We start from the raw sequence: 66,137 nt of genomic DNA on the forward strand, positions 1-66,137 counted from the left end.
ACATATTACTGTTTCTGCAGCAGTAACAATTCAAATGAATTCCTGCTAAGATCTTCTAAACCCGACGAATTCCCATAAAACACTCATGCAGAACATTTGGCACCAGACCAGACAGGTCTCTTTTGAACTGAATATATATTATAAATGTGATACAGTAAGAAAAAAAAATTCTGTGAGAGGTCATCAAGGTTTGAATTACAAAGGAGGCTAAATAATGCGTTCTTTACCCAAATTGCATGCAGCCCTCATCACAAATCTTGGCAGTTCCCAGCAAAAGAGATAAGCTGACAGCATTTTATTCACACTTGATTTTTAAATTTCTAACCAACAAGTTGGGGCATAATAAGACATGGTTTTTGAGCCCCAGAAATCAGAGCTTCGTCATATAAATACTGTGCAACCCTAGATTGGAATACAGAGTTCTCTGGAAAAGTACAAGCAGGGGTCTCGAAGCCTTAAAAAGCAGTCTTTGTTCAACGGCTCTCATTTTCTGACTAAGCTCTGTCTATAATGAGGAACTTCCAGGTACTTCTGCTGGTCTTTGCTGTGGTGATTGCCACTAACATCCACATCCAAGGTAAAATAAAAAAACTTTATGAATTTATATAAATATAATTAAACCGTATGTCATTTATATGTATGTATGTATGTATGTATATATATATATGTGTGTGTGTGTGTGTGTGTGTGTGTGTGTGTGTGTGTATATATATATATATATATATATATATATATATATATATATATATGTATAGTTTTTTATTATTTTTGCTGTGTTTGCTGACCCGAAATTTTACCTGTTTTATTACTGTTCAATTCTGTAACATGATACATAAAAAAAACTTGATATAAATATATAGATAAATTGTTTCATGATTCTAACTTAAATGTATTATTAACATGAAGTGTTGTTGTTTCTTATTTGTTGCAGCAAAACCTCAGCTTGGAGATTCAGATAAATCTCCAGTGGTCAAATCCAAGCAACAGAGCAAGCCATGCAGCTGCGTTGGTAAGGGATGATAGTACTCTTTCTCTATGCAGACTTTCTCTTTACTGAATATTCTTAAACCTCCGTGAGTGTGATCACCATTGTAACAGATTATTTAAAAATGACATTTCGAGTCTCAAATCTATTGTATTGTTTTAAACTTACCAAACCTTTAATGACAATCCTTGTGATCCTGTAGAAAACACTGGTTTCGAGGACTTTATTTTATGTGCTGCAGTAGTAAAATCTCTTGTGGTGCCTAAAGTGTGATGATGTATGTTTTGGTTCAGATATTTTCTCTAAAAGTTTGTACTGCCCGAATGTAGTGCCTTGTAGTCTTTTTAAAAGTATTTATTGTGTAAAATGAAAGAGTCCTTCTCATTTTGATTGATGTGTTGCTTTCCATAGGGAGAAGAAATGCACTGGAGCAGGACAACTGTACATGTGAGCGGCAACGTCAACATGGTGAGTCATGCAACCTGTATTTACTCAGCCCATTTTTTCTGTTATGTTCAACATAGCAGGTCATGAAACACTGTCATAAGAAAGCTTTTAAAATAACTGTACACAAGTTACTAGCTTTTTGTGCAGTTATAATACACACATACATAAAGTACATATACATACATCTTTTTGTTTTATTTTCAGGAACGCTCAGTGAAGAGCAGAGAGCTTTGTGCCAAAAGAAAAAATATAGAAAATGCCCAAAGTTGACTAGAGGACACAAGAAGGAGGAAAAAGGCATCAGTATGCCGATTTAACTAACAGTCACTAAACTCACAAGCTAAATGCCCCCACGATTTTAAACATACATATCAAATCATATATTAGGTAGTGTACTGAACTATTTTAGTATATATTATATTCAGTAACATTAATTCTATTCAAATGTTTTTCATTCAGATTTTACAAGTGCTAAAAAAAATGTAAGCACTGGAAAAAGAAATGCAAGAGCATTTAAAAATAAAGCATGATGATGAAGAGGGAAATTCATTTGAATAATTTGCTTTTATTTCATTTTATAAATAAAATATAAAACATTTGACATTTTTTGATCTTTTAAATAATTGAAAATGCATTTTTAATTTGGAAATAAATCACACTGAAGACATATCATACTTCTATAGGAAAAAAATATATAATTTTTGTGAATAATAAGATATATTTGTGAATGTAATTTGGATAATTGATCATTTGAATATGTACTTTGTATTTGCCTGAATTTGGTGCATGTTAGCTTTTCCGGATAGAGACTTAAAACCAAAGCTACAAATCAGAAAATAATCCACCTTCTATCAATTTCAGCAGATTTAATTAAAGTATAGCATTCATTTCCAAAAGTACTGTCCAATTAATTATAGTAATAAATGTACCAAATATATAGTTTTTAGAAAATAAATATATAAGTAAATAATTTAGCATGATTCTTTAAAATGTATGACTATTCAAATGTACTTTTTACTTGCCAAAAGAGTGTTGCATTAATAAATGCTCATACCTGTCTTTGAATAATGCTTAAATATTATATTCAAATTAATTAAATTGTAGATCTTGTCAGTTTAAATTTTTTCTTGCTGTTTTTAAGTGTTAAATTTGCCCACAAGCCTCATTTAGTCTACATAAAAGCCTCAAAGACATTCACAGCAATATAAGTATTAGAGGCATTCTTCCAGCACAGGGAGAAGCAGAGCCAAGAGAGCCATCAACACCACACTCGCCTGGACACCGACAACAGCATTTGAGGCTGGGGAAAAGACGACAGATGATCCGTTATTAGATTACTTAAAAAAAACACAGCATGAAAATGCATTTTCTGACAATCAGTTAGCTTGTTTTTTGAATAATAACTGCTGTGTGTGAATTTGGGCTAATGCTCACAGTTGATGACTTGGCTGGTGTAGACTGTCACATTAGTCAAAGGGTTTTTAGCCACACAGGTGTAATTGCTGCCCAAGATTGACTTAATGGGAAGTTCTATGGAGGATTGATTTCCCACTACGGTGCTGTTTTCGAAGATCCAGTGATACACAGCTGGCGGCTGAGACACTGCTTGACATGTTAGGACGGGGGGAATCCCAGGGCGTACAATGATCTGCACACTCTGTGGTCCAACTGCCCAATAAACACACAGAAATTTAGTTCATGCTAAATAAAAAGTCTTTTAAAGTCAGATATATATATCAAAGTAATTAAAAAATGTTTTATACTACTCACAGATGACTGCCAGATCATATGGGCTACTGACATACTGTCTGAATTCATTTGAAGCGACACAATGGTATCTCCCATCATCAGCGGTCTGCAAAGTTTTGAAGGTTACAGAGGTGTTATTTTCTGAAAATATAACTTTGTCTGATGGCTGGAAATGCTGGTTGTTTTGAAGCCAGTGGACTGTGTTGTAGCGTCCCTTCACATTACAGGTGAGCGTTAAGCTTTGGGAAGCCAGAGGAATAGTGCGATCGGGGATCACGTCCACTGCCGTGATGGTTTCTGTGGAGTGTACAGAATATTAGACTAATCCCTCACATTGTGGTAGGTAGTGTTATTGTATATCAATCCTCGTTTTAATGATTATTAGTTTGCAGTCTGTACTGAATGTGAAGCCATAAAATACCATGTAGAGCATAATAATGTCTAGAAATGACTTCCTATTGAACTCTTCTATTCAATAAAAAAAAGATGCATCAGTGTAATCCAATTGAAGAACAATTGACTCTTATGAGCCGGTTATTATTAGTGAAACATATATGTTACCAGTGCAGTCTGATTCCCAGAAAGAATGACTCTTATGATTGAAAACATACAGAGTGACCAGCTCTTATGAGCCGGTTCTTTGAAGCAATCTTTCAAAAAGATGCCCTGCATAATGTACCACATTAGCAGAGAATTTCTTTATTATTTAACCAAAATGTTCAGAACATTTTCATATCCCTTTAAATATGTACATGGAAAAGACAATTTGTTTTAAAAAAAGATCCACAAAGGACCAAAAGACGTCACTGTAAGGAGTTATAGCTTACCAATAACAGTCAACTCGAGTGATGCGTTGCTGCTTCTGCCTGTGATGTCATTGATGGCCATGCAGGTGTAGAGTCCACTACTGTTTAGTGAAAGAGCTGTTTTCACAAGCACTGGACCATCTCCCACTTTTGAAGTGTTGTGGAACCAGCTATACTGACTATGAGGACGAGAGATGGCAGTACAGTTGAAAGTCACATTGGAGCCCTCCTCTGCCATGGATGGTCCTTCAACTGTTGTATTCCATGGACCATCTGAAAGATGCAATATACATTGAAAATCATTCCCATGAACATTAATGCAATGGACATGTTACAAATATATCTGAGTTACTCACAGTTGACCATCAGGTCATAGCTTGGGCTAGTCATGTTGCTGACAACATTACTTGCTTCACACTGATAAGATCCATCATCACTGAGATTTATATTTTGGAAGCTCAAGGTTGAGTTGTTATTGGAGAACGTGATTCCATTTTGAGGATGAAGGACCATGCCATTCTTCATCCACTGAATGTGTTCAACATCTCCATTAGCAATGCAGGTTAGTGTGAATGGCTGACTGAAGATTGGTTGCTGATCGCCAGCACTCACAATCACATGGCTGATTGGATCTGAAATTTAGAGGTGAAAAAATCAGACAGATTACATCATTTAAAGGGGGGGGGGGGGTTGTCTATACATTGTTTAGAACCCCACTCATATTTATTGTACAGAAAATAGCTGAAACATTCCTCAAAATATTCTATATTGTGTTGCATAAAAGAACTGGACTGTGTGAGGAAATGATGACATAACTATCCCTTACTAGTAAAACTTAAACTTTCCAAATGACTCTATGTAAAAACTCAACAGATGTATTGACCCGCCTGTTGTAAAACAAAACTGATAAACTATTCATACAGTATACATTATTTAAAGGCCTAACAACTTGCCTCTTAAAGTTAACTCCAGTGATGCATTGCTGCTGATGTGTGTAATGTCATTGGAGGCCATGCAGGTGTAATGTCCGCCACTATTTGGTGAGAGAGTCATAGTTAACACTGGACCCTCTCCCACCTTTGAGCTGTTTAAAAACCAGCTGTATTGACTTGTTGGGTGAGAGTTAGCAGAGCAGCTGAAGGTCACATTATGTCCGATAGCTCCTACAGTTGGACCAGAGATGGTTGTGTTCCATGGACCATCTGAAAGATGCCATATACATTGAAAATCATTCCCATGAATATTAATTCAATGGACGTGTTACAAATATATATGTTACTCACAGTTGACCATCAGGTCATAGCTTGGGCTAGTCATGTTGCTGACAACATTACTTGCTTCACACTGATAAGATCCATCATCACTGAGACTTATATTTTGGAAGCTCAAGGTTGAGTTGTCATTGGAGAACGTGATTCCATTTTGAGCATGAAGGACCGTGCCATCCTTCATCCACTGAATCTGTTCAACATCTCCACTGGCAGTGCAGGTTAGTGTGAATGGCTGACTGAAGATTGGTTGCTGATTGTCCATATTCACCATAACATCGCTGACAGGAGCTACATTTCATACAAAAATTTTTTTTTATTTTTTTTAGATTTCATATTTTAAAAACAAGGATTTTGAACATTTTCACACTTTAGAACAAACACACTTACTGGTTTCATTTTAGCAAAGAACTAAACTGAATGACTCACCATATACAGTTAATGTCACTGAGGCAAAGCCGCTTCTGCCTGTGATGCTGTTGAAGGCCATGCAGTTGTACTGTCCGCTATCGTTTTTTGAGAGAGGTGTAGTCACATACACTGAACCATTGTTCACATTTAAGTTATTAAAATACCAGCTGTATTGACTTTGGGGACGAGAGTCAGAGGAACAGTTGAAGGTCACGCTGGATCCCACTGCTGCTATGTTTGAACCAGAGGCTGTTGTATTTTTTGGGCCATCTAGAAAATGGATTAACCGTTTTAATCATCTGTTTCATGTTAAATTGGTGCACTAATATTTTGTCTTTACATTACAAGACAACTGACAATGAAATACAGACATATTTAATTCAGTTATGTTGAGATGGGGTACGATGCATTTACAGGATATCAGTTTGTATATTATTGGAGAAAATAAATGAAAAGATTTGCTAAGTTGAGCTGTCTTGCTGAATAGTGGTATCAAGTATTCAAATTCAGATCACAAGCAGAGATGAATAAAACCATTTCAATAAATGTATTGAGATTTCATGACCATTTATCTATAGTCAAGAGAGAAATTAAATGTGGGAGGACGTCTTAACCCTTCTTAATATATTCAATAACAGGAAACATGGATGTCCTGGAAATATCTATCATACTCACAGTTAACCAGAAGACTGTAGGCCAGGCTAGTCATGTTGCTGACAGCATTACTAGCAGCACACTGGTACAGTCCGTCATCACTAAGAGTGAGTTGGTTAAATCTCAAGGTTGAGTTGTCATTGGAGAAAGTGATCATATTGTTGGCGTCCAGGTATGTGCCATTCTTCATCCACTGAATGGATTTCACTGGCCCCACAACATTACAGTTTAGATCAAAAGCCATGCCTTCTACTGGAGAGCTTGTTTGATTCCCTGCTAAAATTGTCACTGCTGAAATCGGATCTAAATAAAGAAAAATATTTATTGGAGATAAACACGACCACAAGAATAATAATTTAAAATGTAATAATTTTGTGTGTGTTCTCACCAACTATATTGATCTTTTTAGTCTCTGCGGCATTTCTGAGTGTGACTGCATTCTGGGCAACACAGGTGTATTCTCCCGTTCTGTTCTGAGTTGCGTGCATAAGATCATAAGTCGGACCAGAGACATCCAGAGGATTGCCGTTGAACATCCAGTAGAAAGAAGCTGTCGGTTTGGAGTCAGCAGAGCATGATAGTGTAATATCCGAACCAGAGATGTATTCCGATTTCTCCGGCGATGCCGTCACTCTTAGGTTACTGGGCCCATCTAAACACATAAAACCAATCCAGTTGATCTTTTGAAACATGAATTTGTTGTATTTTGTAGTGAAATCAACAGTGTGTTCTGTCATACTCACAGCTTATACTGAGATTCATTGGTTGACTCTCTGCTTTGCTGATATTGTTTACCACAAGACACTTGAACGGCCCTTCGTCGTACCGCGTCACACCACTGATGATAAAATCTCGTCCACCATTCCCGAGCACAACTCTTCCTCCCGCTGTGACCGTGGAGCTTCCGTTCGTCCATGAAAACCACTGTGGGGTTCCGTTTGCGGAGCATGTGAACGTCACGGTGTCGTTAAACTCCACCAGGTTTGTTGCGTTTACAAATGCAGTTAAATTACTGACAGGTTCTACAAGTTAACAGAAAATGTTTTAATGCAAAAGTTTAAAATACTTTCTGTGTTAAAAACAGCTTTTAAAGCCATTTGCATCCCAACAACCAAAGCATCTAGTTCACTGTGTAAGTATTTGGACTTGTTGACTGCAAAGTACATAGAAACCATTGTTGTCAGCAAATGTAACCCTGCAAGCATATTTAATTTTATAAACTAGTTTGTTTGGTTTTTGTATTTTTTTGTATTCAAAGAGTATAAAATAATCACATGGCAAATATTAGGTGTTATTTCGTACAGGGAGTGTAATGTTTGCTGTTTGAAACCAAGTACGTAATCATCTAAACTTTTAATTGTTTGTTTAAATGCTTGTTTTGAAATCGCCCTCATATAAAACACCTAAAGCAAATAATTCCAAGATCCTGTAGATCATGCTGTTATAATAGGCAAATATTATTGTAGTTTTTTTCCCACCCTTTCTTTTCTGTCTCTTGTTTTAGTTTAAAATGGTCTTATATATTACTTTATTATTAAGAGCTAAAAATGTGTCAAATTTCATTGTCAAATTTACAGTTTTCCTGATTTTTGCTCAGCTGCTACCTTGATTTTTATGCAGTAGATTATCAGGCCTCATGAAAATACTTGAGCCTATGAGGGCTCCCTATCATTTCATTTAGATGAGCATTTAAATTAAAATTAAATTACATTTATTCATTTAGCAGACACTTTTATCCAAAGCGACTTACAGTGCATTCAGGCCAACCCTAAGAAATCCTTTGTGTGTTTCTTAAAGAAATCATGACAAGAAATAAAGTACATTATTTTGAAAAATTTTACCTACCACTTAAGTCAAGTGTTTCACATTAAAACATCTAAATTAATTGATACTTTGTATTATTTAATAATTATATTCAGTGAACCTAAAAACTAAAAATTCCATGGCTCAATTTGTTTTTTTGTTTTTTTTTTTTACTAATCTTTACAGTATAAGCAGTGCAGTGACATTTTTAAGCCAAGTAATTTAAATTCTGTGAATATATTTACTTTAAGTTTTACGAATATTTCATTTTTACAATGTGTAGGATTTTATTTCAACTTACCCTGAACTTCTAATGTAATCTGTGCCGAGGCCTTTGGTTGCAATGCCTCTAATACATACAGGCCAGAATTCTTCAGAGTTACTGATGTTAAGGTGAGCTGATATGTAGAACTGTTAAATTCTGTTCCATTTTGATGGCCACTTCCTGTAAAAACGCCCCCTGGGTAACAAAAGAACAATATACTAGGTCCAAACAACCAGGTCCCAACTGTAATGGTCTCTGTGTCATTCACACTTATAGTGACATTGCTCCCGACAGCCACAGGGTTTTGTGATGGAACCAGAGACAATGCATGAAGACCTGAGAGAGACAGGAGTGGCATTCAGCATCATTTTAAAAACATAAAGAAAACTTTCAACTCTTCATTGTTGTTGCAGTCTATTGATTTACATGTAGCCTTTGCATATTCGTTGCTCGTTTCCATCAAGAACTAGAAAATAGTTTTCATATTTATTATGTTCTAAAAGGACACATCGGCAGAGAAAAGTGATCGTCTGATCAAGTGAGTATTGAGTAATACCAATGAACAACATATATTTAATATGTAATTCTTATGTGAATCACCCTCTTACCAAGCATTATTGCTAATATAATTCATTCTCTGTGTTTATGTAATATTCTATGTTATTCTCTGACAATCTGGTTTTAATGTCATTGTATACACAATATATTCCTTAAAATATACATGTACAAATGTACATTTCGTGTAGACATATCTAAAACGAATTACAGTGAGTAGTCAAATATTCAAATATTTGATAAAAAAGTTTTTGCAAAATAAATATATTTAAAAAGCTATTTGTTACTCAATATTTCTGATCATTTCTACAAGTAAAATCTGAAAAAATTCTGAAGATACTGAAAATATATTTTATAAAAATATTGAATAAACTGAAATTGAAATAAATAGAAAAACATTCTATTAAAATACAGTTGAATAATTACCTGATGTACAAATTAAGGTGAAGAATACAATGAATAATTTATGTCCCATTTTGGAAATCCTAGCAAGAGAATTCTTCACTTCTTCCACAGACTTCAGACGAGTCTGCAACGAAAAGGTATAATGATCGTTTTACTTTCATTCAGCTAATATTCACTCTTCTTATGCAAATGGATGCGGTTCACCAATGAGTAAGCATGTGACAGAAAGGTACACACACCTCTTGTCATCATCACTCACATTCCCATTGAGTGCAGGGTGTGTTTGCTGTTGTTGTTGACTGTAATCTGGAACAGACTGCTGGTACCCAGATGACATGCTAGTCACAAACTGAAGGTCATGCCGTACGTATCAATAGTTCCTGGTGTTGTAGGAAAAGATTTGTGGTTAGTACAAATTGTGGACTATCAACACAAAGAGTTGATATTAACATGGAGTGACTCATGATAACTGTTAAAGTTTGACGTTTTCTTTCACACCAGCTTCCAGCGTCACTCCTGGTTTCGACTTCTGAGTATGTATTTTCCATTGTGTATTGATCTGTTTTATCTCAAGAGTAGGAATGTAAACCAAACACAGGTTTGATGTCATTGAGAAGTCATGTGTAACATTACTTCGGTTTGTTTGCGTTCTGAAAGATTAATTCAGATTGACAAGAATTTTTATGCAGTAAATTTAGTCCATAATCATGAATCACTGTTTGGTTTGCGGTTATTTAAATGTGATAGCGCCTTTTTGGCTGGCTTTCATATTCAGTGCTGCTACACCCAAGAACCATTCTTGACACTTTAATAATAATAAAACATTTGATCAATGAAATTTAGTAACTTATTGATCAGGGAATAATATTAATCTGACATAATGACAAATAAGCAAATCGTGTACTAATGTAAGATATTCATCCTTTGATTCTCTTGTCCTATGTGGGGTTGCAGGTATGCTGGGTCCTATCCCAGCATCTTGGGCCGTAGACAGGGAAACCCTTAGGACAGCTGGACAATCAATCACGGGGATGACGCACGGAATTTACAGTCTTCAGTTCACCTAACCTGTTTGTCTTTGAGTGCGGTAAACTAGAGCAAACCCACATCAACATGGGAAGAACATGCAAACGCCTCACATGATGTCTTCCGGCTCAGTCAGGACTGGAGCAGGGACCTTCAGTGACAGTGCCATCCTATTAGTGTGATCCTATTAGTCATAAAGTTGAAAATATCATGTATATCAGATATAGTACATTTGCAAATAGGAAACTAAATCTAATTGTCTTGTTTTTATATGTAAATATATCCCCAGGCTGACATACCACATATTTTGTTTATAAAATGTACAGGGTGAGGCAGGGTAAGACAAAATTTAATTTCAACACCGCCTGAGCTATTTTTACATTTGTAATTTCATCTGAATATCAACATTGTGAATTTGAATCTTTCAAAACAGCTTAATGAGGTTAATTGAATTTAATTATGTGTCTAGGGGGAAAAAAGTGATCCATGACATTGTATTGTGTTTATTTATTTATTTATATTTATATTTATATATTAATTAACTTTACAAGACAACACTGTAAAAAGTGATTTTTTGGGGGCTTGTAAATAAAGATAGCATCAGTTAAGTAAATTTTACTAACAAATACTATTTTGTCTTTTTACTTCAAAATATCATGTTTAATTCAATAAGCTACTTGAGGTTTCATTTTTGTTTATTTTACTTACATACATAAGTACTGTAAATTCAAATGGAACTGCCTAGGTAGAAACGAAAGTTAAAACTCATAAGTATATTTTACTTGGAACCGTTTGTTATGTTTACAAGGATTCTTTAAGTAAATATCAAAGTTATCATCCCATATTTCCCATCAAGCAATGGGGCATGAATAATAAAAAATGTACACTGTTTTATAGTTGTTATTGTTGTTAGTTGTTTATTTTAGTTGTTAGTTGTTGTTTGTTTTAGTAACTCTTTTAGTAATACTCTTTTGTGACACCTGGAGTTTATTTTCTATTCAAAATGACCCATTTATTCTCAAACACTATTCACTGATTGTCATTGTGTGTGGTGTACCAAGTATTGAAGTCTCTGTGTTCATTTGGCTATTCATTTTATTTAGTGGGCATATTATTTTAAAATGATAACAGCCTGTCTACATGCTTTCTTGCATGTTCGCAAGTGATCCAAATGCTTAAATAGCACGTTATTTACCAGTGTTACCTTGTTTAAGTAAATTGCATAAAATCGCAGATTTGATTAAATTCAATGGTTGAGTTTTACTTAAAATATATGAGTGCAAAATTTGCAAAAGAAAAATACATTTGTACCCTTTTTTTCTTCAGTAATAAGCATTAGGCTACACTATATAAAATTTACAAACAAAGAGTCAACAAAATTAACTGGGAATTTCCAAGTAAACCAAAAAGTTTCCAAAAACTTAACTTAAAAATGTCTAATGTTTGTAAATTTACTAGAATTTTCTGAGTGAAAAAACTTTTTTCAAGTAAATCCTACTCCACATTTTTTACAGTGAATAAAAACACATATTTTTTGTTTATTTCCCTTTTAATAACACATTATCTGATGTATCATCATCCTGCACGTGCTAAACTTAAGAAATAAATAAATTTCATACATTTTAAAAGTAAAAGCACATTAGGATGTCATTTCCCCCCATCTTCAGAGGTTAGCAGCACAGTCTTGGAAAAATAGTACCTTTATCTTTATATTTTGTTTATATCTTAAAGGCTATTAATAGTAATAAAATGATATGTAATCAGTCATTTTGTTTTTGTTCTAAATGTAAAGCCAATAATATGTATTGAATTTATGCTTATGTAGTTGACATCTTTTATGGAGAATTAAATATTTCCTTTGCTGGTTGTAAAAGTGTTTAAGGAATATGACATTTTCTAACATTTATATGCTTATGCTGCAATCAGCCAGAGGGAAATGCAATAAGAGTATGATTAAACTAGTCTGTCTTATGATGTACTTTAGTAGTCAGAACATTACTGTAAAAAAATATGGTAACAACATTTTAGGTTGTACATATTTACTTAAATTCACAACTAAAATGTGTTTAATTAACTAATATACTAACCATTTTGTAGTATTTAATACATTGAAAACCACCAGTGAACAGAAAAACACTTAATGAATGCGCCTCACTACAACCACAAGCCGAGGAAGTAAATATTAATCTATAATTTTGCATTAATTGTTTTGATTGATGCTTATTAAAAAAAAAAAAAAACTGTTATTATTTTTTTTTAATTTACTCATTGTTTTTCAATCAGTGACCATTGTTTTCTATTCCATTTTAAAATTTTGTGCAATATATTTTTTTTTTCTTGGGCTTTTAAAGTTTGGTTTCACGCTTATTTTTATATAAAATCCTAGTATTCATAACATAGTGTTTATGAAACCAAGTACTGCACATAAACTTCTGGTAATGTCATTTTACAAAATACACTGAACAAAATTATAAACACCATGCTTTTGTTTTTTTGGCCTATTTTTCATGAGCCGAACTCGAAGACCTAAAGCTTTTTCTATGTACACAAAAGGCCTATTTCTATAAAATATTGTTGACAAATCTGTCTAAATCTGTGTTAGTGAGCACTTCTCCTTTGCTGAGATAATCAATTCACCTCACATGATTAGACAGCATGATTATTGCACAGGTGTGCCTTAGGCTGGCCACAATAAAAGGCCACTCTAAAATGTTTTTATCACACAACACAATGCCACAGTTGTCACAGGTTTTGAGGGAGCGTGCAATTGTCATGTCCACCAGAGCTGTTTCCCGTGAATTGAATGTTCATTTCTCTACCATAAGACACCTCCAAAGGTGTTTCAGAGAATTTGGCAGTACATCCAACTGGCCTCACAACTGCAGACCACATTAACCACACCAGCCCAGGACCTCCACATCCAGCATCTTCACCTCCAAGATCATCTGAGACCAGCCACCTAGACAGCTCCTGCAACAATCAGTTTGCATAAGTAAAGAATTTCTGCAAAAACTGTCAGAAACCATCTCAGAGAAGCTCATTTGCATGCTTGCTCTGTACACAATTCCTGGAAGTTGAAAACATCCCAGTTCTTGTATGGCCAGCACACTCACGGGACATGTCACCCATTGAGCATGTTTAGGATGCTCTGGATCGGCGTATACGACAGCGTGTTCCAGTTCCTGCCAATATCCAACAACGCACAGCCATTGACGAGGAGTGGACCAACATTACACAGGCCACAATCAACAACCTGATCAACTCTATGCGAAGGAGATGTGTTGCACTGCGTCTGCAGGCCAAGGAGATGTGTTACACTGCCCCCCCCCCCACCAATATAATAAAACTGCACATTTTAGAGTGACCTTTTATTGTGGCCAGCCTAAGGCACACCTCTGCAATAATCATGCTGTCTAACCAGCATCTTGGTATGCCACAGCTGTGAGGTGGATGGATTATCTCAGCAAAGGAGAAGTGCTCACTAACACAGATTTAGACAGATTTGTGAACAATATTTTTGTGTACATAGAAAAAGTCTTAGATTTTGAGTTCAACTCCTGAAAAATGGGGGCAAAAACAAAAGTGTTGCGTTTATAATTTTGTTCATTGTATTTATAAGAATTTACAAGATACTATGTCTCAGAAAAAAAAAAATGTTATTCTCTGGATTAACTGCAGCTAAGAAAATTCTTGGCTTATGTTGGCAGTCTCCGCACTCTTTGGCTTGGTCACAGTGGACACACTTTTTCCTGGACATTGCAAACATGGAACTATCTGTGGCAAGGATGCATGGTGACACTCAAAAAACCATTTCAGTTTGATTAAAGGGATAGTTCACCCAAAAATGAAAATTATGTCATCAATATTTAAAGTGACATTTTAAATATCTTTACACTGTACTTGCCTTGAGAAATTCTCTGAAAGAGGGAGTGATATGGATTTCTTCTCTTTTTTTTTGTGCGGTCGCTGTGGGTGGGTGGGATAGCATTTTAATTTGAAAAAGCTCAATGTCTTGCATTTTACTTTTATTGATATGTTTCTGTACAATAACTTCTTGTCACACTTAATAAAAATGTGATTTAAAAAATAATTTACGAGATAACTTCTTCACTTTCAAAAACTGTAAATATAACTATATTTTTACTGTACAATTACATTACTGTTAACAAATTAACAGTTTTTTACTATAGCATTTCTATAATTCTTTATACAAGAATCATCATATTTCATAGTGTTTCAGAATAAAAAACAACCCTAAAAGACTACCATTGCTACCATTTTGGCTATAAATAGAATCAGCGCTATTGTTCAAAAGGCTTCTCAACATGTTCTGTTTGTCTGCCACTCCTCCTGCTATACTTGAGCAAACGTATCAGATATTATCTAGTATGTAGGCTACTCTTTAATGTTCTTGAGTTTTCTTTTAAGGCCTCATCTCAGCTAAACCCCTGTTAAATTGAGAATCAGACATTCAGTTACCGTGTCTGATTTGTGAATGGTGTCATGAATAAGCAATGATACTGGCATTAGTGACATATTTGCTTGATATCAAACATTGCAGAAAATGCAAGGAGTAATGTATACACAGTACACACACACACACACAATATACATGTGGTACATATACAGGCCAGAAGTCAAGTTTGCAATGACGTGATTGTGTAAATTGTGACATAATTTTCATTTTTGGGTGAACTATCCCTCTAGCCTACTGTTTTGAATGAAGAAATGAATACATGTTAACCCGCCTACAGATGTCCAGTAAAGAGTTGTATCGCAATAATGTGAAGGAACAGTAAAATGATATCCAAAAAAAGGACAATCATATCTTCCACGAGCGATCGGAGAACAAATTGTAGCCTACCAAAGCCGGGTTTTTGGAGAGCTGGGATGGCCCAGCATCACCATTTAGACTACAATGCATTGGCTGGAAATATTTGTTTAATTATGTTTGCATTTATAAAGCAAGATTTCTGTAGAGACAAGGCGTCTGTTGATTTTATGTATTTGTACCGTCCTCAGGAGAGAGATGGAAACACAAGCAATGCAAACGGACTCGTTGCTGGATGAGAATATTTCAGGTAATCCTCGGTTTTGACTTGACTGCCCATCAGGTTTGAAAGCCAGCTGTCCTGAAGGTTTAGCTCTTACACTGAAGAAAAAAAAACACACCCGCCTATAGCCTTAGTAATACTGAAAACACTGATTAGCATGTTCAGGTGTGTTTGTTTAGGGTTGGGGCTAAACTCTGCATGAAAGTGGCTGTCTATGACAGACAACTAGCAGTAGCACGCGGATTTGAGGTGCGCTTCACGCGCTCTTGTTTCATTCAAACACAACCAGCGCCATCTTGCGCCTGACTTATTGTAATGAATATCAGAGTAAGCTTGAAATTAGTTTTTCATGTCCACGTATTGGAGTAGGTCATAAAAGCGTTATACAAGCTGACAAAAATATTTTCTATAATTTTTTATGCGAATATTAATGAAAAAAAAAAAAATATATATATATATATACTCATATAATTAGAATATCCTCAAAAAGTTAATTTATTTTTCTAATTCCATTCAAAAGGTGAAACTTGTATATTATATTCATTCATTACACACGGACTGATATATTTCAAAGGTTTGTTTCTTTTAATTTTGATGACTATAACTGACAATTAAGGAAAATCCCAAATTCCATATATCAGAAAATTAGAATATAACTTAAGACCAATACAAAGAAAGGATTTTTAGAAATCTTGGCCAACTGAAAAGTATGAGCATGTACAGCACTCAATACTTAGTTGGGGCTCATTTTGCCTGAACTACTGCAGCAATGTGGTGTTGCATGGAGTCGCTCAGTCTGTGGCTCTGCTCAGGTGTTATGAGAGCACAGGTTTCTCTGATAGTGGCCTTCAGCTCTTCTTCATTGTTGGTCTGGCATATCACATCTTCCTCTTCTCAATACCCCATAGATTTTCTATGGGGTTAAGGTCAGGGCGAGTTTGGTGGCCAATTAAGAACAGGGATACCATGGTCCTTAAACCAGGTACTGGTAGCTTTGGCACTGTGTGCAGGTGCCCAGTCCTGTTGGAAAATGAAATCTGCATCTCCATAAAGATGGTCAGCAGCTGAAGCACTGACTCCAGCTGCAGTCCACTCTTGTGAATCTCCCCGACATTTTTGAATAGGTTTTGTTTCACAATCCTCTCCTGGGTGTGGTTATCCTTATTGCTTGTACACTTGTTTCAACCACATCTTTTCCTTCCCTTCGCCTCTCTATTAATGTGCTTGGACACAGCTCTGTGAACGTCCAGCCTCTTTTGCAATGACCTTTTGTGTCTTGCCCTCCATGTACAGGGTGTCAATGGTCATCTTTTGGACAACTGTCAAGTCAGCAGTCTTCCCCATGATTGTGTAGCCTACAGAACTAGACTGAGAGATCATTTAAAGGCTTTTGCAGGTGTTTTGAGTTCATTAGCTGATTAGAGTGTGACACCAGGTGTCTTCAGTTTTGAACCTTTTCTTAATATTAAAATTTTCTGAGATACTGAATTTGGGATTTTCCTTAGTTGTCAGTTATAATCATGAAAATGTAAAAAAAATAAACATTTGAAATATAACAGTCTGTGTGTAATTAATTAATATAATACACAAGTTTTAATTAATTAGTTAAATAAACTTTTTGATGATATTCTAATTATATGACCAGCACCTGTGTGTGTGTGTGTGTGTGTGTGTATATATATATATATATATATATATATATATATATATATATATATATATATATATATATATATATATATATATATATATATATATATATATATATATATATATATATATACACACTCACCTAAAGGATTATTAGTAACACCATACTAATACAGTGTTTGACCCCTTTCACCTTCAGAACTGCTTTAATTCTAAGTGACATTGATTCATTAAGGTGCTGAAAGCATTCTTTAGAAATGTTGGCCCATATTGATAGGATAGCATCTTGCAGTTGATGGAGATTTGTGGGATGCACATCCAGGGCACGAAGCTCCCGTTCCACCACATCCCAAAGATGCTCTAATGGGTTGAGATCTGGTGACTGTGGGGGCCATTTTAGTACAGTGAACTCATTGTCATGTTCAAGAAACTAATTTGAAATTATTCGAGCTTTGTGACACGGTACATTACCCTGCTGGAAGTAGCCATCAGTGGATGGGTACATGGTGGTCATAAAGAGATGGACATGGTCAGAAACAATGCTCACAATGCTGACTTCTGAATATCTAAACAGATGAGTGGGACCCGGTGGGGTCTTCTGCTGTTGAAGCCCATCCATCTCATGGTTGTGCGTGTTGTGGCTTCACAAATGCTTTGCTGCATACCTCGGTTGTAACGAGTGGTTATTTCAGTCAAAGTTGCTCTTCTATCAGCTTGAATCAGTCGGCCCATTCTCCTCTGACCTCTAGCATCAACAAGGCATTTTCTCCCACAGGACTGCCACATACTGGATGTTATTCCCTTTTCACACCATTTTTTGTAAACCCTAGAAATGGTTGTGCGTGAAAATCCCAGTAACTGAGCAGATTGTGAAATACTCAGACTGGCCCTTTTGGCACCAACAACCATGCCACGCTCAAAATTGCTTAAATCACCTTTCTTTCCCATTCTGACATTCAGTTTGGAGTTCAGGAGATTGTCTTGACCTGGACCACACCCTAAATGCACTGAAGCAACTGCCATGTGATTGGTTGATTAGATAATTGCATTAATGAGAAACTGAACAGGTGTTGCTAATAATCCTTTAGGTGAGTGTATATTATTATTATTATTATTATTATTATTATTATTTTCCACACATTATGGGTACACTACTAAAGATTCGAAACAATTTAGTAACATTTAAAAAATGTGAGATTTCAGCGTCCAACTAAAATGTCTGAGAAATAAAACGTTCAGTAAACGATGTATCTAACATACATCGTTGATTGTGCTAACATTTTGAGAACATTATTAAAGACCAAATAACTCTGAACTAACATTCACATTACTAGAAAGTTTGTTCATAAGAACCTTCCTTGTTAGTGATAATGTGCAGTCAGTCATTATAGCAAAACAGTCCCTTTTAGAGTGCTATTCCTTACTCACTGATTAAATTAATTCCTTACTTTATTAAGTACTTAAATAAATAAAATCTCTGATTATAGTCAGTTATGAAAGCTGCTTCTTCAGTTCATTGGATCCAGTGAAGTAAACACTTGTCTAACGAGTCCTCCAGAAATGAATCCAGCTCTCTATTAAGCCCAAAGTCATTATGCAGCTGTGTACATTAAATCTGTCTGTATTTGGTCCAATGGGGAGACGTTAAGTACATTTTAACACACAATACAGTATATATATTAGATACAGTAAATATACAGCTAGTGGAAACTATTTACAGATAAAATTGTATTTCTCACTTTAAACAACAGGTGGCAGCAGCAGACAATCATTCCTGTGCTTTAAGGTCAGCAGGTCTCACTTATCAGAGTCTGGAGAGCTGGTCTAGCTATTAAAGACCTTTATAACGTTTTTCATGTGGCCCCAATTTCATCTCTGAAAGTAAGTCGTGACACATCAGTTTATGTATTTATTTAGTGGCTATAAAACACGTTTCACATGTTTCAGAACAGTTATCAAACAGGCTGTAAATAATACCATCAAAGGTAGTTTGTTTTAGAGTAATTAATAACCACCATATCAATGTTGTCCTTATGTTTACTGCATGTTTCAGGACATTTAAACAGGGCATTTCAGTTCTGGGAAAGGTAGCAATGAACTAACGCTGAAGAACACTCATTTGACAAGTTTTGAGAAATAAGGGTAACACTTTATTTTAAGGTGTCCTTGTTACAAGTTATATGTACTTACTATTATAATAACAAATAATTATATATATATATATATATATATATATATATATATATATATATATATATATATATATACACACACACACACACACACACACACACACACACACACACACACACACACACTGTACTTTTTAGGTTGCTCATATTCATAAAACACACAATTAAAGTTAAAGTTTAACTCATTACATCTGCTTTGACAAATCCTTATCAGTTGTGGTTCAGTGTTATCACACCATGAGGAAAGAAAATATGTGACCTTGCAGATACAACAGAGCTGAAAAACAGAACCAGACGGTAGAATGAAACAGAAATAACTTTATTTTTAGCATACAGAATTCCTCTGTCAAATGTCATTGAAATTTACATAAATTATAAATAACAGATTAGTACCGTTACATCACATTCTTTGTATAATATAATGAACAATAATATAAGCAATAACAGCTATAGCTGTATATATATGTCTACTAAAACTAAATGTTTATGACCAGAACAAAATGCTGCTTGTTTATGTCTTGTCCCTGAGTGTCAAAAGGTGAATTCCATCATGAATGTTCTTTAGTACCCACTATCACAAGTTTTATCTTTTTTATTTGCCCAGTACAGGAAAGAAGGAATGAGGATGTGTCTGATGATTTCTGAGAAGCTGTTTGATGCATGTGATCAATAGAAACTAAATATTAGCTTATACATATAAAATATTATTTGGAAAACTCATTTACAAATGTGATCACGAACCTTTAAAGTGAAATTAGAGAAAACATGAGTGAATGGACCACTAAGATGAAATAATTTTCTACACATCAGTAGACCTCAGGCCCAGTGAACATTTGTGACAGTTTCTGGTTCTGGGAATTTAGGATGCTAATTGTAAACAGTTTTGCGAGCAAAATTCTTGCTCACTTGTTGTCTCACTTGTTACAAGACTTCAGCTGCTCATCAGTCCATAGTTGTTGTTGTCTGATTCTCCTTTTCATGATGGGCCATACATTTTCAATAGCAGACAGACTGAGAACTGGCATTGTCTTGATAAAATAACCATGGACTTTCCATTAAAGGTGTCATCTTAATGTCAGTGTATATATATCTCTATACAATCCTAATATATGTCTCCACATTATTGGTACCAAGTTCACACAGCAACATGAAGCTTTCTCAAGGAATGCTAGAGGGATCAAAGATCACACACATTCAACTGAGGTGTCCTACATGTACTGAGATTTCTCTGACTCCCTGAATCTTTTTAAAACCCAATTATGATACACTGACATATTATTACTAATTCACCTGCTTTTAAAACAGTTGAACTCAGATATTCTATAATGATTTTCATTTTTATCATGCCTCTCTCCCATAAAACTGGAAATATTTTAATTGTACCTTTGTCAATTAAATGAAGATTAACGACAGTTTACAAACCACAGATTCATGATTTTAAAAAACGTCCCAACTTTTCTGGAGTTGGGGTTGTACATGAGCACCATCCTCTTTTGGTGACAGTAGAAACTAGAAGTTTCTGTTTAAATTGAGGATTTATAGGACAAAAACACATTTGAGATAGAAAAATCAACATTTTACTCTGGGGTTATAATTCAGTTTACAATAAGGTTTATGTATGTTAATTGGCAGAATTGGTTTTATATGAATCAGCAGTTTCTTATTAAATAGGATATATAATACTTACTCCATTTTTTAACTGAATATTAAAACAAAAATTCAAAGTGATATTTCTGAGTAAGGGAGGGTTGCAAAAAAATTCTACATTTTGCTTAATTTTATTCAAAATAAAACAAATAACAAATAAATGCATATACAAAATTTAAAACATCAATGTTTTCTACAGTTTATTAAAACACACATCAATGTTTTCTACAGTTAACTAAAACACACCGGAATGTGGTTATGTTGTAATAACGGCTTTTATAACTTGACATTATTTTACACAATAGAGAGAGTTCAAGAGAAGTTGAAGATTTCGAAACAACATCGATTTGTATCAGATAAATGTTGAAAAACCCTCCCCTGTCTCTCCATCTTTTTTGCACAGCCTATCAAGCCATCTTGAATTCAAAACCATAATAAAAGTTTTACATTTCACTTTCACAACAACATCCAGTGATATCAGACTAAATTAGAGAAATAACACAACACATGTGAGATGTGCAATAAGCAGGAAGACTCAGTGCAGTAGATTTCAGTGTTTCTTCACGTCCGCACCTGCGCACAGGAGGGTTTGATACGTGACTGGAGAAGTTACAGAAACATGTAATAAATAGAATCAACCAATTACTTCCTTATTGTTTGACTGCAGAGCTATAGAACAGAATAAACAGCACTTATTCTGTGATGCAGTTTTATTGCAGCTAAAGTACACATATGGTGTTCTACAATAGGATGGACTACTTTTAATGTGTACAACTGCTCACCTGATGTCCATAGGGAGGTGGAGGAGCCCTTGACTTCCCTCCAGGTTTTACTTCAGCATACTCTGTACTAGATTCACTCGTATTCCCCAGATTCACTCTCTCTCCAGCCTTCTGGAAATGGCTAATGTCTGCATAGTTCAGGTCCTACAAACAGTTATTTGTTTTTGTTAAATTAAAATGACAAATGTATTTACATGCCCCAATTCTTTTCTCTTTGTGTGTATTTCATTCTAAGTAGTTAATAAAATAAAACGAAGTAAACATGTGATAAACACATATATTTTTTACTGAAGCAAAAAAAAAAAAATTATCCATCACCTATGTAAAAAATGACTGGCCCCTTAAAGTTCAAATCTGGCTGCGCCACCTGCGACAACAACTGGAACAAATCTGCTACCAATCTTTCACATCTGGAATGTGTTTCCACTATTCTTTGCAGAACTGCTTTAATTCAGCCACATTAGAGGATTTTTGAGTATGAGTTGACTAAGGCATTTTGGTTTAAGTCAGGACTAGGCCAATCCAAAACTTTCTTTTTTTTCATTTTTCAGCCATTCAGAGGCTGGATCGTTGTCTTGCTTTTTAATCCAGCTGCACTGGAGCTTCAGGATTTTCTGGTAGGGAGCAGAAATCTTTCCCTCTTGTTCTTCACACCAGCACACTGCCACCACAACACTTGACCATAGGTCTGATGTGCTTTTTATGTAATTCAGTGTTTGGGTTGCACCAGATGTAACAGGACACTTGTCTTCCAAATAGTTCCACTTTTGACCCATAACTTAACAAAACATTCTTTCAAATGGTTTGAGGATCATCAATGTGTGTTTCAGCGAGCCTTAAAGTTCTTCTGGGATAGTTTTTGTCTCATCACTCCTCCATGGATGCCATTTTTGGCCTGTGTCTTTCAGAAAGTGCGGCTGTGCAGTGAGCTTTATTGATGCAAGAGAGGCCTGCAGTTTCTTCAATGTGGTCATTTGGTCTTTTGTGACAATTATCATTTATTGTGTTACTAGGTAAGACATTTTAACCAACTTCATACAGCCAAAAAAATAATTGTGTATTTAAGTGTTGATTTACTTGAACAGGTCTTGCAGTAATCAGGCCCAGTTGCATCTAGAACCAAATTATGAATGCAGCTTCATAGATTTGGTAATTAATTTTTTTTTTTTTACTGTCTTTTGTGTTTATCAAGGTTGCCTTTTAGTTTTATGTAACACTTTGTTTACATTCTTGAAACGTTTTTTTTTCTAAGACATACCCAAAAACAGAAGAAATGGGGGTAAACCCTTTTTTACAGCACTGTAAACAACAAAAATGAAATCCCATTATTAAACTGTTTAATAAATCATAATGATTTAATATTTGTCAATATCCATAGCTCATCCTCATAGCAAGTATTTGTGCAGTAATATGTGAAAGATTAAAGTCCATTTAAGCTGACTGTAAAAATATACTCATCCCTAATTCAATAAGCCATAAACTATTTTATTACCTCAAAGTCTAAATAACTACTGCACTTTTCCAGTAAGGGTTTGTAATTTCATTTGACATCAAATTTGCAGTTTTAAATCAAGTATCCATTTAATAAAAAGTAAGGCTGTGATCAGAAAACAAGAAATGAAAGTCACTCACAGGCTCCTGTCTGCTTTGTGCTGCTGTTTAAAGGAAGGAACACTCAATGAGTTTAATACTGAGAGAAGTACTGTATATACTGAATCATCGGTAATCTATTATGGCATGTTCATTTTCATGGTTGATTTTGTGAAGTAAGTTGTGTTGTTTCAGTCACATACTCATGCAGGAATTATGAATAAATAACAAACATACCTCCTCTTGCCGGTCCATGTTGTCCAAGGTTAATTTTTGGTCTGTAGTGTAAAGAAAAAGACATTTTGTTAAAACTTTCTTTACCAAATTTTTGTCTCACAAAAACACAGCTTATCTTTTGTTATTACATAAATACTGACATATTTTCAGAGAAGATCACTGTAATTGTATATAATTCAAAAACTAAATTTTACTCACATTTTCTTAGTTTTTGTTAAATAGACAGTCAGGCCACAAATGCCTGCAACTGCCACTAAAACCCCAATGACAATCCCAGCTATCGCCCCTGATGACAGCCCTCCTCCTCTTCCTCCTCCTCCTCCTACTATGACAAAAGGCACAAAAAACAACAGACTGACATCATGTACAGCATACACTGAAAAAAGTAATAAGTAAAAAAAGTTTTTGCACAAGCATTTTTCAAGTAAATTTAACACATTTGGAAATTAAGTAAATCTACTTAACTAAGTTAAGTAAAAAAAATAAAATAATAATAAGTACATTTTATTGAGTAAAATTTTATTAAATAATATTCAGTTAATGCATTTAGCAGACACTTTTATCCAAAGCGTCTTAGAGTGCATTCAGACTAACAATTTTCACCTATCATGTGTTCCCGGGGAATCGAACCCCCAAACTTGCACTTGCTAATGCAATGTTCTACCACTGAGCTACAGGAACACTTCTAGATCTTGTGAAAAATAAGTGAAAATTTCACTTACTTACTTTTTTATTTTGGAAAAGTTTTAACACTAATAAAAAACCCGAAACAGATATTCTAGAAATTACTAAATGTAAAATATTTTATTTTCAAAACAGTTTTATCAAATGAGGGTAAATAAGTCTCTCACTTCTGTCCCTTTAAACCAGTTTACAGCAAAGACAGCATGAAGGACTGGATACACATGATAAATATTCTGCAATTAAGAAAACAGACAAAAGAAATAGCACTGTAAAACCCGATAAGTAAACTTTACTCAAACCGTTTGAGTAAACAGATTGCCTTGATTTAAACCATGTTAGTTTAAAACTTTGCATTTAAGTAATTAAGTGATTAACTAAGTGCTGATTGTGAATTAGTGATGAACAGCTGCTGTTAACAAACAGAATCACAGAAGAAAAGAGAAACACAAGAAATGGAAGCTTTAGCATAAGTTCTGCCAGGAAGACTCAATTGTTAGCGTCACCTATTACCTTTTCAATCGTCCAATCACGTTCTAATAATAGAAGTATAAAAGAACCTGTGCTTACACTTGTCTGAGTTTGCAGATGCTGAACACGTCACTCGCCACCACCCACCCCTCCACCACCAAGATTGGCTCCTCCCTCAACAATAACAAGCATCTTCCCTCCATCTCCCTTACCACCACAGGATGTTCTTCCCCTCCAACTATACCACCACCACCAGGATGGTCCCTCCTAAAACGTCACGGGGGTCGGCTGCGCCCCTGCCTTCATCTTCAGGCAGGAAATACTGAATCCGTACCCTCGGACAGCTATTTACGAATGGGGCCTACGCCAAATACAAACATACAGCTTGCTGGGTCATAAATAAATGTATGAATTGTTTCAATATCTTCTCCGAGTCTTTCTGGTAGAACTACTACAACTGACTTCAGACACAGCCTTAGATGAAATCAACTGAAATAAAATACATGAAATCTCTCAAGATCTGATTAAACAAACCCACAAACAGCATCACCAGCTCCACTTATTAATAACCAGACTGACTTTATTTCTGTCAGACGTCTACAGAAGATCTTATTGAGGGTGAACTAAGGTTTCCCCGGGAACACATGATAGGTGAAAATTGTTAGTCTGAATGCACTCTAAGACGCTTTGGATAAAAGTGTCTGCTAAATGCATTAACTGAATATTGTTTAATTAAAATTTACTCAATAAAATGTACTTTTTATTTTTTATTTTTTTACTTAACTTAGTTAAGTAGATTTACTTAATTTCCAAATGTGTTAAATTTACTTGAAAAATGCTTGTGCAAAAACTTGCCAAATAAAAATTAAGTAAATTTACTTATTACTTTTTTCAGTGTAGAATACAGTTAATGGAATTTTAACATGTATCAAAGATGTTATGAAAACACTAAAATAAAATTAAAAAACACACATAATGAAGTTATAAAATAAATGGTCATTATATATATTTATATGTATATATATTTCTAATTAATGTATTTTAAATATGCTGCAACAGTCAATACATTTATGTAATAAATAAATGTCATAAAAGTACCTACTATACACAAGCGTACATACAAGACATTAGATACATTTTTTTTTAAATATAAGCTATCTTAAGAGTTAAATTAATATCCAATTGTAATGGTTATAAAATGTTTACAACACGGGTTAAACTATTCTCACCTTTAACTGTTAAAGTATGTTTGTGTGAGGCGTTTCTCTTTGTGACATTATTGGAGGCTGTGCAGATGTAATCTCCACTGTGTGTGAAGTCAGTCTCGTTTATGGTGAATGTGTCTGTGGTCACATTGGTGTCTGTTTCATTAAACTTCCAGCTGAATGAAGCAGCAGGTTCAGAATTTGCAGAACAAGAGAGAGACACACGAACCCCTAAATCCACCACATCCTCACCCTTAACAGAAACATCTTCTGGTCCATCTAGAACACAAACAAGAGACTCAATGAGAAACTAATCACTGAAGAATGACTGTATTTCATCAGGTCTGAGCTCAAATCATCTTGATGTCTGAATGTTGAACACTCACAGTTGATGATCAGACGCACAGGTTTTGCCGTCTGAGAGCTAGCAGGGTTTCTATATGTACACTGATATTCTCCACTGTCTGATCTCTGCACTGGACTGATGGACACTGATCTGTGATCAGATGAGAAGATGATGCTGTTGCTAGGAGACAGAGGACGGTTATCTTTCATCCACTGCACAGAGGTGATGATGCCAGTTCCCTCAGAGCTGAAGTTAGCAGATGATTCTGCCTCTATTAATGATTCTTCTGGACCAATAACTCTGACATTAGTTATATTTTCTGTATGAATGATATAGAAATAACATAAACACAAAATCTTAATTAGTCTTTCATATGAAGTGAGAACTGAATGTCATTCTACGGAGTCCTGCACATGACATGCAAGGAAGAAAAAAAATCTAGGCACGATTTAACAATTTGTTCTTAATAAATTTTCTGCTCAGGTAAATCATGTGCACTAAATAATAATTAGTTAATAATTAGGCTTCCTGTCCACGTACACATCCTCATAAACATGTTGCTGCTATGTTATGTTATGTCATGTCATGTCATGTTATGTTATGGACAGGACCATAAAGGAAGCAGCTCATTCATAAAGAAGGCGGATATGATATGTAGCCAACTGAAGATTAATAAAACATCAGCACCTGTTAGGGGGTAATGATTAAAATTGGGGAAAAAACGGCTTTCTAATTAAATGTTATACCTTCTCCAACAGTAGAGCTAAGGAGGAGGTTGATATCTCTATAAAAACATGTTATCTCTAAAGAAAAAAAAAAAACATTTCTGGTTGAAGCGAAGTGAATATTTTGTGTTTCCTGGGTGCACCAATAATTTTTTTAGCTAGATAACCTAGACAAAAACAACTGATAAGTTCATAACAACAAAATAACATTAGGCATGTACATACATAAATTATAATAATAATAATAACTATTATTATTTGTATATCCTTATTTTCTCATCAGTAATCTAATCATGCAACTAAAATAATAACATTTTCACATATTTATGATTCTTGTTTAATTTACAACATTATAAATGAACAAAAATATGCTGTTGCTTTTCAAATCATTTTTCACATATTTATTAGACACTCATTTTTCATCTATTAATCTTACAATATATATTTTCAAATACTAAACCAAGTTTGCGCAACACACTCACCGAACACTAGTGAAGTTTCTCCTGTAAGTTGGCCTCCAGCACTAGTTAATACAGTTAGTCTGTATATCCCAGAATCCTCCAGTCTCAGGTTCCAGAGCTCCAGAGCGAAAGTGTTTCTGTCAAAACTGACTCTGTCTCTGTATGCTGGGACTATTATAAGAGAATCAAGCGGTCCTGTCAATATTACAGTTGATCCAAAGTGCCACTGAACTGTAATAATTGATGTGTTGGGCAGGTTATCAGGAGCAAACACCACACTTCCTCCTACTGCTCCATTAGTCGGACCAGAAATCTGCAGATCTTCACTTAGAAACAGACCTATTCAAAACATCATCATCATCATCAACATCATCATCAACAACAACAATAATAATAATAAACTGCTAAAAGGCAGTTTAAAAAAGTGCATATATAATACACAAAATCATTTTTGCATACAAATTATATATACCGAGAAGAGAACCTGCGAGTCTTCCTCTATTTTGTCATGAATGACAGTGCAGAGCAGGGCCGTAGCTGAGGTTTGCAGGGCCCTGGTGCAGGTTGTACCAGTGGGCCCTGTTTGAAATTGTTTAATTTTTATGTTCGATCTATTTATTTATTTGTGCTATTTACACAATGTTTAAGTTTTTCAAGTTTGTCGGTGTCCAGGTACAGAAACCGAATAATTAAATGTAAAATAGCACTGGATAGTCTTCAATGTAAATATACAGTCAAACCAAAATTTATTCAGACACCTTCAACATTTCACACATTATCACAGTTTATTTGCTATAGTTTAGACTTAACTTGTTAAACTGATAGATAGATATGTATGTAATGGATTACAATCAAACACAACTTCAGAAAACTGTTAGAATGACAATATTTACACAACTATCAATATTTTGTCGACCAATTATCAAGCAATGCTTCATTTTGTTCAGTCTGAGGTGTATAAAGATTGCATTAGTTATTCAGGAAAAAACATGTAAACAAAACATGGTCAGGTCAAAGTGTCTGAAAAATCTTTGGTTAAAAAAAAAATGATATATATATATATATGTGTGTGTGTGTGTGTGTGTGTGTGTGTGTGTGTGTGTGTGTATATATATATATATATATATATATATATATATATATATATATATATATATATATATATATATATATATATATTCACTAGTAGTCCACTGTATGAAGAATTTTTGGGTATAATATGTCACAGTTCGCTTTATTTTTCTATACTAACATAAATTAATTATACTGTCCTGCACCTATTAGTACAAAAATATATCCAAATTTTATACCTGGTGTCTGAATAATTGTTGGTTTAACTGTGCATTAATTTTTGTTAAAACTACAAAGGTATTTCCGTCAAGAGCAGTGAGTGATTTTCTTTCTTTCATTTTCTTGGATTAACATTACAGCAGCTAGTAGCTAAATTAGGCGCGATCACTTTAAGAGATGATGAATGCATCCAGTATAATACACATCCCATTTTGATCATCACTTCAGACATAACCAACAGTTTTGTTCAAACATACTTTCCAAGACGCATGTTTTGACATATTTTGTATGTATTTGTATGTAGGTAGTGTTGAGAAGGTTACTTTGGAAATGTAATCGGGTACAGATTACAGGTTTCCCTATTTAAAATGTAATAGTAGTGTAACTTTTTCAATTCATTTATTAAAGTATTTAAAGTGTTTATTTTCAATTGTTAGTCATTTTCAAACATTTAACACCATGCAGGGTTAACCTTACAGTAGTGCTCCACACTGTCAGATTTTCAAAATCCTTCATCACTTGAATTTAGATGAACAGATTTGAACACATCCACCACAAAATCAGACTTTAGTATTGCCTTTTACTTTGAGATTGATCTGAAGTTTAATGCAGATTTAAAATCATAAGAAATTGTTTAATGATACTGTTTTTGAAACCAAATATTTGCATAACAACAGGAAACACTGCATTTAAAAAAAAAAAATAAAAAAAAAAAAAATAAAATAAAATAAAAGCATATAGATCTGCTCAAATATGGTTATCTAGCATATGTCCAATTTTGTGTACTAAACTCTATAAACATTGGTGTCTTTTTGAAACATTTGTGTCTCTTTTATATGATATGACAATAGTTTTGTCAGAACAAGTAAAATGCTCATGAAGTGATTCAGAGCAGAGATTATGTTTATGTGTTCATGTACTCATATTGAGGCGGCAGAAACTGAAAACACTGCGAGCTTCAGTAGGCCTATGTGTAGTAAATGAAACTGCATGTTTGTGTCATTAATTTCCACGAGGGGTGGACTGTGAATGAGAAAAAATTCAGACAGGGAAATCTCAAACTCATACAAACAAATTCTGAAACACAACACTATTTTTTGTATGGACCTGACTAGGGGTGTCCCCGACTAATGATTTTCATAGTGAATTGGAATTTTCTATTCTTGCCGATATTCGATACACATTCCATCGTTACCAGCGTAGTTCAACTGTGTTTCCTGAAACCGTAGATCAAACGAACATTCACAAACTGCATCGCAAACTTGTGTCGTTAGAATGACAGCTCTCCATCTGTGGGTGGAGGGGAAAGGTTGTATTGGTTTGTTCGAGTGGGCGATATCGCAAAAATCTCAATTTTTATTTTATTTTATTTTAATATAAATATCATGATTTTAATCATTATTGTTTGTCATGTTGGTTTTTCTATTTTGCAAGCTGTTTGAGCATCACAGCCAAACTAAAACCCCTCTAATAATTACAAAGCTTGTTACATTAAGGTAACAAAATCTGAAAAAGTATGGATATTTAGGCCAGTGTGGGAGAAGATAAAAATCGTTGTCATTAATTTATCATTGTTATAAAAAAAAAAAAAAATAGAATTAAGATGCCCATTACAAAAACACATAATACACAAATAAACAGTGTTTTATTTTCAGGTACAATAGCAACCTTTAATTTTTTATATTTATTAAAATAAAAATAAACTGTAAATCATTTGTAAATTATGCTACTTTTTCAAAACGAATGGTCTCAAATGCAAATTTGAAGCTCAGTAGTATTTGAGGATAATTACAGTCATAAAAACAACTGTATTTTGTTGTCAACTACAACGCACACCTGATACATTTTTATTATTTATTAAAATAAATTGTAAATAATTTATGTAAAAAAACAGGTATCACTTTCAGGCACGTTCCTGTGAAATGTTATTTATATTTTTTTTTTTGGCTGTTAAATTAGATTTAATGTCGGAATAATTCAACCACCACCAGCGCATCTAATATTCTCTCTGACTTTCCAGGTTACCTTACAAAAATTATCCATGGTTTTAACAATAACACCAAAAACATAATCCAACTGCAAATTAACCATGGTTTTGTTACTTCAAATAATAATTTATAAAGACGTATTAATATATTGTAATATTGTTTTGTTGTTGTTGTTGCTATAAGAACTGACCTAAGCCATCAATAGCCTTTAAAATGACTTAAAATGCATTATATAAAAACAATGGGGAAATAATAAATAGTTAATAACACTGTTAAAATACATAATGTAAGCTAATAGAATATAAACCTAACATGTTATTACAAATGCCTGCAAATGCAGATAAAGGCCTGGTTATTGTTGCTGTTACACTAACAGGACAATCAAATCCTTGTTTAGGCTATTGGCCAAACATTTAATTTAAATACTCACTTAATCTTTCATTTTTGGCCATTTTTTGTTTGCTATAGATGACACAACCTTTATAATTTATTCTTCTTCTTCTTCAAAAAAAAAAAAGTGGACATCACAACCCTTTCAAACATAAACTATGGTTAGTAAAACTACTTAATTTTCTTTTTCAAGATTTCTGAATGCTTGAGACTAAATTAGAGTCATAATAAAGTTATAGCCATAGGTAAATGTCGAGAGCTACATTTGTAATTTGTACATTACAGTTATTTTTTTAACAGTAAGTTCTATTTTCACCCCTATAGTAGGGGGGCACAACAATACAATCCTGCTTAGGGCACCCATTTGGTAAGCAGTGGCCCTGCTGCCAGGCGTCTTCAGATGTCAGTTTTATATACATTCCAAATCATAAACATCTTATAAACATCTAATAGACATCTATTTGACATCTAAAAGGAAACGGCCTATAGATGTATTGTAGATGAGCAAACAATCTAAAAAATACATCTTGCAGATGTAAATGCACACGTCAAATAGACGTCTCAGCGTTAGAACTCGTTAGCTTGTCATTAGCGTTTTCATTCAAACCTATCACTGTTTTCTCCTCTCCTCTCCTCTCCTCTCTCTCGCTCCAGTTTTTCACAAGTTCATCAACCAACCGCAGTAAGAATATTTCATCAAGCACGGTGAGTAATGGCTTCTCCTGCTATTGTTATTTGCACCTCTTGCCACATGTACAGTTTATCTATCTCTGTCGCAGATGAGGGATTCATATGTGATAAATGCAGGAAATAGTTAGGCTGACAGAGAAGATTTCAGAATTAGAGACACGCATCCAAACTTTAATTGAGGACAATAAGAATGTTAGGGCTCTAGATACAGCTTTGGATGTGTCTAGCTCAGGGATTCCTGTACATTGTCCGGTTCCGGCAGAGCCCCTGCAGCAGGGCACCTGGGTGACAGTGAAGCAGCATAGTCGTGGGTCAAAACACCGCTCTTCTGTTTTGATCAAAACATTAAACAGGTTCTCCCCACTCAGTGATGCACCCACTGAGAAACCTGATGAAAGTGCTCTAGTTATTGGTGATTCTATTGTACGGAACGTGAATATAGAGACACCAGCCACCATAGTCTAATGTTTACCGGGAGCCAGAGCGCCTGACATCTTGGCAAATTTAAAAGTGCTGGCTAATGCTAAGCGTAAATACAGTAAGATTGTTATTCATGCCGGCGCTAATGATGTTCGACTTCGCCAGTCGGAGATCACTAAAAATAACTTTAAAGAGGTGTGTGAACTTGCAAGCACGATGTCAGACACTGTAATATGCTCTGGTCCCCTCCCTGCTTACCGTGGTGACGAGATGCATAGCAGATTGTCATCACTCAATGGCTGGATGTCTAAGTGGTGCCCACAGAATAACATAGGTTTCATAGCCAATTGGACGAGCTTTTGGGGCAGACCTGACCTGTTGAAAAGAGATGGTCTTCATCCCTCCTGGGGTGGCGCCACTCTTCTATCTAGAAATATGGCCAATAGTCTTAGAGTTTATACTTGACTAACTGGGGCCCAGGTCAGGAAGCAGACAGACTGGCTAAACCGACTGTCTGCTAGCTGCCTCACGTCACAGAGGTCAGTTAATTCCCAGCACATAGAGACTCTTTCACCTAGATATCACACTATAGAGACTGTGTCTGTTCCCCGAACTAGAAAATACAAAAAACGTCCAAACCAAGTTAAGATGAACAATTTAATTGAGGTTCAACAAATAAAAAACAGATGCAAAATGGACAAACAAATGATAACGATTGGCTTATTGAATATCAGATCCCTTTCCATGAAAACACTTTTTGTAAATAATATGATCACTGATCATAATCTAGATGTGCTCTGTTTGACAGAAACCTGGCTAAGACCTGATGATTACATTTATTTTAAATGAGTCCATCCCCCAAGATTACTGTTATAAACATGAGCCGCGTCTAAAAGGCAAAGGAGGAGGTGTTGCTTCAATTTATAACAACGTTTTCAGGATTTCTCAGAAGGCAGGCTTCAAGTATAACTCATTTGAAGTAATGGTGCTTCATATGACATTATACAGAGAAACAAATGTTAATGATAAATCCCCTGTTATGCTTGTACTGGCTACTGTATACAGGCCACCAGGGCACCATACAGACTATATTAAAGAGTTTGGTGATTTTACATCTGAGTTAGTTCTGGCTGCAGATAAAGTTTTAATAGTTGGTGATTTTAATATCCATGTTGATAATGAAAAAGATGCATTGGGATCAGCATTTATAGACATTCTGAACTCTATTGGGGTTAGACAACACGTTTCAGGACCTACTCATTGTTGAAATCATACTCTAGATTTAATACTGTCACATGGAATTGATATTGATAGTGTTAAAATTATGCAGCCAAGTGATGATATCTCAGATCATTATTTAGTTTTGTGCAAACTTCATACAGCCAAAATTATAAATTCTTCTTCTTGTTACAAGTATGGTAGAACCATCACTTCTACCACAAAAGACTGCTTTTTAAGTTATTTTCCTGAATTATCCAAATTCCTTAGCATATCCAAAACCTCAGAACAACTTGATGATGTAACAGACACTATGGACTCTCTCTTTTCTAGCAAATTTCTCAGCTTTTCTTTAAATACAGTTGCTCCTTTACGCCTAAGGAAGGTTAAGGAAAACAGTTTGACACCATGGTATAATGAGCATTCTCACACCCTAAAGAGAGGAGCCCGAAAAATGGAGCACAGCTGGAGGAAAACAAAACTAGAGGTATTTTGAATTGCTCGGCAGGAAAGTAACCTATCCTACAGAAAAGCATTAAAAATTGCTAGATTCGATTACTTTTCTTCTCTTTTAGAAGAAAACAAACATAACCCCAGGTATTTATTCAATACAGTGGCTAAATTAACAAAAAATAAAGCCTCAACAAGTGTTGACATTTCCCAACACCACAGCAGTTATGACTTTATGAACTACTTTATTTCTAAAATCAATACTATTAGAGATAAAATTGCAACCATTCAGCCGTCAGCTATAGTGTCGCATCAGACAGTGCACTATAGACCCCCTGAGGAACAGTTCCATTCATTCTCTACTATAGGAGAGGAAGAATTGTATAAACTTGTTAAATCATCTAAACCAACAACATGTATGTTAGACCCTATACCATCTAAGCTCCTAAAAGAGGTGCTTCCAGAAGTCATAGATCCTCTTCTGACTATTATTAATTCCTCATTGTCATTAGGATATGTACCCAAAACCTTCAAACTGGCTGTTATTAAGCCTCTCATCAAGAACCGCAACTTGACCCCAAAGAACTAGTTAATTATAGACCAATCTCAAATCTCCCTTTTCTGTCCAAGATACTAGAAAAGGTGGTATCCTCACAATTATATTCCTTCTTAGAGAAAAATGGTATATGTGAAGATTTCCAGTCAGGATTTTGACTGTATCATAGTACTGAGACTGCTCTCCTTAGAGTTACAAATGATCTGCTTTTATCATCTGATCGTGGGTGTATATCTCTATTAGTTTTATTGGATCTTAGTGCTGCGTTTGACACAATTGACCGCGACATTCTTTTGCATAGACTTGAACACTTTGTTGGCATTAATGGAAGTGCATTAGCATGGTTTAAATCCTACTTATATGACCACCATCAGTTCGTAGCAGTGAATGAAGATGTATCATATCGATCACAAGTGCAGTATGGAGTACCTCAAGGCTCAGTACTAGGGCCACTACTCTACACGCTTTATATGTTACCCTTGGGAGATTTCATCAGGAAACATGGTGTTAGCTTTCACTGTTTTGCTGATGATACTCAGCTCTATATTTCTTCACGGCCTGGTGAAACATACCAATTTGAAAAACTAATGGAATTCATAGTCGATATAAAAAACTGGATGACGTGTAGTTTCTTACTGCTAAATTCTGAAAAAGCAGAGGTGTTAATTATAGGACCTAAAAACACTGTTTAAGACTTGATGGCTGCTCTGCCAATTATTCGTCATCAGTTAGGAACCTAGAGCCCCTTTCACGCTGCCATTCCGGCAAATACACGAGTAAAGTGTCTCGGGAATTGTTCCCGGGTCGCTAGATTTTGCACTTTCACACTGCCAGTGATGTGCGTGCTTTCACACACAATCCGTGAAGATCCCGTAACTACACGTGACATCATGGCGTGACGTGTAATGTACGAGTTGAAAACATTAGGCACGTTATACTTTCACTGAAGTAAGCAGACGATCTCTGCGTCAGCGCGGAAAGTGAGGAACAAACTGATCTCTGCTTCATTACAGTTTGCACATATTTTTCCATTGCGAATCTTGATCTTCCTTCAAAACAGCCGGTAAAAGGGTTGCACCATAACACGCGTCATTACTTCGACATGGCATTAGATCTTGCTTTTGTTCACACAGCGCTCGTCCCGGGTTGAACTCGGCAATGTTACTAGGTCTCCGACCCGGGTTCAATGCGGGAATGAATCCCGGGACGTGGTTGCTTTCACAAGGCGACCAGGCAATGTTACGGCAATATGCCGGGTCCGACGTGCAGTGTGAAAGGGGCTTAGGTGTGCTATCTGATCGCAATCTTTCCTTAGAAAGCCACGTTTCTAGCATTTGTAAAACTGCATTTTTCCATTTCAAAAATATATCTAAATTACGGTCTATGCTCTCAATGTCAAATGCAGAAATGCTAATCCATAGATTTAGAACCTAAAGGTTAGATTATTGTAATGCTTTATTGGGTGGTTTTTCTGCAGGCTTAGTAAACAAACTACAGCTAGTCCAAAATGCAGCAGCAAGAGTTCTTACTAGAACCAGGAAGTATGACCATATTAGCCCAGTCCTGTCAACACTGCACTGGCTCCCCATCAAACATTGTATAGATTTTAAAATATTGCTTATTACTTATAAAGCCCTGAATGGTTTAGCACCTCAGTATTTGAATGAGCTCCTTTTACATTATAATCCTCTACGTCCGCTACGTTCTCAAAGCTCAGGCAATTTGATAATACCTAGGATATCAAAATCAACTGTGGGTGACAGATCCTTTTCCTATTTGGCGCCTAAACTCTGGAATAACCTACCTAACATTGTTCTGGAGGCAGACACATTCTTGCAGTTTAAATCTAGATTAAAGACCCATGTCTTTAACCTGGCATACACATAACATACTAATATGCTTTTAATATCCAAACCCATTAAAGGATTTTTAGGCTGCATTAATTAGGTAAACCGGAACCGGAAACACTTCCCATAACACCATTTGTACTTGCTACATCATTAGAAGAATGGCATCTACGCTGATATTTGTCTGTTTCTCTCTTATTCTGAGGTCACCGTAGCCACCAGATCCAGTCTGTATCCAGATCAGAGGGTCACTGCAGTCACCCGGATCCAGTACGTATCCAGACATGATGGTGGATCAGCACCTAGAAAGGACCTCTACATCCCTGAAAGACAGCGGAGACCAGGACAACTAGAGCCCCAGATACAGATCCCCTGTAAACACCTTGTCTCAGAGGACCACCAGGACAAGACCACAGGAAACAGATGATTCTTCTGCACAATCTGACTTTGCTGCAGCCTGGAAATAAACTACTGGTTTCGTCTGGTCAGAGGAAAACTGCCCCCCCCACTGAGCTTGGTTTCTCCCAAGGTTTTTTTCTCCATTCTGTCACCGATGGAGTTTTCGGTTCCTTGCCGCTGTCGCCTCTGGCTTGCTTAGTTGGGGTCACTTCATAAATAAAGGTGACTTGACTTGACTTGACTCAGAGACACTACACCACAAAATTAAAATTTTAGACATTTTTGGCCATAAGTCGTAAACCAAAAACATGACATCATTGCAATCCTTGGGCTATCCCAAACAAAAGTGTACACTGCCTTTTCTTGCTCTACGATGCACGGTTTTCTCGCAAAATTGAGTTATATCTGAAACCTACTTTTGCAAACTAGTCCTAGGTTTTCAACCGATCAGAACCCCTGCAGAAATATTCTCTGGACACTCAATATCAATAAATATCAAACAATTTAGATTCTTACACGAAACACTACGTCAAAAAGCTATATGCAAATGCTAGCCAAATGTTATTTTAGCTATAACTCTTGAACTGTATGAGATATCTTCACCAAACTGTGTACACATGTGTATAAGCTCAATCTTTGGTCAAATACTTGCCACTTGGGGGCCCTTTAAGATAGAAAAAACACATAAATGGCTATAACTCGGCAACCATTAGTCTGATCGACTTGAAAATTGGTATGCAGTGTCTTTGTCTGAAGTGGCACAAGCAGGGTGCGATTTGCCGGGGGGGATGCGTGGGAATTCCCCCTTTCTGGTCAATGTATTCCTGCCTCTGCTTAATTATTTTTATCCTTGGTGGGGATTGATTAAAGTCAATTTAATTTTAAAATGCGCTACTTCGGTTCTGCCGCACAGCCTCTCTGTATTCACCACTCTGCAGACTTGCTCAATGTCCCGCCCACGGCGCTATCTGATTGGTTACACTTCATGAATCATAGCCTATCAACACTTACGAGATGGTTGAAGCCGGTCCGCTGGGCAGTGGAGTTGCCAACTTGGCGACTTTGTAGCTAGATTTAGTGCCTTTTTTCCAAAAAAGCGACTAGTGACAAATCTAGCGACTTTTTGGGCAATCATTATTTAGTCTCTGAGATTCTCTGGTGCTGCCGTACGAGCGCGAGGTCTCTCTTTCCCAAGGGGGTATAACTGCAGACTATTGAGTTATATCTCAATGCTATTTCATGCATACTGAGTTTTTTACACTGTTAAAGAGTTAAACATGCTAAACATGGACAAAGTTTCAAAAATTAAGTTGTATGTTTGAAGGAGTATTTTTGTTCCAAAAAAACCTCTTCCGGTTTGTCACAAGTTTCGGAAAGTTTTTTTCGAGTATGGCTCTGTGTGCCGTTAGATGGAGCGGAATTTCCTTATATGGGTGCTAAGGGCACGTCTGCTGGAAGAGCACGCGCTCCTGTATAGCAGAGCACTGAGAGCACAACAGGCATTCCCTGATCAGAGCAAGAGCGTTGCGAAAAGTCACAAAAGAAGTGTGTTTTTGGTTGCCAGGGCAAGACAACCCTGCACAGATTACCAAAAGAGAAACAGCATTAAGGGACCAGTGGATGGAGTTTATTTTTACAGAGCATCAAAGGAGTTGTGCTAGTGTTTTTTAGTTTGTTCCCTGCATTTCAAAGATGCTTGTTTTACAAACAAGGCCCAGTTTGACGACGGAATTGCACATTGTTTATTTCTTAAGGATAATGCAGTCCCAACGAAAAAGGGTCACGATCGTGTGTTGGAACCACAGGCGGTGAGTAAAACTGCTTCAAATACAGTATCTCTGTGTTGTTAACTTAGCTATCGGCGCGTAAGCACATCAAGTAAACAACATGCGATGTTGTCATCAAACTGCACTTTCCACATGTACAGCTTTAAAAAAAAAAAAATAGACGACATAAAGTGGAACTCAGTCATTTTCCAAAACCGCTAAGCAAATATATACAGTTTCAGTACATACCACACAGAGACGCCTTTGCTGATGCTGTTCTTGTTAAATTTCATCCTCTGGATCTGTGTCACAGCTTCCAAACACTCTCAACGCAAAAGCTTACTCGCGCTCGTGATTCTTTAGCTCCATCCACACGTCACGCCTCTAGGCGCTCGTGTTTTTCCGGGAAAAATCGGTACAGACTATCTTTCTCTTATAAATATAATAAAAATAAAGACTTTTTGGAGTTATGAAGGATGCAGTACTACTCTATAGGTACTCAAGATTAACAGGATATTGAGTGAAAACGAGCATTTCACCCCCCCTTTAAAAGCGAATTAGTTAAATAGCACATGCTAAATAACACAAGGCATTTTTTGTTTACATTTTATATATGTAATAAAAAGAAAATAAATTCATGTTTTACATCAAATGTTGCCACTTTATATGAAAAGATAATATTTTTAAGGCACATACTACAGACACAAACTTTAGAGAATTAAATCATGGAGTCATAGGACATATATATATGTAAAGAAATACCCTTTGTGAGAAGCAGTTAAATCAGCGGGAGTTAAAAGCAGATCGTAAGTGTACTTATCTCTTGTCTCATTAGTGTTTAGCGCAGTTGTCATTGCTAGGAAACACTTGTTTGTTTACTGTGTTGAGACGTGCTGCGTTTGGTCTCGTACTCTATCGCATACGTTGTCAGTGTTGTGTGCTTGCTTAGACCTTTGTTGTGATAAACAGTAAAGTACGTTCAGCTGAATTCAATTTCCGTTTTGTCGGGTTTAAAAAGATTAGTAAACCGTGGCAGCGGTCGCGGCAGCCCTCCAGTTAAGCCCTCCTCATGTGAAGACTGAAGAGTGTGAAGACCATCGACTCTACCGTGCGACTCCACCGGGCAGGGACACCGGCAGGGGATATAAGTATTGTTTTGATTAATCTTTTTCCTTTTCCTTTTTTCATTTCTGTTTCAGTTGTTTTTTGTTTATAACCAAATCTTACTATGTGTTTCCAGATCCCTACTATCATTACCACTCGTAAACCATGCAACACACAATGTAGACAGCGCAATCTTAACAACCTGCATACTTTGCCTATGTCTGCTAATACACTACTTTCTTTTCCTATTGGTCTCTAGAATTGCCAGTCTGCTGTAAACAAAACCAATTTCATTACATCTATTATTAGTGATTCAAAGCTTAATCTCATGGCCCTAACAGACACCTGGATCAAACCAGAGGACACCGCTACACCTGCAGCACTCTCCAATAATTTCTCATTTTCCCACTCTCTCCGTTTGACTGGAGGTGGAGGTACTGGTCTGCTCATCTCTAATGATTGGAAATTTAATCCTTTACCATCTTTGGGTATCAATAGCTCCTTTGAATCTCATTCAGTTACTGTTACCTACCCTTTTAAAATACATTTTTTAGTTGTCTATCGACCCCCAGGACCACTGGGTAACTTTTTGGATGAATTAGATGTGTTGCTCTCAACCTTTCCTGAGGATGGTACTCCCCTAGTTATGCTTGGAGATTTCAACATTTATCTAAATAAACCTCTGTTTGCCGATTTCCACACTCTGCTTGCCTCTTTTGATCTCAACCGAGTGTCAACTACTGCTACTCACAAATCAGGCAACCAACTGGACCTTATTTATACACGAAACTGCTCTACTGATCATGTTCTGGTTACTCCACTGCACACATCAGATCACTTCCTCCTCACTCTTAACCTCAACATGATTCCTGACACATCACTTACCCCTCCACATGTCATCTTTCGACGTAACCTACGCACACTTTCACCTTCCCGGCTATCTGCAATGGTTTCATCTTCACATCCTTCCCCTAAACTGTTTGCATCTTTGGATGCTAACAGTGCTACTGATACTTTCTGCTCCACTCTTACATCTTGTTTAGACACTATTTGCCCCTTATCTTCCAGGCCAGCACGTAACACCCCTTCTGCCCCTTGGTTATCTGATGTTCTACGCGAACACCGTTCTAAGCTTTGAGCTTCTGAAAGGGTGTGGCGCAAGTTCAAAAATACTACTGATCTTATTGTGTATCAGTCACTCCTATCTTCTTTCTCTGCTAATGTCTCCTCTGCTAAAAGGACATACTACCATAAAAAAATTAACAATTCATCAAACTCTCGCATGCTTTTTAAAACATTTTCCTCACTTATTTGTTCTCCTCCTTCTCCTCCTGCTTCATCTCTAATAGCTGACGACTTTGCAACGTTTTTCATTAATAAAATTAAACACATTAGTGCACAATTTTCCACACCACAATCAGTCAAGCTCATATCACCAGCAAACTTACACTTATTTACATCCTTCTCTTCACTCTCTGAGGCAGAAGTGTCAAAACTCATCCTTTCTTATCACCCTACAACTTGCCCGCTTGATCCAATTCCATCTCATCTCCTTCAAGCCATTTCTCCTGAAGTTGTACCTGCACTCACTCACATCATCAACACTTCCCTCCACACTGGTGTTTTTCCCTCATCATTTAGACAGGCACGTATAACTCCACTACTTAAGAAACCCAACCTCAACCCATCTCTTTTAGAGAACTACAGACCAGTTTCCCTTCTTCCTTTTTATTGCAAAAACACTTGAATGAGCTGTGTTCAAACAAGTCTCTACATTTCTCACACAATAATCTCCTTGACAGCAACCAATCTGGCTTCAGAAGTGGACATTCAACTGAGACGGCCTTGCTCTCAGTTGTTGAAGCTCTAAGACTGGCAAGAGCAGAATCCAAATCTTCAGTACTTATACTGCTTGATCTGTCCGCTGCTTTTGACACTGTTAACCACCAGATCCTCCTATCAACCCTACTCGCAAAAGGCATCTCAGGAACAACACTTCAATGGTTTGAGTCTTACCTATCAGATAGGTCCTTCAAAGTATCTTGGAGAGGTGAGGTGTCCAAGTCTCAACATCTAACTACTGGGGTGCCTCAGGGATCAGTTCTTGGACCACTTCTCTTCTCTGTCTACATGGCATCATTAGGTTCTGTCATTCAGAAACATGGCTTTTCATACCACTTCTATGCTGATGACACTCAACTCTACCTCTCATTCCATCCTGATGATCCAACGGTAGCTATTTGCATCTCAGCTTGTCTAACTGACATTTCTTCCTGGATGATGGACCATCACCTTCAACTCAACCTTGCCAAGACAGAACTGCTTGTGATTCCAGCAAACCCATCGTTCCATCACAATTTCACCATCAAGTTAGGCACATCAACCATAACTTGTATATGTATGTGTGTGTGTGTATGTGTAAAGACCTCTATCTAGCTTGCTCTATTCTTTTATTTTTTTATTCTGTGTTCTTTTTATTTATTATATTAGTTAAAATCCCATGCTACGTGTACTGTATTAACCTAACTGAGACTTGTTATAGCACTTATATATCATTGCTCTTTTTGTTGTTTTTGATTGCTTCCACTGTCTTCATCTGTAAGTCGCTTTGGATAAAAGCGTCTGCTAAATGAATAAATTTAAATGTAAATGTAAATCACAAGTTAATGACTGTGTATTAGCCCGTGATGTTTATTTTGTAAAACCTTTTTAGAACATCTTAACTGACAAAACTGACACCATGAAATATATCTGCTTGAGTTAACTGCTTATTTAATTTTACTTTATTTTATTTAGACTAAATGTAAGCTTCTGTTAGGTTGTTTTAATATCAAATCTATAATCTATAATCTGTCTAGTGCACCAACAAAGTGATGGATGCTATTTACACTAAGTGCAAATACTGTAGCTATTGGGGAAGTCGAGGCCTAGTGGTTAGAGAGTTTGACTCCTAACCCTAGAGTTTGAGTCTTGGGCCAGCAATACCACAACTGAGGTGCCCCTGAGCAAGATACTGAACCCCCAACTGCTTTCTGGGCACTGAGCATAAACGGCTGCCCACTGCTCCTGGTGTGTGTTCACAGTGTGTGTGTTCACTGCTCTGTGTGTGTGCACTTTGGATTGGTTAAATGCAGAGCACAAATTCTGAGTATGGATCACCATACTTGGCTGAATGTCACGTCACTAAAGAAACTGTATTTTAATTATTTGGGTTTGGTTGACCCAGTAAACATACAATTTAAATAAAAAATTATATGGCATGGATTAGATATAGGGCCAAAATCAAAGTTATTGTTTTTTTGATGCATTCTGCTGGATAGACATTTTATATATTATGGATTTTGCAAATTTGGTTGCATAATGTAGGCCTGTTGTCCACTGATGATAGCACATCAAATCTATCATTTAGGACCTATAAGCATGTTTTAAATCATGCATCTTGCATTGTTTGTTACTGATTAACTGATTAAAAAGTGATTCATAAATTTATGAATTAACAAATTAATTAATAATAATTTAGAAAAAGTGTCAATACAATTTTCTTGTAAATTCTTTAGTTGGACCTGTACTGTATGTTTAACAGGCTAATCATTGTTTCAGAAATTGTGTTGTTAAAAGTTTTATTAATAGGTTTTAAATGAATGATGATCTATGATTGAGTGTTGTAGAGTTCTGTACTAATTTACCACTTGCTTGTGAAAATAATACCAAATTATTACTGAACCCATACATATCCAGCATAAAACCCATCAATACACGTTCAAATGATATAAGTAAATATAAAATATAGACATACATTTAAAAATATATATTTTATAAAAACAGAAACAAATAGCCTGTAAACATACAACATTTTTTTATACATGTTGTTTTAATGAAGATGGCGTGCATATGTGAATATTATATGTCACCTTATATAATATGCAACATATGTAGAAATATCACTCTTTAAGGCAATATATCATACTGTATATTATATTTCCTAATTTAAAACACACTAAATTATATAATTTATATAAAGAGGCTCACCAAAACACGACAATATCCACAGGGTCCCATATAAGCCACGAGAAATCATCATGATCGAGCTCTGAGGTTGTTTTTGATCTGTCACGAGCTGCAGCTCAACTCATCTGAACTATTATCTACACACAGTTCTCAGTTAATGATAAACAGCAGTTATAGATAGCAGAGTATTCACTGCGCCACCTAGCGCTGGATGTTAACACAAGCCTTACATGCCATTTACTGTAAATTAAGATACCATTTTGAAACCAATAAATTATTTAATGTTACTGATATTTTTGATGCAGTAATGATACTTAAATGTTTTATTTGACTGAACAAATGCTATAGTCTGTTTCCCACAAAAAACAATTAGGGTTACCAACTTCAGCAAAGTAAAAAAAAAGAACAATAATGGTTCTTAATTAAAAATAAGGGACTGTGTAAGGGACACTCAACATTAATGTTCTGTACTACATAGTGCATGTCATTTCAGTCTGTGCAGTTAAGTGTCTATAAAAATATTTCGGTTGTTGACTGAAAAAAAATCCTAAAATCAATCTCAAACACAAACACATTTGTTGTGCTTTACTTATTTATGTGTGTTTTAATTTAATTCTTAATAATTTTAGCATCATAAACTTGAACACATTACACAGAAACCATCTGAGCAAATTGCACTACTATAGAACTGTGACTGGCTGCATAAATGAGGAGGAGCAGATATTGTTCATGTTGTTCAAGTGCATGTTGTCTTTATCATTTATCATATACAACTGTCCTGTAATATGTAATGAAAGGTATAGCCTTTAATAAGTGCTACATGCATACATAACTGTAGACTTGTGTTGTGAACAGTACATTCCAGGGAAGGAAATGTTTGCTACTTTTTGATTGGATCTTGGTGGACTAACTCAAACAAATGTCCAATACCGGCTCCGCAACAGCCGTCCAGTCAACGAACAGGATGGGCTGAGAGCTGTGACATAGACACTAAACTAAGCATACGCACTGAATTTAAGATTGAAGTTTAGGTTAAAGAAATCGAAAAACGACAGCAGACATGGAGACATGGCATGTTATTCACTCTGTTGTGGAGAATATTCCCTGCAGTTGCCTACTGATGCCCGAGTGTTTGTTTCACATTTTGAATGGAGGTGATGTTGTCGACCTATTCACAACAGGTTTTTGGAAAAGTTTACTATTACCTATTGTGTGACCATATCATGTTTACCATTACCTATCTAATTGTGATTGTGTCCCCCTTGGTTGCTCTCATGCAGGATCAGGTTAAAGTTACAATTTGTAAGATATTTGCTGTAAAATATCCAAAAACCACTAGGCTAGTGTTATATATTTTGTCCAGCTGATTACTAACAATATCTCTAATGTTTTCAACTACTTGTAAATAATGAAAATTCCCATTCTAAACAGTGACACGGGGCAGTGCAGTCGCTTGTCAATGACGGTAGTTACCCTTTGTTACCGCCTTTACTGATGTAGAAACCACATGACAACAGTGTCGTGGACAAATGCGGAAGTAGTGTCTAGCGTCCAGCAAACAACTAGCTTGCTTCCTTACTTTCTTCTTCTTGCACGTTTTATGGTGGATTGTGTAACTTTCTAAAGTTACCAGCCAATCAGAATTTCCACTAGCCATATTTTTTTTTGTAAAAATAACATAAATTATGAGTGCCACTGAATGCATTTGATCATTTTATTAATATTGTTGGCATGAAAAACACATATGAAGTACAATGAATACAACAAAATATACACTGACTCAAATTTAAAATTATTAGTTCCCACCACAAAATTGCTTGTTTCGTTTTTTTCTTTTGAGTAACTTACATGCGGCAATCCTGACAAAGCATTACGACATTCTTGTGATCAAACACAAGCCATTCATGACCCGTCAGCCATTTGGCATTAAATTTTCTTTTCTTTGTTTCTCTGTCAATATCCTAATCCCCTGCCTCATTCCTCTTTTCACCCTCAGAAATCTGTCCCAACCACCGCCGCATTTAGTTTAATCTTAATTTTTTTCTTTAATAGCTAACTCCCTCCTTTTTCAGTCTATGCTTCCTGCTCTGGCTCCATTCGTTCCCCTTCCTTGTGTTTTGTGATGGACGCTCTATTCGTTTCCATGGTTTCTCACGCTGGTTTCACTGCAAACTGCCTGCAGCCAATGGGTATATGAAATGTCATCACATTAACCCTAAAATGTAGGAAGGGCTGCCAGGAGGATAAATGACAGAGAACAGAGCCTCATGTCATGCATCAACAGCCAAACTGGCTAGTAAGTTTTAATTAACACAAAATGAATTTTAAGCCGCATTTGGCGGGTTGGCGGGTGTTAATTTAGAATTTAGAAGATCTCGCTTGTGTTTTACTCAACAGGTGAGTTGTTCTGATTCGTATCTTTACAGAAAGCATATGCTATTATAATGATCAACAAGATTAGTATTATGGGGCATACACGCCAAACGCGGGGCATCGCGTCTCTAGACCCACGTGAGGAGCGTCTGATCCATAGTCTGATCACATCTTTCCATTGACTTTGTACGTAATCTACTCGCACAAATCGTTGAACTCGCATTTGAAAATTATGACATCGAACACAACATTTATAAAACTTTACCTCATCCGTTACATCTATGATTTATCTTTTTATGTCTGATTGATGGCTGTCAGCGGTTGGGTAGAAGACAACAAATCCCATCATTCCACGCTCTTCCTTAGCCTCATCAAACCACGCGATTGTTATTGTTTTGGTAGAGCGCCCTCTCGTGGCAGGTCCTACAAACTGTACCTTTAAGGAGGCAGCAAAACTCGCTCAATGGTTTTGTTTTTGCAGCATACCTGTGTTTACAGGGAAAGATTGAAGCGGCTGAGTTGGCACATAAAACACATCATAACCAAGCATTCTGTGATTGGCGTATGGGTACACTAATGATTTTAAACCTCAGACAAGTTTGTTTTATTTATTATTTTTTAGAGTAACTATTATTATTATTATTATTATTATTATTTTCAAAACCATTTCACCTTTACTCAAAATCAAACAAAGCTTTCAGATTATGCACACATTAGTCAATAATATACGCACTACAGATATTCAAGTGTCCAGTGAATGGAGTCTTTTATTTATTTATTTTTTATTGTACATATTCAATGTTTTGCAATAGCACATACACACACATACAGTGTTGACATTTTTTATTTGATCCCCTGCTGATTTTGTAAGTTTGCCACTTACAAAGAAATGAAAGGTTTGTAATTTTTAATGTAGGTTTATTTTAACGTAAAGTATAGAGACAGAATGCCAACCAATACCAAAACACACTATAAAGGTTATAAATTGATTTGCATTTCAGTGACTGAAAAAAGTATTTGATCCTCAAGCAAAACATGACTTAGTACTTGGTGTAGAAACCCTTGTTTGTGAGAGGTCATAATGTTTGATGAATTACGCTACAGCACTTATATTATCAGGGGTGGATTTAGTGATTTTGGGGTCCTAATCAAATTTCAGGTATGGGGCCCCAAAACAATAACTATGTGCTCTTTTACGTCTAACCCTTATTTTGCTCTCTCTAGTTTATAGTTTATTTACATCTTCACCGCTAAAATAAATAATTAGTCAACCTGATGCTGTTCTAAATCCACATTAGGCTTATTTTTCTGGATCACATTCACTTCAGTTCATTGCGATCTCACAGCATTCCGTTAATCAATGAAGCTGTCTGCACTGCACAATCAATCTCTTATATGAATGTTGTTACAATGAGAGGATTCACAAGCTTGCAGAACTCAGCACTTGACAAAAACTCAGCATTTTGAGTGATGAGTGAAAATATGTCACTCTCCAGAACACAAATACACACTGTATCACAGTTCAGATACTATGAAGGAGCGAGGAATGAGGAGATGAGGGAATTACAACAATAGCAGTCTTAATCATCTAAATAACTGGGAACACAGAACAGGCAGGAACGCATACACACAAAATACATGGGGTTGATATTCAAAACCGGACGCTAGACACTGGAAAACAAAGGGCTGAAGTAACAAGGAACTAATAAGATGATTAATGAACACAGGAGGAAAATAATCAAACTTAATGGGAACAGGAAAACCAAACATGGGCATAATCAGACATGGGAGAAACTAGATAATGCAGATAATGGGGAGAACATGGGGAGAAAAACACAAGACACATACTTGAGCGTTTGCCAAATATGTTTGCCCAATATCAGATGCCGCTTACCTTGCTTATTGGTTAAGTCCGCCCCTGTACAGTATATTATTGCACTGATTTGGCTATTTACTGTGAGCAGAGTGTCAATCAATGCGTTGTAGAATACGGCAAACATAAATACAAATAAATGAAGTTGCCTGTCAAATTTTCCTAACAAGCAACCTTATTGTTTAAATAAGCCCCCCAAAAAAGCAACACGCAACATAAGATTTGTTCATGCAACTTACCAAAAATAAAATAAATCAATAGCCCAAGGTCGTGTCCTGATTATCATAAAGGACATCAGTATTATCTACTGTAATGTTACATTAATACATTTAGCACACATATATTCACATTAATTTATATTTATGTTGCAGACAGCAACACAAAAATGTAAATAATAGTCTAGTATAAGGATTTTTCAAAAAAGATATTGCACAACGTTTGACATTTAGGCACTTTAGTGTTTTATTATATTTCTATGAATATATATTTCTATATAGGTTTGTTAAATCTTGGGTATTTAAATCATTTTAGATTGTGTCCCAGTCCGCCCTTGATGACCAGAAAAAAATGTCACTTGCCAGAGTGATGATGTTTTAAGGTCTAAAGGTGATTTTATTCATGAATGTGACCTTTGTTCCCCATCGAGGGAGAGACGATGCGTCGATAACGCTTTGGGAACGCATTCTGCGTGAGTGCGTCTGAAGCATCCATGTCAACTAGTCCAATGGCGAGAGTGAGCGTCAGGAGTGACGTCACGACCAGGAATTGATAAAAACCCCAACCGGAGCAACCGGTGTTAGCTTTCTGTGCCTCAGCAAGCGATCTGTGTCAAACCTGTCTGTCATATTTACTGTTGTCTTGTGCAAAGTTTATATACTATGGCTAAGCAACTATTCAAACCGTGTGCTTCTCCCTGCCCACGTTATTTAACGGGTGGGGATACACACGAGCTTTGTGTAGTTTGTTTGGGAGTGGAGCATGCGTTATCAGCCTTCGAGGAGACTGATTGCCCGCATTGTGAGAAGCTTTCGCTTCGCATGCTCCGCTCCCGCTTGTCACTCTTTGTAGTGATGGGATTTATGGATCTTTGAGGGGATCCGGATCTTCGCGATCCGTTCCTTTCAAAGAGCCGTTCAAAAGAATGGCTCTTTTGGCTCTTTTTAAATATTTAGTCAGTTTTAAGAAGCCAGCTTGGGAGCATCTCAGTTTATCCTGGAAAAAATCACTGGGAGGTATTATGAGGTGAGATTTGTAGTCAAATAATTAAAGCTCAGATATCACACACCAATATCTGAGTTTGAATTATTCTGAAATATTGATTATTACCTCATTTCTCATGTGTCGACTATATTCCATAGGGTTGCACAAATCCCTCTGCTTAGACAGTGACATCATTATTTTGATTTACCTTTAGTACAAAGTGTGTGTGTGTGTGTGTGTGTGTGTGTGTAAAACTACGTTGACTTATGTTATTCATACAATACCTACTCACAAATAAACATAAAAAACAAAGCCGGCTGCAATGAATTTCTGTGCAAAACAGCTTTTACTACAAACACTTCCACACAAGAACATTGTTATCACACAAGAACATTTTGATAGAAAACTAATTTTTTTTTAAGTAGATAAAATTAGAATAAATAAAATGGAAATGTCTACATACTACATACTATTACTACTGTAAACTTTGCAAATAGGACATCAGCCCCTTCAAGTCAATGAACAATAACAAAGTGGGCTGCAATGAATGTCTGTGGAAAACAGCTTTTAGTGAAACATTTCTATACAGTACAGTATCACAAAAGAACATTTTTAATGATTTTAAAATACGTTTTAAATGAACACAAAATGCAATGTAAATGCATGCACAACTAATAACTAATATCATCACGCTATAAAGGGTTGGCCTGCGCTGGGTGCGCCCCTCCCCCTATAACTGTTCTGTCTCCTGGCGGAGCTCATTTGTATGAACACGCATAGGAAAAAAGAACGATAGAAAGAACGGCTCCTCTCCAGTCGCGACTCGGCTCCCATCGTTCATGTTTATGAGCCGTTCAAAAGAATCGGTTCGTTCGCGAACGTCACAACTCTAACTCTTTGATGAGAAGAGCGGCGAGCCTCGCGCTCCTCAGGGTGCAGGACCCGCTTCTGCCGAGGCAGATCGGAGAATGCATTCCTGGGGTTCGCAAATGGATCTCTCAGCGGGGTTGGAGACGGGTCCGAGGGCTCTTTCTCCTCCCTTACCTGGGAGATCCATAGCTCAAACTCCGGTGTCGGAAGCCCGCCCCGCGGCTTCTTCCGCCCGAGGGGAGAGCCCATTGCTTCGTTGCTCTAGCTCCGAGGAGTTAGATGTAACGGGCAGTGAAGGTGACACAATCAGGGGGGAAGAGGATTCGCCATCTCTTTCCCCAGCATATGAGGAGTTGGTTGATGTATTAACACGAGCTGTAGATAAATTACATATATCTTGGCCATCTGATAAACAGAGCGCTCGTCCTAAAAGCAAATTAGACGAGCGTTTTCTGTCTTCTAAAACATCGCCTACATTACGGGGTCTCCCTTTTTTCCCTGATCTTCACAGTGAGCTGTCTAGATCGTGGAATAAGCCATATTCATCACGTCTTTTCAGCCCTCAAGTGCGCATTTATTCTGATATAAGAGGGCTGAAAGAAAATGGTTATGAGGCGATGCCCCGGGCGGAGCAGACGCTCGCGAGCTATCTTTCCCCTGGTTCAGCGTCATCTATTAAGAACCCGACTTTGCCCACGAAGCCTTTAAAGATCACATCTAATTTAGTGGGTAAAGCTTACACAGCAGCAGGTCAGGCTGGAGCTTGCCTTCACTCGATGGCTTTGCTTCAGGCTTATCAGGCTGAGCTGCTGGGGGAGTTAGATAACAGCGAGGGAGTCAGCCGTGACGAAATTCGCGAACTTCGTCGGGCTACGGATTTATCTCTCAGGGCGACTAAAGAAACAGCACGTGCTATTGGTAGATCTATGGCTGCTTTGGTTTCTACAGAAAGACACCTTTGGCTTAATCTTTCAGATATTAAAGATAAAGATAGATCTTTTCTTTTAGACGCTCCCATTTCTCATGAAGGTCTGTTTGGTGATGCTGTGAATGAAGTGGTTGAAAGATTTCAAGAAAATAAAAAGCAATCTGAAGCTTTTAAAAGTTTTCTCCCTCGCCGTTCTAATCCTGATGCTGCTGGGCGTGCAAGGCAGCCCCAGCCATCATGCTCTTCATATCGTGTTTTTCAAAAAGAGAGTTTTGCGTCTCGCGCTCCTCCTCAAAAATCACGGGGACCGAGCCAGCACTCACAGCCAAAGCAATCTAAGCAGAAGCCGGATCTGAGGACCGTTCTTCTCGCTAAGAAAGCTTCGGCTCAGAAGAAAAGGTCCTGACGCCAAATGGGTCAGACCTGTGAGGGCAGCCCCAATCGAGACGGTGCGGTGTACACCTCAGTATACGGTGCCCGTCCGGTCTCGGTGCTCTCACGGGGCCGTCCTGCCAACCCCGCCACCCTTGGTGCCTCGGGGCGCAGCGGTCTCCAGCAGGTCTCTGGCGCTGTGTCTCCCAGACGCTGCGTCAGGCTCGCTCCCTCTGAGGGGGGTCCAAGAGCAGTTAGCTCGGGTGGTTCCTGCGCTTCGGCTTCAGGTCCCCGAACTAGCTGTTCAAATTACACCAGAGGCCAGCCTCGAGAGGCTGGTTCCCTTAGTAGAATGTCTGACAGAATGGAAAAGTCTGCAGAACATATCTCAATGGGTCCTGCAGATAGTAGAGAAGGGTTACAGAATCCAGTTCGGTTCTCGTCCCCCACGCTACAACGGGGTGTTGCTCACAGTAGTGCATCCCGAGCAGGCTCTGGTCATGGAGCAAGAAGTGAAATCTCTTTTAGCGAAAAATGCTATAGAGCAGGTGTATCCTCCCGACAGGGCATCGGGTTTTTACAGCCGTTATTTCATTGTTCCAAAAAAGGATGGAGGGCTGCGTCCCATTTTAGATCTTCGTCTGTTGAATCGTACAGTTCAGAAATTAAAATTCAAGATGCTGACACTCAAACAGATCGTGACTCAAATCAGATCCGAGGACTGGTTCGTCACAATAGACCTAAAAGATGCGTACTTCCATATCTCCATCCTCCCTCAGCACAGGAAGTTCCTAAGGTTTTCTTTCGGGGGCAAAGAATACCAGTATCGGGTACTTCCCTTCGGTCTAGCTCTCTCACCCCGCACATTCACGAAATGCGTAGATGCAGCTCTGGCCCCGCTCAGGCTGCAGGGCATACGTATTCTGAATTACCTGGACGACTGGTTGATTTTAGCGGAATCAGAACAGTTGGCGGTTCGGCATCGAGATGTCGTCCTCGCTCATATGCAAAAGTTGGGTTTGAGGCTCAATACCAAGAAGAGTGTGCTATCTCCATTACAGAGGACCACTTTTCTTGGGGTGGTATGGGACTCGGTCACGATGCGAGCCTCTCTTTCGCCCGCTCGTGTAGCCAACATCCTCGCAGCCACTTCGGAGCTAAAGCTAGGCCAGTCACGCACTGTAAAACAGTTCGAGAGATTGTTGGGTCTCATGGCAGCAGCGTCCAATGTGATCCCCTTTGGCCTGCTGGGCATGAGACCTTTACAGTGGTGGCTCAGGACCAGAGGGTTCTCCCCGAGGGGAAACCCACTTCGTACGATCAAGATCACGCGGCGGTGTCTCCGCGCCTTGGTCATATGGAGAGAACACTGGTTCCTGTCCCAGGGTCCGGTATTGGGAGCTCTTTGTCATCGGGTTACCATCTCGACAGATGCTTCCCTTACCGGCTGGGGAGCGGTAATGGAAGGCCGCTCAGCTCAGGGTCTGTGGGAGAGCCATCATCACTCTTGGCACATCAACTGCCTGGAGATGATGGCTGTCTTCAAAGCTTTGAGGCACTTCCTGCCAGACCTGAGGGACCATCATGTGCTGGTCCGCACAGACAATACATCGGTGGTCTCTTACATCAACCGTCAGGGGGGTCTGCGCTCGCGCCCTCTCTGCAAATTAGCGCACCAGATCCTCCTGTGGTCTCTGGGGAAATTACGCTCTCTGAGGGCGATGTATATACCAGGGACTCAGAATATTGGAGCAGACACCCTGTCGAGGCAGGTGCTGAGGCCAGGGGAATGGAGGCTTCACCCGGAGGTGGTGGAGCTCATATGGGAAAGTTATGGCCAAGCAGAAGTGGATCTGTTTGCTTCTCAGTACACGACGCACTGTCCACTATGGTTCTCCCTTACTCATCCAGCCCCCCTGGGGTTGGACGCTATGGTACAGACGTGGCCGAGGCTACGTCTGTACGCCTTTCCTCCTGTTGCTCTCTCAACTGAGGTTGTGGAGACCATTCTTAGCTCCAGAGCTCCAGCTACGAGGAAACATTATAGACTCAAATGGAATGTTTTTTCTTCTTGGTGTTACCAACATCAGTGTGACCCCGTCCACTGCTCTGTTGGCTCAGTTCTTGAGTTTTTACAAGGCCGCTTCGCTTCTGGTCTATGTCCATCCACCTTAAAAGTTTACGTGGCGGCCATCTCGGCTTTCCATGCCCCAGTGGGTGGTGCATCTCTGGGTCGAGACCCTCTTATCTCTCGTTTCCTTCGTGGCACCTTGAGGCTGAGACCTGCAACTCGTTCTAGAGTGCCGGCCTGGGACCTGGCTATAGTTTTAGAAGGCCTTTCTAGGGCTCCGTTTGAACCCCTAGATTCGGTCTCTGAGAAGTTTCTTTCGTTTAAGACTACTTTTCTCCTTGCTATTTCGTCCCTTAAAAGAGTCGGAGACCTTCAGGCTCTCTCGGTTTCTCCCACCTGCCTTGAATTTGCACCTGGGATGGTCAAAGCATTTCTCTACCCGAAGCAGGGATACGTCCCTAAGGTACCGACCGTTGTTCCGAGACCTATTGTTCTGCAGGCTTTCTGTCCTCCCCCGTTTGCATCATCGGACCAGGAAAAGTCTAACCTCTTGTGCCCGGTGCGAGCATTGGACACTTATGTTCATCGGACTTCTTCTTTTCGGAAATCCGATCAGCTGTTTGTTTGTTTCGGGTCACCTAAGATAGGTCTTCCTGCCACTAAACAGACACTTAGTAAGTGGATAGTTGGGGCTATCCTTCTTGCCTATGAGGTTTCTGACCTACCGTGCCCTTTGGGGGTCAGAGCTCATTCTACTAGGAGTATGGTGACCTCTAGAGCCTTATTATCTGGGGCCTCTCTTCAGGATGTTTGTGATGCGGCAGGCTGGTCCTCGCCACTCACATTCGTCAGGTTTTATAGCCTAGACCTGGACGCTACTCCCGGGTCTCAGGTTTTTAATTCTAGAGGCGTTGGGTTTTCTGTCTGACACTCAGGCACTTGTAATATGGCGGTTTGGGTATTCTCGTTCCCAAAGCGTTATCGACGCATCGTCTCTCCCTCGATGGGGAACGTCTCAGTTACGTCTGTAACCTCGGTTCCCCGAGAAGGGAACGAGACGATGCGTCTCCCTGCCATACTTCCTTCGTTCCTGTGATCGACTTGCTTCGGCACTGTCGAAGCTAACACCGGTTGATCCGGTTGGGGTTTTTATCAATTCCTGGTCGTGACGTCACTCCTGACGCTCACTCTCGCCATTGGACTAGTTGACATGGATGCTTCAGAAGCACTCACGCAGAATGCATTCCCAAAGCGTTATCGACGCATCGTCTCGTTCCCTTCTCGGGGAACCGAGGTTACAGACGTAACCGAGACGTTTTTCATTACCCACTATCAGTTTTATCTGCTTTTATTGGCCCAGTGTAGGAAATAAAGAATGAGGATGTGTCTGATGATTTCTGAGGGGCTGAGTTCTGACCATTATAAATAAATATAATTCATATTTAAATGTAATTTTAAAAACACTAGCCAAAAATATTGAATAAAGGAGCAAAGACAGGATGTCAAATGTGTAGAACTCAAAGACCTGGTGTTCAGTCTGCTTTCTTCTGAGTTATGTGTGTGCAGATTCCACGTGAGCCTGAAAATTAACATTACAATACCAGATCTGCAGATCTTGTCCTATTTTAGTATGTCATGTTTCCATGCCTTTAACAGACATTTAGCTTTTATAACTTAGTGTATACGGTTATGGCTTTGACCCTAATCTTTTACAGTTACAGAAATATACTTCTGTATTTGTGACTTTTTAAGGAACTATGTCAAGAAAAATATGTTTGTCCATTGTGAGGAACAAGTTTATAATTAAACTGCATTAGTGGAGCACACATAACAAACAGTTGATGCAACAGTTTATAATATTTCATTAATATGCCATATACAATTTTTTATCTTTAAATTGTTAAAAAGAAGAATAGAAAAAAATGATACAGCCCGATCGATCGTCTTGCAGTAGATGTATTTCAGTGTCTTCACTTCTTCACCTGCGCACAGGAGGAGGGTTTGAGACCTGAACAGAGACATTACACAAGCATTTAATAAAATAAACCAACCAAATGACTTCCTTATTGTTTCACTGCAAAGCCACAGAAAATAATAAACAGCACTTATTTTACTATGTAGCCAAAACACAGATATGATGCTCTAGAAAGGGCTGAACTGGACTGGACTGCTCACCTGAGGAGGAGTAGGAGCCCTTGGCCTTCTTGAATAATCAAGCTTTACATTTTCATACATATCATTCTCATACTCATTTTCATGTTTGTCATTCTCGTATATATGTTCACTCATCTTCCCTGGAATTGCTCCATCTCCTCTAGCCTTCTGCAAATCAATCATTTATTTATAGTTTGCGGCCAACAATATTATTTTCTTAAATTATTATCAGAACATCAGACAGAATGATGTTGTCACTTGAGGTTAAACTAAATGCAAAATATGTTGCTGATTAACAAATGATGAAAGCCCACAATAAACAGTGCTAATACCTATCATGATTTAATATTTGTCAATATCTATAGTTTAAGTATAGTTAAAGTGTGATCATCAGCATGTCTTTGAGCAGTAACATGTGAAAGATTAAAGTCCATTTGAGCTTACTGTAAAAATAAACTCATCTATCAATAAACACGTCATTAAAGAGTTTATTGATGGATGGGTTTATTTATTTTTTTACTTTCAGAAGAGACTGAAGAGGTTACTCACTGTCTCCTGTCTGCTTTGTGCTGCTGTTTAAGGAAAGAAAGACTCAATGAATTTGATACTGAAAAAAAATATATACTGAATAATCTGTAATATGAATAGTTAATCTGAAATCTATTATGTAATGTAATTATCAAGGGAATTCTAGATATAATTGCTTATGTCAGATGTGTTCTTCAATCAAGTCACATTAATGCTGGCATTATGAATGAATAACTAACAAACCTTCACTTGCTTGTCCTTTTTGTTGTTGGTAACTTTGGGCTGTAGCATAAATACAGAGACATTTTGTTATAACTAGTCTTTACCACATTATTGTCTCACAAAAATGCACTTTATTACAGTTACAGTTACTGTGGTCATTTTATTGTGTATGAAATAACACTATCCACATGTTAAGAAAATTCACTGAAATTCAGAAACACTGAGTTTGATATAAAATAGGAATAAAATCACATAAGATCATAAGGTTCACACATGTACTGTATGTAGAACTTGATTTACAAAGTCCTGTTGGAAGCTGAAGTTGTGATTTGTTACAAATGTACTGAGTTATATAATATGTTAAATCAAAGGTGTGATTACAAAACACACCATGATCTGTCAGATTACTCACATTTTTTTAGTTTTTGTTAAATAGACAGTCAGGCCACAAATGCCTGCAACTGCCACTAAAACCCCAATGACAATCCCAGCTATCGCCCCTGATGATAGCCCTCCTCCTCTTTCTATGGAAAACATACAAGAATCACAAGACCAAGGCACTTACTACACACCAAACTAACAGTTATACACTTTAACATATATAAAAAAAATAATAATAATAATTTAAAACAACACAATGCAATTACATAACGCAGAGATGTACAAAACAGTAGAGATTTTAATATACCTTTTTAAAAATTCAGTTCCTTTGAACAAGTGTTAGATTAAGGTCAAGGTATTGGTTATTAAAACTTGGGAACTCATTTCAGATTAGTTTGAACTATTCTCACCTTTAACTGTTAAAGTATGTTTGTGTGAGGCGTTTCTCTTTGTGACATTATTGGAGGCTGTGCAGATGTAATCTCCACTGTGTGTGAAGTCAGTCTCGTTTATGGTGAATGTGTCTGTCGTCACATTGGTGTCTATTTCATTAAACTTCCAGCTGAATGAAGCAGCAGGTTCAGAATTTGCAGAACAAGAGAGAGACACACGAACCCCTAAATCCACCACATCCTCACCCTTAACAGAAACATCTTCTGGTCCATCTAGAACACAAACAAGCGACTCAATGAGAAACTAATCACTGAATAATGACTGTATTTCATCAGGTTTGAGTTCAAATCATCTTGATGTCTGAATGTTGAACACTCACAGTTGATGATCAGACGCACAGGTTTTGCCGTCTGAGAGCTAACAGGGTTTCTATATGTACACTGATATTCTCCACTGTCTGATCTCTGCACTGGACTGATGGACACTGATCTGTTATCAGATGAGAAGATGATGCTGTTGCTAGGAGCAGGGGCGGACTGGCCATCTGTGTGATCTGGAGAATCACAGAACGGCCGGTACTCCAGGGCGGCCGGCGGGCCAGCCAACGACGCACGCAGTCATCACCTGTTGGTTTTTTTCCCCCACTAATCTGTTTCACACTCCAGTACTGTAGGTGGCAGCAATGCACCTTTAAGTTGGATGCCAGCTGCACTCTTTCTTTTACGGTCTATGGCTGCACTGGCCGTGGCCGCCAAGTAAGGAGAAGAAGAAGTGGAAGAGTAAGGGTGTACTCACACCATAGACAGTAAAAGAAATGGACACAGCGACCCCATTGGAACTCAATTGAGACAAATGAAGCCCAGTTTTAGCGTTTTTTAGCACTTCCGTTTCTGACGCGCAGACTCAAACGAAGCTTGACGACGTCAGCAACCTGTCTGACAGATGTAAATCTTCTAGTAGCTGTGCGTGAAAACTGCCATCGTTAATCTTGCAGAGACGGCGAGCTTGAGCGGGGAGTTCTTTGTCGTGAGTGAGCAGGAGTAAGTATTCTGATTAATTATTTTGTATAGTATTTTAAAATGTAACGCCAGTACCCATATTAAGGTAATTGCCTGCGAGCTTCTCCACCTGTCTGTACGGTAATGCGACAGAGAGCCGAGTGGTTATGACGCAATCGTTAGCCTATTTTTTACAAAAACTGTTTATATGCGGCCATAATGTAACATAGAAGGTAATGGAGCCCTTTATACATTTTCGTGTATCTTTAGAAATAAATAATGGACAAACAGAGTCTTTAAACGCCTCAGATGTAAAGTTATTCGCTGTCAAAGTGACGCCAAAATGAATGGGAGTCAATGGGAATGCTAACGCAAGTGAAGTTCTGCTAAAAGATGGCAGCCCCCACCCGACTTCAACTTCCGGTCGAGTTCCTTGCCCCTTGACTCACACTAGGCACGGTTGCCATGAACCGGGCCCGAGTACGATTGTTCCCCCTCCCCACTCCCCCTCTGGCCTGCACTCACATATAGGGTTTCAGCATTCGTGCCGGAGCACGCTTACGTCATTATGGTGTGACGGTTTCGGGATAAACAGGAAGAGCGGCGCTCTATGAACACAATGGAGTGCATCGCTCTGTTTTCTTTGTGGATAATTTTGTGTTGTTTGGTCCACTGCCTGTTGTTAAACAGATGTGTCGCCTTAGTGGCGCGAACATTTTCACATAATCGTGCTGCTCGTATGAGGATGTTTGCAAGATACCAGCTGAAGTGCAGCAAGGACTTTGCAGTTTTTAGTTTTTTTATGCGTTTTGCACCTCTGCCGTAGACCAAAGCGACCCTTTCCCTGCCATGTTGGTTTTGGAGCGTCGCAAAACTGTGATGCAAAGCGTCCTTTTCCGTGCCCCGGCACGGTTAGCGCTCACACTGCATGCGAACCGCGCCCGAGTCCAACTGAACCGTGCCCTGGCCCACCTCTTCCAAGCGGGCCAGGGCCGGCCAATCGAGCCGCGCCCGGGCACGATTCGGAGCACTCACACTAGTCAAACGAACCGCGCTTTGGTGGTCAAACGCACTCGGGCACGGTTCAAACTGGCAGTGTGAGTACACCCTAAGAAGAAACCATCAGCAAAGACGTTCGATTGAAGAAGCATAGAAATAAACAAACAATATGCATAACGCGGCCGCGGGTAAAAAACGGAAGGGTGGGGCTGAGAAAGGCGATCGCGAGAGAAAAAAAAATGCGGAATTTAGATTCTGAAATATTGCAGCATAGTCAGCAGCAGCACCTCGCAGTTAAATATTAGCAGCAGTGAAGTGAGCCAGACAGTTATGCAGCAACATGCCACCAGTGATGATGAGGGACAGAAAGATGAGCTGGTTCCACAGGCAGATCCAGATCCAAGTATGGAACATGAGAGGAGAAAGAGAGGTACTTGCTAGAGATGATGTTAGGAAGTGATATTCAGGTTGCTACATTTTTAATGATTACAGTAGTTAAAACAGATAAACTTCAACATTTTAGCTATAAAATGCCACATGCAGTAGTTAATATTAAGAAATATGTTGTGCTTTTACTTTTAAAAATGTTGGTAACATTACAGTTAATGCTTACAAACTTTGAAGATTTGAATACAGAAGTTACATTTGTAATGGTGTGTTTTCATTTAGATGTGACATTATTATTTGTGCACTAAGATTAATTACTGCATAAATTAATTAAGATTATTAAGTAATAAATTAATTTTAAGACAGCATGGAATAGATTGTATAATATGCTGTTATAACATCATATTTTATAATCTATTCCATGCTATCTTGGAATAAATCCTGTTTTTTTTTCCTTTAAATCCATTCCATCATTTGTTTATTCTGTTTGAGCTTAGACCAAGAACAGAGAAAGACCAGCTCAACTTTAAATTGCTTTAAGCACCCCAAGTCACATCCTAGAGGTTTTTTATTTTTTTATTTGAACACAACATCTAGTCAACATCAGTGCTATTGCTATAATTTGGATGGTATAGTATCATGAGCCACAGTTAAAGTCTTGTGACACTCATGCCAGGCGTTATTGCTGTTGTTGTCAAGTTTGCGCGCGCCAATTGCTTTGGGCTGGGCCTAGTCAAAGTCCAGGGCCGATTTTTAGTCCCAGTCCGTCCCTGGCTAGGAGACAGAGGACGGTTATCTTTCATCCACTGCACAGAGCTGATGATACCAGATCCATCAGAGCTGAAGTTAGCAGATGATTCTCCCTCTATAAAAGATTCTTCTGGACCAATAACTCTGACATTAGTTATATTTTCTGTATGAATGAGTGAGAAAGAACACAGTAGATTTAAAACAAGTCTTTCACATTTAGTGACCATTTCACATTTTTACATTTAGTGTGGTCAAGGCTGGTACAGAAGTCAATCAATCAATAATGAAATTAATGTTTATGTTTGAATATGTGCACCCTATAAACTGTTTATTTCCGTGTCTATTTAGATCATCATTGTTTGTAGCATATAATTTATATTTTTTATGGATTTTTTTAATGCAAGAGCAGGACTGTGTACAAGTAGCTTTTTTACATCAGCTAAGCTTTGTTGAGCTTCATTAGACCAACGAAATCCACTCTCATCTCTCAGGCATGCAAGCAGGGGCATTAATTACCACAGAGGCAATAAATTTGTTGTACCATGAGAGGAGGCCTAGCAGAGAACGCAACTGAACAGCGTCCGCTGGTGCAGGTGCATCAATTATTGCAGAGAGATGTTCCTGATCCAGCTGAATACCCTGCGATGTCACCATGTGTCCTAAAAACTTCAAGCTCTGTCTTCTGAATTGACATTTAGACTGATTCAGCACCAACCCGGCATCTCTGAGACGTTGCAGCACATTCTCTAGTGCTTGACCATGCTCTTGTAGCGAGCGTCCCCAAACGATGATGTCGTCCAGAAGATAATTTGCAACATTCTGGAGTCGTTTAGAATGACAACCATCATCTTTTGGAATGCAGATGGAGCAGATGCCAAGCCGTAAGGTACCCTGGAGAACCTGAAGAGACCTTCATATGTAATATATGCAGTGAGGTCTCGGCTGTCTTCGTGAAGAGGTACCTGATGATATGCACATTCCAAGTCAATAGTTGAAAATAAAGATGCGCCGTGCAGTAATGTCATCATCTCCTCCATGTGCGGCAATAGGTAGCTATCTACTATAACTGCCTTGTTGGGCCCTCGCAGATCCACACATATGCGGATCCCCACTGTTTTCCCCCCTGTGTCTGACAGGAGGTACAGATTCAGGAATGTTAACCTTGTGTGTAAAATTTTTTACACAGTCCAATGTAGCACGCTGTGATAGAGGAGTGGAGAGGGCACAGACTGAAGCAGATAGTGGCGGCGGCAGCACATTGTGTCCATCAAATCGAAGCTGGAGCCCCTTAATCAGGTCCATGCCTAGCAAAGCCTTGCCATTGTCAACGATGAAAAAGTTTGCAGGACAGGTAAGGCCATATTTAGATACTGTAGCAGATAAACATCCTATACTGAAATTGGTTCTTTTAAGTAAGTAACTAAACGGGCAGTAGGAGCATGTAATGGCAGTGTGTAAAAATGCTGCTCATACAATTGTTTTGGCAGGATGGACACTGATGAACCAGTGTCCACTGTGAGTTGTAGAGACACAGGGATGGCAGCAGGTGTGGCATTTATGATCACATCACACATCAAACGGTCAGTTGCTCCAGGTAGATAGAGAATGCACTGAACGCGTAGGAGCAGAACGGCAGACTCATGCAAAATGTCCAGTCTTATCGCAATTCTTACATTTAGCAGATGCAGCAGGGCAATTCTGTGCGTATGCAAGATGTCCAGCAGAGCCAAAGCAAAAGCATGTCCGAACTGACAAAGCAGGAGCAGAAGCAGAGGATTTTGATGATGCACGTGCTTTGAATTTGGCCTTTGGACATTGCCGTCCAAAAGCAGGAGTGGAATGTACAGCATGTACTGGAGCAGGGTTGCTTGTAGCCATTGATTTTGCCTGAACATCAGCGGCTTCTAGCTGTGTGGTAATTGTAATTGCAGTCTTGAGTGTCAATTTGGATTCCACTAATAATCTTTCACGAATGCGAGGGTTAGCAATGTTTTCAACAAGCTGGTCACGCTGCATATCGTCAAGATTGTCAGCAAATTCACAAGTAGTCCCCAAATCTCTCAGTGCAGCAATATACATGCACTACCATTTCATCTGTCCTCTGCACTCATTTCCTGAAGGCATGTCTTTCCACAACCACATTTCTTTTTGGAATGAAGTGTTCTCCCAAAGCTTTAATAGCATCTGCTAGATCGTCACTGGTATTAGGCAATGTATAAAACAGTCTCTGACCTGCAGTTCCGAGGCAGTGAAGGAGCAAAGCCCGTTTTCTGGCTTTCCCTGCCAGGAATCTCCAGTAGTATTCATGACAAGTATGTAGTTCTGAAACATCTTCAGCCATGTTACTAGTGGTATAGTAGGCTCACCGGGACAAGGCAAAAAAGGACTAGGAAATGGAGCACTTACTGATGCCATCCTCAGGAAATATTGTTAAAAAAAAAAAAAACTCCTCGTCGCCAGTTTTGTGTTTATGTCTTCATGTAGACAAGAAGTACAAGACTGTATTGATCTTAGTAAATTTTAATAACTACTATGAACAAGCAAGTTAACGTGCACATGCTCAGCAGTCTTTCTTACTCATCTCACTTACTTACTATGCATAAATCTAACTCAGGCTTGAGTGCCATCTAGTGATGCATTAATTTAAGGACATCACAGCCAGAGGTGTAAAATAATTGAGTAATTTTACTTGATTACTGTACTTAAGTATTATTTTGGGGGATTTGCACTTTACTCAAGCACAATTTAAACGGAATACTTGTACTTTTACTCGATTACATTTCTGAAGAAAAAACAGTAAAAATGCACAAAGTTTTCTGTGAGGGTTAGGGTTAGGTGTAGGGTTGGTGTAAGGGCGATAGAATATACAGTTTGTACAGTATAAAAACCATTACGCCTATGGGATCTCCCCACTTTTCAAAAACTCAAACATCTCTCTCTCTATAGTACTACATGGACAGAAATTTGTCACCAATCTCTGGTTACTGGGTACCAATGATGTCACACTGTTATGCCACAGAAGACAAAATACTACAAATGCAGTTGGATGTTGCAAAATGAGTCCAGGAAATATGAAATCATGGTCTTTAGCATGGACCATGGCCTTTCTCCACGTAACACATTTACAGTGTCAGAAGGTACATAAGTAAATGCCACTCATTTAAACTGAACAAGGCATCTAGAGAAACTGTTGCTGTTATTGTAAGTAGAAGGCCTAGTAGTAGTGCATTAGCCTGATTGTATTATTAGTACTTGTATATATACTTTATCCTTTTTGTTTTCTCACCTAATTCTACCCCTAAACCCAACCATTCTGGAGACTAAGAGGAGCAATAATCTGCGTTTGAGTATTCTGGACAGAGTTTGTGTGTTAGTGGTGGGGAATTGACACTTTTTATTTGCATTAAGTGTGAATAGTAATCTCTCTTTAAGAGTGAATCATTCATTCAGGAGTGCCACCAGTGGACATTACCTTTTGTCATTTTTGTTGGTGGAGCAGAAATAGACAAAATACCTAGCAATATATAAATATTTGAAATGATTATATTAACTTTTTGTTTTATGAAAAGGTTAATCCACGCCATGTCTTACTGTAATTATGAGATTCCAACGTTTCCTTGTAGAACTCGTAATTACAACCTGAAAATTGACCACCACAGATTCACCAGAACAAACCCCTGAGTCAGGATAGAAATAAAAGTGGAAAGTTTGGTGCATAAAAGTGCTACTAAACTGGAGATTTCTGGTTCAGTGTGGTAAAGTAATAAAGTGCAATAAAATAAAAACCTGAATGTTTATCCTTGTTTCCTTTCCACTTTTCAGAAACAACACATCACAGAAACATTTAGTCATTTAGCAGATGCTTTTATCCAAAGCGACTAACAAATGGGGATAATGGAAGCAATCAAAATCAATATGATATGCAAATGCTATAACAAGTCTCAGTTAGCTTAAAATTATTAAAATGAAATGGGGCAGAGTTAAAGGGGTTTTAATCATAAACAATTACATGTGAATAGCAAATCAAATTAATTTCTCAGACAAGACTTCAAAGCCAGGTCAATAAAATGATTTTAGTTAACCACAAGACCTTAACTGATTTTCAAAAAAATATAACAGACTTGATGATAGATTTTATATTGAAAACCTCAGCAGATTACAGCAATGACTAGGATGTTAAAGTTTAACTAATTTAATTTTTTTTCAGTTGTGTTATGACACCATTTTTAACGTTAACAATTAACATATAAAATAAATATAATACATACATTATAAAGAAGAGAACAGTAGTTATATCACCTTTTTGGAAAAGATTCTGAACGATATAATTAGACAATCAGATTGACACAACCACATGGATTTTTTCTGTGTTTTCACCGTTTCCGCCTTTTTTATTGGTTGTCATGGTTCCTGATTTGATTATGTTATTATGTTCAGGTGTGTCTTGTTATTATCCTCGTTAGGTCTGTGTTTTTAAGTTCCATCTGTTCAGTTTGAGGTTGTCGGGTCTCGTCAGTTATGTGTATCACCAGTTTTCCCTTGTTTGTATTGAACTATCTGTGGCTTTATTAAAGACTGCTTGTCTTCATCTTGGCTTCATCTGTTTATCGACACAGCTCCGTGACACAGATAATATAACTTCCATAGAAATAATGGACACAAAAATGTGATTATTAAAACTCACTATTTACAAAGAGAAGGAAATAAAAGGTGAATTTAGTCATGAATGTAACTTGTTTTTCATAAACCACTCTCACTTATTTTATTTGTCCAGTACAAGGAAGAATGAATGAGGATGTGTCTTCTAATATCTGTGAATTTAAAACATCATTTGACATAAAGACATTTGCAGAAGAGATCAAAATTACATTTTAAACTGAAATACTGTAAACATGTATTTTCTGTATTTGTGTTGGGAGAAAATCTATAGAATAAATTTAATTATTGTCAAATATGTTAAGCAGAAGAGACTGAAATACAGTCTTATTCATAAGAAAGCATAATCAAGGCAAAGTATTGAATAAATTAACACCGATGGTAGGAATTATAAAGAACAGATATTAAATATGCTTTCTACTGTGTGCATTATACTTAACTTATCTAAACATATATGAGTTAAATGCAGTGAATGCTTTATATGGATTGCAAATGGCTTTATTATTATTATTATGAGAAGTGATCTAAAGACCTGTGCCCGGTTGCTTGAAACTCCTTAAGCTAAGAAATCCCTTAGATATAAGGTTAAGGGTACCCCTAGTGAAACTTGGGTTGCATGAAAAAACCCTAAGGGTTTCCTTAAGGAACTTGAGGCTGTTATTAAGTTTTTCCCCTTAATTATCTAAGTGTTCCCTTAAGCGTTGCTACAAAGTCCTTAGTGACCATTTCACCTTAATAATTTTAAGGGACCAAAACAGCTTCCTTAAGTCAACTTAAACACAAAATATGATGGCTGATTTAGTGTTAATTGAAGAGGAGGATATACCAAGGCGTGTATTTTAATGATCGTAATAATCCCTTGGAGACGAGAAAGGATGAAAATATTATTATTATTATTATTATTATAACCACTTACGAAAACAATAATTGCCTTTTCGTCCTCTGTCCAGTTTGGATTGTTTTGTTTTTTTTTTTGTTTTTTTTTTCTGTTATGTTTGTACTCTCCATATGAAAAATATATTAATACAAGTGTGATTTAAGTAAGGGTTTGACTTTGTGGTTCGTTATGTTCTATTTACTGTTAGAGGTAGTAACTATAGCAACCGCGGAGATCTTTCTTTGCCGTTAGATGTCAGAAACTACTGTGAAACGCTTAGTATAAACACTTAGGTAAGGTTGACAGTTAAGAGGTTTCTTGCAACGCTCTTAATGAAATCCCTTACCTCAGGGATTTTTTCTCCCTCAGGGAAACCCTCACTTAAGGAGTTTCATGCAACCGTGCAATGATCTTTAAGAGGATATGGATTTTATGAACATTGGGATGCAGGGTCTGTCTAATCACAGTTATTAGCAAATCATTGCAATAATGTACAGTAAGTGCTATATCTCTAAGTGATGCTGTAATCCAAGTGATAATAGTAGACTGTAGTAGTAGACCTTC

General features: G+C 37.4%; 3 protein-coding genes and 1 long non-coding RNA gene across 7 annotated transcripts; all 4 read right to left on the reverse strand.

Moving 5' to 3' along the window:
- Positions 1-2,539: 2,539 nt before the first annotated feature.
- Positions 2,540-9,524, reverse strand: LOC113059976 (carcinoembryonic antigen-related cell adhesion molecule 5-like). Of its 2 annotated transcripts, XM_026228714.1 has the most exons (13): positions 9,370-9,522; positions 8,425-8,724; positions 7,064-7,342; positions 6,709-6,972; positions 6,342-6,623; positions 5,685-5,936; positions 5,271-5,546; positions 4,941-5,189; positions 4,344-4,619; positions 4,009-4,260; positions 3,203-3,478; positions 2,867-3,100; positions 2,540-2,732 (listed from the first exon to the last, which is right to left on the reverse strand). In XM_026228714.1, the coding sequence occupies exons 1-13, from the start codon at positions 9,416-9,418 to the stop codon at positions 2,644-2,646; spliced, it is 3,078 nt and encodes a 1,025-aa protein (XP_026084499.1). In that variant the 5' UTR covers positions 9,419-9,522; the 3' UTR covers positions 2,540-2,643. The 2 variants fall into 2 exon arrangements, with proteins under 2 accessions (XP_026084499.1, XP_026084500.1); XM_026228715.1 differs by lacking the exons at positions 4,344-4,619; positions 4,941-5,189 and having other exon boundaries at positions 9,370-9,524.
- Positions 9,525-20,837: 11,313 nt separating this feature from the next.
- LOC113059980 (carcinoembryonic antigen-related cell adhesion molecule 20) lies at positions 20,838-43,727 on the reverse strand. Of its 3 annotated transcripts, none has more exons than XM_026228718.1 (9): positions 43,563-43,727; positions 27,437-27,754; positions 26,270-26,548; positions 25,908-26,162; positions 23,725-23,851; positions 23,527-23,567; positions 23,332-23,354; positions 21,700-21,843; positions 20,838-21,490 (listed from the first exon to the last, which is right to left on the reverse strand). In XM_026228718.1, the coding sequence occupies exons 1-9, from the start codon at positions 43,612-43,614 to the stop codon at positions 21,479-21,481; spliced, it is 1,251 nt and encodes a 416-aa protein (XP_026084503.1). In that variant the 5' UTR covers positions 43,615-43,727; the 3' UTR covers positions 20,838-21,478. The 3 variants fall into 3 exon arrangements, with proteins under 3 accessions (XP_026084503.1, XP_026084505.1, XP_026084504.1); XM_026228720.1 differs by having other exon boundaries at positions 23,725-23,836; positions 43,563-43,726; XM_026228719.1 differs by having other exon boundaries at positions 23,725-23,848; positions 43,563-43,726.
- An 11,713-nt stretch (positions 43,728-55,440) lies between these two features.
- LOC113059981 (uncharacterized) lies at positions 55,441-56,183 on the reverse strand. Its single transcript, XR_003278179.1, has 3 exons — positions 56,154-56,183; positions 55,932-55,954; positions 55,441-55,550 (listed from the first exon to the last, which is right to left on the reverse strand). It is a non-coding gene; the product is annotated as an uncharacterized LOC113059981 (long non-coding RNA).
- Positions 56,184-56,185: 2 nt separating this feature from the next.
- Positions 56,186-60,694, reverse strand: LOC113059493 (carcinoembryonic antigen-related cell adhesion molecule 20-like; the record flags this gene model as incomplete). Its single annotated transcript, XM_026228016.1, has 5 exons — positions 60,582-60,694; positions 57,286-57,425; positions 56,924-57,178; positions 56,545-56,656; positions 56,186-56,192 (listed from the first exon to the last, which is right to left on the reverse strand). Coding segments are annotated over exons 1-5 (627 nt in total), but the record flags the coding sequence as incomplete, so codon positions are not given.
- Between the last annotated feature and the right edge of the window lie 5,443 nt (positions 60,695-66,137).

This window comes from Carassius auratus, chromosome 41, assembly GCF_003368295.1.
Source record: "Carassius auratus strain Wakin chromosome 41, ASM336829v1, whole genome shotgun sequence".
In the NCBI taxonomy this organism is placed as follows: domain Eukaryota; kingdom Metazoa; phylum Chordata; class Actinopteri; order Cypriniformes; family Cyprinidae; genus Carassius; species Carassius auratus.

Coding starts and splice junctions, on each gene's coding strand:
- LOC113059976 (XM_026228714.1), bottom strand. CDS start 9,418: ATGGGACATAAATTATTCATTGTATTCTTCACCTTAATTTGTACATCA. Junction 6,973..7,063: donor AATGAATCTCAGTATAAGCT/GTGAGTATGACA, acceptor TTATGTGTTTAG/ATGGGCCCAGTAACCTAAGA. Junction 5,937..6,341: donor CTACAGTCTTCTGGTTAACT/GTGAGTATGATA, acceptor TCCATTTTCTAG/ATGGCCCAAAAAATACAACA.
- LOC113059980 (XM_026228718.1), bottom strand. CDS start 43,614: ATGATGATTTCTCGTGGCTTATATGGGACCCTGTGGATATTGTCGTGT. Junction 23,852..25,907: donor ACATACTTTAACAGTTAAAG/GTGAGAATAGTT, acceptor CTTTTGTCATAG/TAGGAGGAGGAGGAGGAAGA. Junction 23,355..23,526: donor ACATGGACCGGCAAGAGGAG/GTATGTTTGTTA, acceptor TCCTTTAAACAG/CAGCACAAAGCAGACAGGAG.